The sequence below is a fragment of the Zingiber officinale genome, chromosome 3A, assembly GCF_018446385.1.
Source record: "Zingiber officinale cultivar Zhangliang chromosome 3A, Zo_v1.1, whole genome shotgun sequence".
NCBI classification, from domain to species: domain Eukaryota; kingdom Viridiplantae; phylum Streptophyta; class Magnoliopsida; order Zingiberales; family Zingiberaceae; genus Zingiber; species Zingiber officinale.
Genome location: NC_055990.1, coordinates 160263950 through 160333952, shown reverse-complemented (window position 1 = coordinate 160333952; position 70003 = coordinate 160263950). Strand labels below are relative to the sequence as shown.

Genomic DNA, 70003 nt, shown 5'->3' with positions numbered 1-70003 from the left:
GCATACCTCGGACCGGGCGGGGAAGTCCTGCTCATGTGCTCGGATGGGATTGCGCCTTATTGTCCTGTGGCTCGGTCGAGCGGCCTGTTCGCCGCTTGTCCGCTCGGCCAAAGACTCTTTTACCTTGAGCATCGGAAACCCGACCCCTAGTCGGGCTGTCTTACGTCCGGCCTGGGAGACCCCTGGCTGGATGCTCGGTCGGCCTGCCAGTCCGCTCGGCATAACCTATGTCCGCTCGGCACGACCTTGGGGTTGACCCTCTTGACCATTGACCTCCACGTTCCGTTGACCTACCGCCAACGAGGGTCCCCCGTCCTTACCACCGGATCACATGCCTCTCCCTCAAGTCTAGTCGAAGGAGGCGCTAAGTCCGACTGACTAGACAATGAGTTTGGCCAAGCGACAGCCATCCTGCCACTCCCGAAAGTGTACCTCCGCTCGGCCACTATGGGGTCGAATAGCTCCGGTCGGCTAATTGTCGAGGGCTATCCCACTAGCATGTCGATGGCCTGTGATGATGTCCACGGGATCTTCTCGGAATGCGTGCAAATCTCCGCCATTATGGTCGAGCACGCGAGTTCTGCCTCGTGATGGGGCTTATTAAATGCCCTCCTCTGACTGAGTGCCACGTGGCACTGTTGATGTCATCGTACGGCCGCCGCCTTACGCCCGATGCGACGTTCATCGGTTTGAAATGGACGGTTGGATGCGGGCCTCGGGTTATGTGACCTGCATCCGACGGCTCGGGCGGATCGAGCCCATCCTTATAAAGCTCTCGTCACCTTCTTCCGCCGCACTTTCGCCGTCGCGTGCTCAGAAGCCTTTTCCTGCGCTCCTTGCTCCGGTGACCTCGTTCCTCGGCCCTCCGGTGACCCCTTGCCCTCTTCTTTTGATCCTCATCTTTTCTGTAAGGTTCTCTGTCTTTCTCTCTTCGGTTCTGTGTTTTCTTTGCGTTCTTTGCCGCATTCTCGCCTTTTGGTCACTGTTCCGTTCATCTCCCTCGAGCCCTTGTGTTTTCTCCCAATTTCTGCCTCCTCTACTGTTCCGGCAATGGCCAGCTCTTCCCAGCCCGCGCACCTTGCTCTCGGCCCATGGTATACTACCATGGAGTCGCGGTTCGATCGGCGTGATGCCGAGAGCCTGATTAACGCTTTTGACATCCCTTCTGATTTCGAACTGATTTTACCTTCACCTTCCGCTCGGCCGCACAAACCTCCACGCGGCGCTTTTTGTCTTTTCCGCGATCAATTCATAGCCGGTCTGCGATTTCCTCTCCACCCCTTCATCGTCGAAGTTTGCGACTTCTTTGGCATTCCGCTCGCCCAGTTGGTTCCCAACACTTTTCGCCTTCTGTGCGGAGTTGTGGTATTATTTAAGATACAAAATATTCCCCTCCGCCCAGAAGTCTTCTATTATTTCTACTATCCCAAGCAGTCCGAGCCGGACACTTATTTGTTTCAGGCTTGGCCTAGTTTGGTCTTTTTTGATAAACTGCTCTCTTCCAACAAACATTGGAAAGAGAACTTCTTCTTTCTTCGTATTCCCGGGCGGCTCCCTTTCCGCACTCAATGACAGGTCGGACCGCCCACCTCCTGCGAGTTGAAGAAGTATAAAACCTGACCGGACTACCTTCAAGCGGCGAATATGCTAGCCGGTCTGAAGCTTGACATCAACAAGCTCTTACCTGAAGGCGTGATGTATATGTTTGGCTTGAGTCCGAGCCGGACCTCCCTCCCGAGCAGCTTTGGTAAGAAATTTACTTATGCATTTACCTTGAGTTCTAACTGATTTTCTTCTCTTTTCCTTGTAGCGAACATCGTAATGGAGTCTGTGCTGTTCGGGATTTTGAAGAGAAAAGCGACGGCGCTCGAGGCGGCCGCTGCCAAGGAAATGGAGCAGTTGGGCCTCGCTCCGGTCGGCTCTCACGAGGGTGAGAGTGAGGCAAATGCAGGGGAGTCGACCGCTCAAGCTTCACCTGCGGATGCGACTGGTGGTGCAACTTCCAGCAAGGAACCGACTGTTCAGGAGGAAGACTCCGATCTGGAGGACGAGCTCCTGCTCAACAGGAAAAGACGGCGTGTTGAGATGCCCCTCCGTTCGGCCACCTCCGCAGTGCAAGTGTCTGAGCGGACGGGCACCGCATCTCCCCGCGACAAAGCGCCATCGGTTGAGGCGCTCTCCTCCGACCAGACCCCCTCCCAACTGGATTCGCCTGCGGACCCTATCGAAGCGGTGACGGTCAGCTCTCTTCCTCCCGTACCCCGCCGAGTACACTGCTCGGGCATTCTGTCCTCGATGTCCAGCCCGACCTCCGATCCCTCGGCGTCCGCTCACACGACTCCCTACTGAGGCGTTTATGGCCGAGTCAGATCAGCCGACGGCTCCTGAACACATGATCAATATCAAGGGGCCCCTTGCTGAGATGTGGGCGGACGCCCGGGCCCGTGTTGCCATGATACCGCTCGACAAACTGGCTGACAGCCACATGCAGTAGTCCACAGGGGTAAGCCTCATTTCTGCTCTTTTATGTAGTCTTCCCAGTCGACATTTTAACACTTCTGCGTACATCAGAGATGGGTGGAAAACATCGTTGTCGCCAACCGCTTGGCCATGGTGGAGGAGGAGCTAAAAAGACTGAAGAGTCTGGGCGGCCCGTCTTCTTCTCAAGGCCCTTCGTATGCCGAGCTACAGAAGGAGCTAGCAAAAACCAAGGAGTTGCTGGAGGCCGAGCGGAAGAAGATGGCTGACCAGGCATACATGCTGGCCCAGCTCGAACAACAGGTCAAAACTTATGACCGCAAGATAGAACTCGCAACCACTCGAAAAAATACCGCTATCGCCGATCTGGAAGCGAAGAATGTGGAGGCCCGTGCCTTGGAACAGCGGGTAAAGGAGTTGGCAGATCTGCTGGACCGCGAAGAGAAGGGCTGCTCGGTCGAGGCGGCGGCTCTCAAGGACGATTTGAAGGCCTTACAGGAGGCTCTTGATGCTTCCCGCGCCGCCTTCAAAGAGTACCAGGAGGCGGAGCCAGGCCGTGTCGCTACCTTGAGGCAGAAGTACATTCGCTCAGCGGAATTTGTTGAGAAGGTCTGCGACCGGATGGTCATTGCCTTCGAGTTGGCCATCACCGCCATGGCAGACTATCTGAAGTCCAAGGGTCAGCTCCCCGGATCCGTGGTTATCCCTGCTACGGAGCATGCGGCGCTTCTCACCACCATTCCGAAGCATGTTTTCGATTATCTTGAATGAAGTATTTTCTGTAATCCTCCCGATCGGCGAACTTATAACTGTAATTTTGGAATGCCAATTTTTGCTCTGTTATCTTGAATGAATTATCTTGAGTGGAGTGTTTCTTGTAACTGCACCGCTCGGTCAAACGACCTTCATTCCGCATGGAACTTCTGTTAGTTTTTCGTTGGGGTGTTTTTCTCAACTGTGTCGCTCGGTCGAACGACCTTCCATTCCATTAGCTTTTCGCTGGCCGGCGCTGGTAGGCGCACGCTATTGTTTTCTCATTGTCCTTAGGATCAAGGCTTGCTGATCGTCGGCCCTAGACGCTGGGCCTTAGTATATCGGCGCGACGCTGTCCCGTCCGGGGGGTTTATAGTCGCTAGTTCGACCCTAGAGTTTAACGTCGCCGCTCGACGGTCTTCGGGCCAGAGGGTTTATAGTCGCCGGTTCGACTCTAGAGTTTAACGTAGCCGCTCGACGGTCTTCCGACCGGTGTGTTTATAGTTGCCGGTCCAACTCTAGAGTTTAACGTCGCCGCTCGACGGTCTTCGGGCCGGGGGGTTTATAGTCGCCGGTTCGACTCTAGAGTTTAACGTCGCCGCTCGACGGTCTTCGGGTCGGGGGGTTTATAGTCGTCGGTTCGACTCTAGAGTTTAACATCGTCGCTCGACGGTCTTCGGGCCGGGGGGTTTATAGTCGTCGGTTCGACTCTAGAGTTTAACGTCGTCACTCGACAGTCTTCCGACCGGGGGGTTTATAGTCGCCGGTTCGACTCTAGAGTTTAACGTCGCCGCTCGACGGTCTTCAGGTCGGGCAGTTTATAGTCGTCGATTCGACTCTAGAGTTTAACGTCGCTGCTCGACGGTCTTCGGGCCGGGGGGTTTATAGTCGCCGGTTTGACTCTAGAGATTAACGTCGTCGCTCGACGATCTTCATGAAGTTTTACCGTTCGGCAACAAATGCTCATATCCTTTGTCTTTTTCAATTCTTACTCCTGCAGCCAATGGATACAGACAAACAAGGCACACATGAGATAAATTACACGGGCGCACCTTTTACCCCGCTCGGTACGGCTGGAGTTGGTTTGCGCTCCATAGTCATTCTAGCCGTCGTCCGTCCTCATCTTCCAGATAGTATGCACCCGATCGGAGCTTCTCGACGACTCTGAAGGGCCCCGCCCAAGGAGCTGCCATCTTACTCACATCACCGACCGGCTTCACCTTCTTCCATACTAGGTCGCCGACCTGGAATGCTCTGGGAATTAAACGCTTGTTATAATTCTGCTTCATCCTTTGCCCCATCAGCCGGACGGCTGCTTTAGCTCGTGCTTCATCCAACTCCAGCTGTCACCGCTCGGCGTTGTCCCCATCGTAGATCTGGATCTGATCGAACTCAACTCCGATCTCGACTGGGACGACCGCCTCGCCCTCATATACCAAGTGGAACGGTGTTACCCCCATTCCCTCCTTTAGGGTTGTGCGAATGGCCAATAGTACGTCGGGCAGCTCCTCCACCCAGCTTCCTCCCATGTGATCGAGCCGAACCCGAAGTATTCGCAGGATCTCCCGATTGGCTACTTCGGCTTGACCATTGCTCTGAGGATACGCCACGGAAGTGAAGTGTTGTTCGATGCCATATTCTTTGCACCATTGTCCGAGCTCCTGACCAACGAATTGCCGCCCGTTATCCAAAATGAGCCGACGAGGAATGCCGAACCGACAAATTATATGCTGCCAGATAAACTTTTTGACCATCTGCTTGGTTATTTTGGCCAGTGGTTCGACTTCGACCCACTTGGAGAAATAGTCGACCGCCACTAATAAAAACTTCCGTTGCCCGGTCGCCATAGGGAAAGGTCCCACTATATACATACCCCACTGGTCGAACGGGTAGGACACAGTAGACGCCTTCATCTTCTCCATTGGCCTATGGGAGAAGCTGTGGAGCTTCTGACAGGAAAGGCAGGTAGCGATGATCCAAGCGGCGTCTTCCTGTAGAGTTGGCCAAAAGTATCCGGCCAGCAGGATCTTCCTAGCCAACGATCGCCTGCCCGGATGGCCTCCGCAGGATCCTTGATGTACTTCTTGGAGAATATATTCTGCGTCTTCCGAGCTGACACACTTTAGCAGCGGGCGGGAGAACGCCTTTTTGTAAAGTTGGTCCCCAATGAGTGTGAACTGGCCGACTCTCCTCCTCAGTAGCTGGGCTTCCTCCCGATCGGACGGCGTGACCTCCGAACTTAAAATTCTATTATAGCTGTTCTCCAATCGCTCGGGAATGTGATGCCTTCCATCCGATCGATGTGCGCCACCAAGGACACCTGCTCAATTGGTTGTTGGATGACGATCAGCGATATTGAGCTAGCGAGCTTGACTAATTCATCCGCTAACTGATTCTCGGCTCGGGGGATCTTCTGTATGACAACCTCGGTGAAGTTAGTTCTGAGCTTTTCAAAGGCCTCCACGTAGAGCCGGAGCCTTGCGCTGTTTATCTCGAAGGACCCCGAGAGTTGCTGAGCGGCCAACTGGGAGTCAGAATACAGTATCACCCGGTGGGCTCCCACATGCCGCGTGACCTGTAGGCCGGCTATGAGGGCCTAATATTCCGCCTCGTTATTTGTTGCCTGATAATCCAGACGGACGGATAGGTGCATCCGCTCTTCTTGAGGGGAAAGTAGTGAAATACCTATTCCACTCCCGAGCCGAGTGGATGATCCGTCCACAAATACTTTCCACAAAGCTTCGGGCTCGAGATTCTGTACCTCAATTACAAAATTTGCCAAGGACTGCGCCTTGATCGCTGAGCGGGGCTGATACTGAATGTCGAATTCACTGAGCTCCGTTGTCCACTTAATGAGTCGCCCGGACGGCTCCGGATTTAGGAGCACCCTCCCTAACGGGTTGTTCGTCATAACGATGATTGTGTGCGCCAAGAAATAAGGGTGGAGCCTCCGTGCGACCAAGACTAGCTCGAAAGCAAGCTTCTCGAGATCGGTATAGCGAGACTCAGCATCTTTTAAAATATGCATCAAGAAATACACTGGTTGCTCCTCTCTGCCTCCCTTTACCAGTGCCGAGCCGACAGCATGCTCGGTTGATGACAGGTATATACGAAGCGGCTCACCCACGTTTGGTTTAGCCAGCACAGGTAGTGAGTTGAGATAGACTTTTAGCTCTTCGAACGCCCGGTCGCACTCCTAATCCCATTGGAACTTGGTTGCTCGGCACAAGATCTTGAAAAATGGCAAGCTCCGGTCGGCTGTCTTAGAGATGAATCTCGACAATGTCGTTATCCCGCCGGTGAGGCGTTGCACTTCCCTCAGATTCCTGAGAGGCGACATGTCTTGCAGTGCTTTCACCTTGCTAGGGTTCGCCTCTATGCCCCGCTCGGTCACGATATATCCCAAGAAGCGCCCGCCTTTTGCTCCGAACAGATATTTTTGGGGGTTCATCTTGACTCCATACCTCAGTGTTCGGAAGGTTTCCTCTATGTCTGTACAAAGATCCGCCACTCGGAGTGACTTGATTAGTATATTGTCCACGTAGACTTCCAGGTTGCGCCTGATCTGTTCCCGGAACACTTTGTTCATTAGCCGCTGGTATGTGGCTCCGGCGTTTTTTAGTCCGAACGGCATCACGTTGTAACAGTAAGTGTCATCCGTGGTGACGAAGCTGACCTTCTCTTGGTCTTCTCGAGCGAGCGGCACCTGTTGGTAACCCTGGTATGCATCCAACATGCATATCAACTCGCACCCCGAGGTAGAGTCTACCAGCTGATCGATCCGGGGCAGAGGGTAAAAATCCTTTGGGCATACCTTGTTTAGATCCCGGAAGTCGATGCAGACTATCCATTTGTTTCCCGGCTTGGAGACCAGTACCACATTTGCGAGCCAACTGGGAAATTGCACCTCCCATATGTGGCCGACCTCCAACAACTTCTCGACTTCCGCTCGGATGATGACGTTCTGTTCGGCGCTGAAGTCTCATTTCTGCTGTTTTACAGGGCGAGCATCCGGCCGGACGTGTAGCTCGTGTTGCACTATGCTCGACGAAACTCCTGGCAGTTCATGAGTTGACCAAGCGAAGACGTCGCAGTTTCGCTGGAGACATCCGATCAGCTCCTCCTTCTGACCTGCCTCCAAGTCGGATGCTATGAAAGTCGTGGCCTCCGGTCGGGTGGGGTGGATCTGTACCTCCTCCTTTTCTTCGTAAACTAAAGAAGGTTGCTTTTCGGTTACAGCGTTTACCTCGACTCGTGGCACTTTCTGAGCAGATTTAGCCTCGGCTCGGACCATCTCTACGTAGCATCGTCGGGCTGCCAGTTGATCCCCTCGGACTTCTCCAACTTGGTCTTCTACTGGGAACTTGATTTTCTGATAGAAGGTGGAGATGACCGCTCGGAACTCATTGAGAGCCGGTCGCCCCAAGATCACAGTGTACGCGGAGGGAGCGTCGACTACAATGAAGTTAGCAGTCCGCGTTCTTCTGAACGGCTCCTCTCCCAGCGAGATAGCCAGCCGGACCTGTCCGACCGGCAAAACTTCATTACCGGTGAACCCATAGAGGGGGGTTGTCATCGGCAGCAACTCGGCTTGGTTGATTTGCAATTGGTCGAATGCCTTCCGGAAGATTATGTTGACCGAGCTGCCTGTATCAATAAAGATGCGGTGAATAGTGTAGTTAGCTATTACCGCTCAGATGATGAGGGCGTCATCATGCGGGACTTCGACTCCCTCGAGGTCCCTAGGCCCAAAGTTGATCTCGGGCCCGTTCGCCCGCTCCTGACTGCAGTCCACCGTATGGATCGTAAGCTGCCTTGCATGCGCCTTCCTTGCCCTTTTGGAGTCGCCTCCGGTCAACCCTCCGGCGATGATGTTGATTTCACCCCTCGACGCATTGCCTCTATTCTCCTCCTCCCGAGCGGATGGTCGGGGTCGTTCATGCGATGCCCGAGGAATGGCCCTGTGTTGCTGGTTATGTTGCCGCTCGGGGGATCTCCTTTCTGTACGCCGGCCATGGCTCTGGTGTCGGTGTCGCTGGTCCGGCGAAGGTGACCGACGACGATAGTTCCTCGGCGTAGGATGAGCGATTGGGGGGAGGCTCTGACAATCGCGTGTGTTGTGGGTTGCTGACTGATGGAGCGAACAAAACATGGGAGTTCATGCCTTCCCTTTTGGCTTAGGCCGATCGGCCGCTACTTGTTGAGCGGCGTGCGGCCTCTGATGAGGACGGGCTACCTCTACGCGGGGTCCCCTCGGTGGTTGATAATTGGAAGACGGCTTCCGTTCGGCATGAGCTGGTGGCTCGGATGGTGCTTCCTTTTTCCTCGCCATCTGAGCTTCCTCCACGTTGATGTACTCGTTGGCCTTGTTCAACATGTGGTCGTAGCTGCGAGGTGGCTTTCTGATGAGCGAACGGAAAAAATCACCGTCCACAAGCCCCTGTGTGAATGCGTTCATCATAGTTTCTAAAGTGACCGTCGGGATATCCATGGCCACCTGGTTGAAACGCTGGATGTAGGCTCGAAGCAACTCCTTCGAGCCTTGTTTGATGGCGAACAGACTGACGTTGGTCTTCTGGTAGCGCCTGCTGCTCGCGAAGTGATGGAGGAAAGTCATGCGGAACTCTTTGAAGCTTGTGATGTCGGTAGCCTCCGGAACCATCGTTGTGTCGATCCAGAAAGGGTGGTGAGAAACACCTGGCACTTCCCACCATCTGTATATTGATGCAAAGTGGCTGTGTTGTCGAACTTACCCAGATGGTCGTCCGGGTCGGTGATCCCATTGTATTCCCCGATCGGCGAGGGCGCGTAATGCCTTGGTAGTGGGTCGCGCAGGATGGCCTCGGAGAACTGCCTACTGATCCGCTTGGGGGACGAGTCTGTACGTGGCGCTTTGTCCTTTCTTGCGTCGCGGAGGGGCGCTCATCGGACGAAGAGCCTCGGTCGAGGTTGGCTTGCGCGACTTCCGAGGGCGTTTGGAACAGAGCCCGATGGAACGGTATCGGGGCGGGCGGAGCTTCCACTTGAGTGCCGGTCGGACTTTTGTTTTGGCTCCATATTGAGAGCTGCTCCGGCCGGTCGTCTGGCGTCGCCCGACCGTCTGATGTCGACGTTGCCTGTTGCCCTATCCGATCGGCTTGCACCTTTTCCTGTTGCTCGACTATCTTGGTTGCCCGCGCTTGGATGAGCGCGTCTAGTTCTTCGGGAGAGAGTGTCACCATGAGTTGGCGTCCAGCTTCTTCCATCGTCTTTGCTCGGATTCAGATGTGTTCCCACAGACAGCGCCAATTTGATCCTGTCCGAGCATTGAGTCGACGGACATTGGGGACGTGGCACTCTCCGCTGTCTCCGACTGGTGATGTGGATCTCCGACGAACCTGCAAAGAAGCCGAGCCGGGAGGGGTTTCCCGGCGACGACCCTCCGACGCTCAAGTCAGGCAGTGAAGAAGAAGAGGAACAAAGTAACACTACTGTGACTACAGTAATGAGAATCGCATACATCCGTCGAAGTCTGAGGGTCCTTATATAGGACCCCAGGGAGGCGCAGACATGCTTCTCGATGCGTGCACGTTTCCCCAAACATACTTCAGTAGGGTTGTGTCAGAAAACATGTCTGACGTCATTCCGCAATCGTCCGAGCATATCCCTGATGTGACGATGGAAACTTCCACCGTACGATACTCTGTCCGCTCCGGCCGCCGACCATGCTGTTTGTCGGCGATCGGTGTCTCGAGGATGAAGTTACTAGCTGTCCCTTTTGTCCCTTTGCGCTCTTGCCTGTTCCCGGGCCGAGCGGACCAGTCGCTCGGCGCTCATGGCCTTCGGGAATGCGCATACCTCGGACCGGGCGGGAAAGCCCTGCTCATGTACTCGGATGGGATTGCGCCTTATTGTCCTGTGGCTCGACTGAGCGGCCTGTTCGCCGCCTGTCCGCTCAGCCAGAGACTCTTTTACCTTAAGAATCGGAAACCCGACCCCTGGTCGGGCTGTCTTACGTCCGACCTGGGAGACCCCTGACCGGATGTTCGGTCGGTCGGATGCTCGGTCGGCCTGCCAGTCCGCTTGGCATGACCTCTGTCCGCTCGGCACGACCTTGGGGTTGACCCTCTTAACCATTGACCTCCACGTTCCATTCATCTCTCACCAATGAAGGTACTCGTTCTTATCACCGGATCAATAATGATATTAAACATAAGGATGTTATAATATCCTATGTATTGTGAATGTCCTTAATAATAATTAAAAAAACAAAGTAACAAATATATTTAAAAATAATAATGATATGGAATTACAGTAAAAGTTTAAAATATTTTTATTTATTTATTGATTATAAAATAAGTATAAATTTGAGTGTGAGTGATAAAATCAGAGGGCGTGTTAAAATCAGAGTATGTTAATAAAAAAAACGAGATGTAAATATAATAAATATATTACATAAATCTTATTCCTTTTAAAGATAAGGTCCAAACTAATACGGACAATATCATGTTGTCACTGCTCATAAATTAATTTATAAAACAGTTTGCAATAATTTAGTTATAAATTTCAAATGCAACTCGAATTGTAGATTAATAAATACATTTTAAATTAAATATTTTGATCTTCATGAGCGCTGTTTGCCATATTTAATGGCTTTATTTTGATAAAATAAAATTAACTGGAAATTATTTTATAAATCGATTTATACTTTGGAAGTTATTAAAAAAAATAGCTATTTAAGAATCTTTTGGTTACCAAATAAAAGAAAAATATGAATTACCTAAAATAACCTAACTGAAACAATTAGCAGAGCTAGCAGCAGAAGCATAAACAGACTGCGCTTCGTTGGCCTGCCATCCAAATTGGAATCCCTCCCAAAACAGAAACTCGTTGTTGGAACCGGGTCGGAATTTGAGCATCCCAAATTGACTCAAAGCCTCAAACTCTCTTTTAAACTCCTAATTCTGCCCTGTGAACCGCTGTTCAATCCTTTCTTAGCCTAACTCCCTTCTGTATTTATTGCCATTCGACCCTTCCGTTTCCCATCATCCCCCAAATCCCTTGTAATTAAGTGGGAACAAATATCTTTCTAGTTTTTGTTTGTTTGTTTGAGGCAGTAAAATGGCGAGTGTTGGAGAAAACGACTCCGGCGGGAAGATAAAGAGGCGCTTGTGCTCTTGCAGCAAGGAGGACTTCCTGCCGGAGGAGTCGTTCCAGAGCTGGGCCAACTACACAAAGGCCCTCCGTGAGACGGGCCTCCGGCTCAAGGATCGCTTCACGGCCCGCTCCGTCGACAAGTTCGAGATCAACGAGATCAAGGCTCGAAGTGGAAACGAAATGAAGAAAACGCTCACCTGGTGGGATCTCATCTGGTTCGGGATCGGCGCCGTCATCGGCTCGGGCATCTTCGTCCTCACTGGCCAGGAAGCTCGCGATTCCGCTGGACCCTCCGTCATCCTCTCCTACGTCATCTCCGGCGTCTCCGCAATGCTTTCCGTCTTCTGCTACACCGAGTTCGCCATCGAGATCCCTGTCGCCGGTATAACGCTGCTCTTTACGATCCCAATGTGTTTTATAAGCGATCTGGTTACTCAACTTGAGCGCGGATTGACGTTGTGGGACTAAATTGTGATCAGGTGGTTCATTTGCGTACTTGCGAGTTGAGCTCGGTGACTTCGTGGCCTTCGTGGCGGCCGGCAACATCATCCTCGAGTACATAATTGGTGGCGCGGCCGTCGCCCGTTCGTGGACATCCTACTTCGCCACGCTCCTCAACCACCACCCTAACGATTTCCGCATCTACGCCCCCATCTTTGCACCCGATTACAACCGGCTCGATCCTATCGCCGTCGTCGTCATCACTTTGATCTGCTTCGCGGCCGTGATTTCAACCAAGGGGAGCTCCCGCTTCAACTATGTGGCCTCCATCATCCACCTCGCCATCATCATCTTCATCATCATCACTGGGCTCACGCAGGCCGACACCAAGAACCTCACCGCCGACTTCGCCCCCTTCGGTGCCCACGGCATCTTCGCGGCCGCCTCCGTGCTTTTCTTCGCCTACATCGGCTTCGACGCCGTGTCCACCATGGCGGAGGAGACGAAGAACCCGGCGAAGGACATCCCGCTTGGGCTCGTGGGATCGATGACCATCACTACGGCGTGCTATTGCCTGATGGCGATCACTCTCTGCTTGATGCAGCCCTATTACCAAATTGACCCCGACGCGCCATTTTCGGTAGCGTTCTCTGCCATTGGTATGGATTGGGCCAAGTACATCGTGGCCTTCGGCGCGCTCAAGGGAATGACGACGGTGCTGCTGGTGTCCGCCGTCGGCCAGGCGCGCTATCTCACCCACATAGCTCGCACACACATGGTGCCCCCGTGGTTCGCGCAGGTGCACAGCGCCACCGGCACCCCTATCAATGCCACCATCTTCATGCTCATTGCCACCGCCATCATCGCCTTCTTCACCGCTCTCAACGTCCTCTCCAACCTTCTCTCCATCTCCACGCTATTCATCTTCATGCTCGTAGCCGTCGCCCTCCTCGTCCGCCGCTACTACGTCGCAGGCGAAACAACCGAGGCGAACCGGAGAAAGCTCGTGGCCGCCATCACAGTGATCCTGGCGGCTTCGGTGGCTGCGGCAATGCTTTGGGCGATAGGAGTCGAGGGGTGGATCTGGTATTTGTTGGCCTTTGTGGTGTGGCTGGTGGCGACGGGGTACTTGTGGTGGGCGGTGCCGCAGGCGAGGATACCGGAGATGTGGGGTGTTCCGTTAGTTCCATGGCTGCCCTCTGCGTCGATCGCGATCAACATCTTCCTACTCGGGTCGATCGATGGGCCGTCGTACATGAGGTTCGCCATATGGTCTCTGCTGCTGCTCGTCTACTACTTCTTCTTCGGTCTTCACGCGTCCTACGACACTGCGAAGGCCGCCGGCACCGGCGCCGGCGTTTAACCACTAACTGGGATAATTGTATTCAGCCAATAGTATAAACTTGGTGCTGAATAATATTTCATTTGTAAGTGTTTATGTATAGGAAAGCATGACTGAGTTGAAAATTGGCCAGACGTTTTTCATGATTTTAGCCCATCAATGTACGATTCTGTGAAGTTTACTCATGACAAATAAGTACTCTCTTAGGATGGATCTAGTGATTAACGCATGTGTTATTGTTATAATTAGATCTGGGGTTCGAATCTCAGTATAGTCGAGGTAAATACCTCTTTTATGTGTTAATCACTATTCCAAAGGCTAATAGTCGTCCGTGATTTACCTCCTTTATATTGGTCCTGAGATGAATTGATGGGAACGCTGGGAGGAACGTATTTAGTTTTTTTTTTTTTTTTTTTTGCCACACTGACAAATAAGTAGCATTACGTAGCTACTAGCTACTGGTAAGTCAAAGCACACCACACTGAGTCTACGGAGTTCCCAGCCGAATCTCGGAGCCGCTTCTCCGGGGTGAACCTGTTGAAATAAAAGCCTATAGACATAGAAAAAAAAAAGAAAGACAAAGAGTAGTAGAGAGAAAAGGCTGTATTATGATGACTAAATATGTAGGAGAAAAAAAAAATCTACCATTCCATATTGAATAAAATCTGAAAAAACTTGCTATTTAGCCTTAGAAATAAGGTTAAAAAAAGAAATAATAGATATGAAGGAAAGATGACCACAATAAATCTGTTGTTGTGAAGGAGAACAAAGGGAGAGGAAGATAAAAAGAGATGAAATTTGATGTTCTTAAAATTAATAAGGGCAGTAATATTACCCTTACTAAGAGAAAAACAAAGAAGAGAAAGAGAAAAGAGGAAAAATTTAACCACGCTATTGTTGTATTTCTTGAAAGAAGAAGAAAGAAGAAGTTACAGCCAAGAAGAATTGAGGGGAGGAAGAGAAAGAGCAATAACTGGGAGAAAAAAAATTAGAGCTGACTATATGTATGCAAAAGGAGCACAACGGATTTGGGAGAAATCATAATAAGAAGTTGAAAGGAAGTTGTTGTTGTTGCTGTAAAAATTTGCTGGGAAGATGCCGGAGTGGAAGTAGGAACAAATGGGGGTTGCTGCTATTGTTTGCGTGGAAAAAGAGGACACAACAGCTGCAGCTGGGAGAGAGCTGGAAGGGAGGCTTGGGGAGGCAGAGATGGCGGCGGGAGCAGCTTTGCCATCGACAAAGAGGGTGACGACGGCGAAGCTGTTTTCATCGGTGCGTGCGTGGACAAAGAAGGAGAAGGTGAGGAGAAAAAGTCCAAATAGGTCAAAGAGTTGACCGAACATTTGGTGACGAAGTTTCAGCAGGTCAAGATTTATTTAATGTTAGGCATAAGGAGTCCCAACAGGCCACGATTGACCAGATGTTGAGTTTGGAAATCCTAGACTTGAGTTAAGCAAATTATGGTTGATCAATCGATTAGGTGATCGATTGAACTAAAGCCCAATCGATCAGAAGAATCATGTAAGCAATGGCAGCTTAATCGATCAGTTGATCGATTGACAGCCATTCTCACGAGCACAAAAAGTTCCCAATCGATCAATCGATCGATTGGGCTATTCCCTAATCGATCAGTTGATCGATTAGGCTAGGATTTCTTGGATGAACAATACCCGAGGCACCCTCTATGGAGCTTGGAGGCGCCTCGGGTGCAAGGCAGAAGGAGTGCATGCAGTGAAACTGGAGGCACCCTCAAGGCGTGTTGAGGAGCCTCGGACGACATTGGAGGCGCCCTCAAGGGAGATGAAGGCGTCTTCAAGAGGATAGGTTGCGAAGGAGTCAAAACTCATCCTCGCTGCGAATTTACCGCTGATGGAGGCGCCCTCAAGGGTGATGGAGGCGCCCTCAAGGGTGTTGAAGGCGCCCTCAACGGCCCTTATCAGGAGGTCTCGACCAACAGCTGAATTAATTAAGTTCTAAGCGATCATACAACTATTTGCTGTTAACGAGATGTTCCGGATAAGTCCTAACACGACCCTGACGACCCAGAGCTACGAATTTCAAATTCCTGTTGTCGGTATAATTTTTTAGTGCATTTAAATTGTAATACCTAATTGTACTATTTTTTGAAATTATAGTTGTTGCCCAAAGTAAACCCTCAACGAGCGTGGGCCTTGTAGTAGGAGTCGCCTTAGGCTCCGAACCAAGTAAATCTTGGTGTCTTCTCTGTGTGTGTTTTAGTTAAATTTTCGCTGCATTTACTCAATCGTTTCGAATACGATAAGTGAAAGCCATGAGCGCTATTCCCCCCCCCCCCCCCCCTCTAGCGCATCTCGATCCAACAATTGGTATCAGAGCGGGGTCGCTTCGATTTAGTGCAACAACCAGTCAAGCCTATTTTTCATGGTGACTTTCAATTTTTAGGAGTCAATTGGAATCGGTATTCTTGCCGCCCTCCGATTTTTTTCGTAATTGAATTTCTCTCGAAGTTTGTGCAACACCACTCGAGATCGCGTGTTAGTTTTTTTTCTTTTCTTTTAACCCGCACTACTAATCCAGGCTCGAGTCCTGGGATAAGTCACTTTTTATTTTTCCTTGTGCAAGTTTCTATGGCTCTTCAAGAAGGCTACAGTACATCCCAACCTTCGCTCTTCACTAGAGAAGACTTCGGCTACTGGAAGGGACGAATGGAGTCATACCTTCAAACACACTTTGAAGTCTGGATGATTGTCAAAATCGGCCTGGAACTCCCAACTGACGGCGTCGGCAAGCCAATATCATACGAGAACTAGGATGCAACTCTGATAAAGAAAGTATAAGCTAACGCCAAGGCGACTTGCACCCTACAATGTGGACAGACGAAAGAGGAGTTGAACCGCATCAGCCCATTCTCGAGCGCCAAAGAACTATGGGAAAAGCTGATTGAATTACATGAAGGAACATCTGACACCAAGATAAGTAAGAGGGATCTCATTTTTAATAAATTATATAATATTAAGTTGCGGGAAGGTGAAACGACGAGCCAACTACATGCACGCATCCAAGACCTTCTCAATGGTCTCCACGCAATCAGACAAAAGATAGAAAATAGAGACATAATCAGATATTCCCTAAATGTTTTTCCGAGGAATACCTTGTGGGCATCAATGGTAGATGCGTACAAGGTATCCAAGGATCTCTCTTCAATTAAATTAGATGAGTTGTTTGCTGAATTTGAATTACATGAACAAGTTAACGCTCGATCGATCGAGAAGGGTATAGCTTTGATTGCAGGTACAAGCAGAGCACGTGAACCAAAATCAAGACACATAATCGAACCAGAGTCAGAAGAAGAATCGGATTCAGAAGATGACGACGACGAGTTCACGGTCGAACTCGTCAACTTGGTGAGAAAATTCTCCAAAAAGAAGAAGGGCTTCAACAAGAAGAATATCAAGATGGTGATCCAATCCAAGGAGGCCCAACCAAGCTCAAAGATGAAGTTCAAAGTAATCTACTACGATTGCAATCAAAAGGGGCATATCAAAGCAAATTGTCCGAATCAGAAGGATGCGAAGAAGCAGAGAAAGAAGAAAGCTCTGAAGGCGACTTGGGACGAGTCTTCTTCAGAAGAGTCTGACGATGAAGAACTCGAACAAACGAGTTTCCTTGCAATGACGGTCCGGGACCAAGCCAATGAATCCGAAAGTGAGGACGAATCGGAACCTGAGTCCGAGAGAAGTCACGGATCCGTATCCCTTTTGGAATGACCTAACCCCTCTGTAAGTACTTCCCGGTTATATAACTTAGTTAATTATCTGATGCATAAATTAGCTAAATCTAGCATTTAGATCAAATCACTTCTAAAGGAGGTAACAACCCTTAAAGAAGTGACTATCTCCGAATCCTTGACTGACCCGATTCAGACTGGAACCTCAACTCAAGTCTAAAAGCTTGAGGAAGAGAATTCCAGACTGAAAACTCAAGTCAAGGATTTGAAGATTGCATTAGAATAGTTTACACTGGGTTCCAAGAATCTTGACTTGATTCTTAGAAAACCAAAGGTCATATACAATCGATCTGGACTAGGATTTAGAACAAAAAGGAAATATCGTTCGTATCTGTCACTTGTTAACAGACCAAATAGAAAGGTAGTCCAAGCATGGGTATCCAAGTCCAACTTGTTGGAGCAATCTGGGTATCCTAGGTTTTGATGTTTGAGCAAAGATTTAAGTTAGATTTATTGTTGTATTTGATATGCATTGTGAGTGTGCAGGATACAGGTACAACAAGGAAAGTCCAAGGGTGAGTCTTGGCAATGTAAGTCCAAGCATGTAGTCTTGGCAACGTAAGTCCAAGTGTGATCTTGGCAAAGGAGGAAAGTCCAAGGATGAGTCTTGGCGGTGTAAGTCCAAGCATGTAGTCTTGGCAACGTAAGTCCAAGTGTGACTTGGCAATGGATGAAGTCCCGGAGGCGCGACCTTTTGACAAAGGAAGACCCGACAACAATGACAAGGCCGATGGAAGCTCCAGAAGGTAAGACGTGAAGGATGGGGAGGCATCCGAGGGACGCAAGGCTGATGGAGGAGGCTAGAAGGCTAGGTCTAGGTTGGTCGGGCGAGAACGAGTGCTGAGTGAATGTACTCGGGGTAAAATCCCAAAATTAGGGTGCACTGTAGCAGTACTGTAGCGTTACTGTAGCAGTCGACCGGTGGTTTCATCAGTCGACTGGTGCAGTCGACTGGTAGCGAACAGAGGGTTGGTATCGAGCCGTTGGGCTGCAACGGTCGAATTTCCACGAAGGGCAGTCGACTGCATGTTTTGGCAGTCGACTGGTAGGCGGGATTTTCTAACCCGTGGCCTATATAACCAAGCATTGGAAGCTTGGTTGAAGTTGACGAAATAGAGGTGGTTAACCCCTATTAGTAGTCTACCAGTGCCCTAGCTTCTCAAGAGTCCTTGGTGAGAGTTTGTGGCGAGGTTTCTCCACCCACAAGGAGTTACACGAGCTAGCCGGAGGTTTTCCGGGGAGTCATCCACCGACGGATCGGGATCGTCCTCCTTACGGACAGCCGTAGAGTAGGAGCTTCATCTCCGAACCACGTTAAATAACGTGTCATTGGGTTTGCTTCTTGTTTATTGTTTTCTAGGGTTAGCTTTGCTTTTCTTTGTTAGTATTTTTGTTTCCGCTGTACACTAACAAGCGTAGGAAGCGACGATTTGGGTGAGACGCTATTCACCCCCCTCTAGCGAACGTCAAGGTCCCAATAAGTGGTATCAGAGCAAGGTGAGCTCTTGTTGGACTAATCGCCAAGAGAGCGGCTAGAGGAAGAAGATGGAGTCGGAGGGACCTCTCGGATGGGACATCCGAATCCCACCTCCATACGAGCGCGAGGACTTCGACTATTGGAGGAAGCGCATGGAGATGTGGTTCCAAATGAATTGGGACCAATGGATTACGTTGGAGGAACCGTTTAAAACTCCAACGGACAAGAAGGGAAAACGTCTCCGACGTTGATATTGGACCACGGAGCAAAGGGAGCAATCGGAGACGGACAAGGAGGTAACTAAAATTTTAATTAATTTATTACCTCTTAATGAGATATTGAATGTAGGTGAATACGAGAACGCAAGTGACCTTTGGAAAAAGGTAATTGCGCTTCATGAGAGTCCTACACCAATCCAAGGAGAGGAGGAGCCCAAGGAGAATGACTCATTGGTCCAAGAGGAGAAGGACCAATCGAATGTTGATACGTGTTCAACATCCGAGGAGGAGAAGGAAGATGAGGAGGTATCATCCACATCTTCAAGGGAGGAAGAAGTGGAGCCGTCCACATCTTCAAGTGAAGAGGAAGAAGAGCAATCCAAGGAAGAGGAGATATTGGAAGCTCAACCCTCCACCTCAACTACCAATAAGAGTACAAAGGACCACATCAAATGTTTTGAGTGTAGTAAGATGGGGCACTACAAGAGTAGGTGTCCTTCGCTCAAGAATGTAAAGGAGGTAAACCCTAAACTCACTAAAGTTAATTTAGAAACTAATGTGAGTTGTAGGAAGAAGAAGAAGGAGAAGAAGCACATTAGGTGTTTCACGTGTGGTGAGTGGGGACACTACCACACAAAGTGCCCAAGGAGAGGAGAGCTCAAGAAATTGGCGCACTTGAAGAAGTGGGAGAAGAAGTGGAGGAAGAATGGAGACTTATGTCAAGGGGGAGCTCCAAAGGTAAAGGGTAAGGTAAACCCTAATTTGAATTTAAGTTCAAATTCAAATTCCTCCATGCATGTTAAAAATAATATGAATTATTTTTCCATGCATATTTATGGTTTTAGATATAATGATAGGAATAGGGTTAATGTATGTGATAACCCTAGGAAATCATTTTCAAATGATAGACCTAAAAGAAAACAACCTATCTTGCCTAAGGAGAAGAAGGTGGTTGAAAACCTAGGCATTAATCCCAAGAAAGGGAGACATATGCCTAGGAAGGTGGGTAGGTCTAGGGATGCCCAAGGTGGGCATGTTGACTTTAGGATTAGAACCCTAGAATTGGAAAATCAAGCCTTGAAGACAAAGCTTGAGGAAATGGAGAAAATCCTAGAGAGGTTCATTATTGGACCTAAAGGACTTGACATATATTTGGGTGGTCAAAGACCCAAAAATGTCAAATTAGGTCCCTCCAAGACCAAAAGGAGGTCAAGTGCTAAGGTAGCACATGACATTGGTAAGAGAGGTGTGACCAAAGACAAGGGAGAGTCATCCAAGGCCAATAAGAAGGAATATACTAGGGTGGCATATAATTATGGCAAGGATGGGATGTCCAAGGTTAAGGACAAGAAGAAATTAACCAAAGACAATGTGTCTAAGGTTAAGAAGGTGAGTTTTGTAGGACAAGTATCACCCGAGGTGCACCGAAGTGGCCTAGCCATAGTGGATGAGTCACCAAGGGAGGTGACTAAGGTTAAAATTCCCAAGGTTAGGAAGAGCCTTTGGGACCCATGGTAGATGGGTTATCAAATGTGCCAAGTGGTTAGGAGACGGACTTAAGTTTCTAACATAGTGGGTTGACACAATTGAGTTGAGTTTCATGCATAGAAATATGAATTGGGTTCATATTTAGTTTTTGATGTATATATGCCATATAAACTAATGCTAGTGATGCATTATGGTTTAGTATGAGCAAATACATCAAGAGGAAGCCAAAACTAGGACTTTAGGTCAATGTTCAATTGAACTTTTTAGCTAGTTTTATATTTTGTGTCAATCTTGGGATTGGTGATAGATATATTTTTATATATATTTTTCCCAAGTAGATATTGATATAATAGACCTCTCCACAAAATTTGGGGATTTTTGGAGGTCTGTGGAATTTCTGAAGTTGGCCAGAAAAGGTTGATTTTTTCATGAATAGTGTACCAGTCGACTGGTACAGTTACCAGTCGACTGGTAACACTGTTCACGAGTACAGAATGTCTCTGTAAGCTTATTTTTCATGGGGGCAGTCGACTGGTACTTCTTGCAGTCGGCTGATACGGTCTGAAAATATTTTTCAAGCATTAGAAAACTACCAAAAGAGTGGTGAACATGTATGTAATCGTATGGGGGATTAATACATGATGTTTATGGTCATTAGATGTCAAAGAGTCCAATAATTGGGATATTGTTGGAGCTCTTTTTTGATATATGGCAAAGGGGGAGAAGTTTACGTTTAAGTGGAAAACTTACATACCTTTGCAAGAAATCCTAGCTCAAGGGGGAGCTTAGGTGAAGGAGGAGCGATTGCTCATTTATTAGCAAAAGGGGAGAAGTTTACCTTTGCAAGAAATCCTAGCTCAAGGGGGAGCTTAGGTGAAGGGGGAGCCTAGGATTAGGTTCCATGATTTATGCATGTGTAGATTACATATATTTATTTGCATATGTATTGCTATATTGTTTCTCTAACTTAAACGGGTTGTCAAACATCAAAAAGGGGGAGATTGTTGGAGCAATCTGGGTATCCTAGGTTTTGATGTTTGAGCAAAGATTTAAGTTAGATTTATTGTTGTATTTGATATGCATTGTGAGTGTGCAGGATATAGGTACAACAAGGAAAGTCCAAGGGTGAGTCTTGGCAATGTAAGTCCAAGTATGTAGTCTTGGCAACATAAGTCCAAGTGTGATCTTGGCAAAGGAGGAAAGTCCAAGGATGAGTCTTGGTGGTGTAAGTCCAAGCATGTAGTCTTGGCAACGTAAGTCCAAGTGTGACTTGGCAATGGATGAAGTCCCGAAGGCGTGACCTCTTGGCAAAGGAAGACCTGACAACAATGACAAGACCGATGGAAGCTCCAGAAGGCAAGACATGAAGGATGGGGAGGCATCCGAGGGACGCAAGGCTGATGGAGGAGGCTAGAAGGCTAGGTCTAGGTTGGTCGGGTGAGAACGAGTGCTGAGTGAATGTACTCGGGGTAAAATCCCAAAATTAGGGTGTACTGTAGCAGTACTGTAGCAGTCGACTGGTGGTTTCATCAGTCGACTGGTACAGTCGACTGGTAGCGAATAGAGGGTTGGTATCGAGCCGTTGGGCTGCAACGGTCGAATTTCCACGAAGGGCAGTCGACTGCATGTTTTGGCAGTCGACTGGTAGGCGGGGTTTTCTAACCCGTGGCCTATATAACCAAGCATTGGAAGCTTGGTTGAAGTTGACGAAATAGAGGTGGTTAACCCCTATTAGTAGTCTACCAGTGCCCTAGCTTCTCAAGAGTCCTTGGTGAGAGTTTGTGGCGAGGTTTCTCTACCCACAAGGAGTTACACGAGCTAGCCGGAGGTTTTCCGGGGAGTCATCCACCGACGGATCGGGATCGTCCACCTTACGGACAGCCGTGGAGTAGGAGCTTCATCTCCGAACCACGTTAAACAACGTGTCATTGGGTTTGCTTCTTGTATATTGTTTTCTAGGGTTAGCTTTGCTTTTCTTTGTTAGTATTTTTGTTTCCGCTGTGCAATAACAAGCGTAGGAAGCGACGATTTGGGTGAGACGCTATTCACCCCCCCTCTAGCGAACGTCAAGGTCCCAACACAACTTGGTCAATCAAGTTAGACTTGGTAAATATTGGGTTCCCAAGGATCAAGTCCATTACCTTGATAGACCATATCGAGGTTATGATCCAGGGGGAACCAATAGAAAAACCATCGTTATAAATAAATATAATTCTTTGATGATTGCTTTGTTTCTTTTGCTTTTATTAAATGCTTAGATTAGGATAAATTAAGGACCCAGACATAATTTACACTTGATTTGTTAGTCCTAGGAGTTTCAAAAAGAAAATTAAATATGCCATTTTTTTGAAAGATTTTGTCTAGAAGTGGTGGATGATCTCATATCCAAGAAGGTCTAATGTCTCGCCACAGCCTGGAAGTCAATCTTTGAAATGTGTATTTAATTGACTAATTGGAAAACCTAAGTCTAACTCAAATATAAATTAATCCTTAGACATAATCTAAATTAAAGTTAACCATTTTACAACAACATACAAGGTTCCCTGATTGACAACTTAGAATCGGGTGAGATGGACCTAGGATGAACTTAGTCGAATTTATTTAACCTAATTTAATTTAATCTAATTAATCAACCTTAATTCAATTTAATCAATTTAATAAATTTAACTTAATTAATTTTAATCTTAATTTTGAAATTATTACTAATTTTAAAATCAAAATTAATTTCATAATTATTTAAAAATTATAATTAATTTCATAATTATTTTAAAAATCATAATTAATTTCGAAATCTTACTTAATTTTTTTTAAAAAGATCCTAATTAATTTTGAAATCTTACTTAATTTTTATAATTAATTTTAAAATCTTACTTAATTCTATAAATATTTTCAAATTATTTTTCAAAATGATCATTACTTTCAAATCATTATAATTATCATAATTTAAAAGTTAATTTCAATATTTTTCTTAAATATTGATAAAATTAAAATAAAGTTAACTCCGTCTTACACTCACTTATAAGCTGAACATACTTGATAACCTAGAATGAGTGAGATGAAAAATTAGAAAAATATAAAATAACTTTTTTTTGATTACATGCTTGGACTCTAGAATCCTCAAAATTATTAAGGCATTAATAAGGGGGAGTGAAGGGAGTCGAGCTAAGTTTTTTATAAAAAAAAAAAAATCAAAATTTCAATTTATTTTTAAAAAATGAAAAATAAATTATCTACAAAAACTAAGTATTTGCTCAAGTATTTTTCAAATCACTTACTTAGCTAAGCATTTTTTAAAAGAAAATATTTTTTTAAGTTAAGTTTTTAACTTTAAATCTAAGATTCTATCAAAATATTTTTTAAGTTGTGTACTTTTTAAGCTTTATTCTTAAAACTAAGGCTTATGATCAAATTCTCAACTTGTCTATTGTACCTTATTTTTGCTGATTTTTTGATATATGGCAAAGGGGAAGAGTATGAAAATTCAAATATGAAAATTTTAAAAAGAAGAGTTTCAATTAAGGGGGAGCCTTGTATGCTTGCATTTATGCCTATACTGTTATTTTCTGTTATGCTTGCATTTCTTGAAAATTCTTTATAGTATTATCTTTACTTAACTTTGAATTTTAGTTGCCATAATCAAAAAGGGAGAGATTGTTGGTGCGAGAAGCATCTAACGATCGAACCCGAGTTTTAATAATGGTAAAGAATTCAAAGTTAAGATTATTTGTTATTTAATGTGTTGAATGAGTTTACAGGAAAAGTCTTAAGGTATCTTAGGCAAAAGTCCTAACTGCGGTTAGGTAGGCAGGAAAATCCTAGGGGTGGTAACCCTACGCGGAAAGACTTGGCAAGTCGAGGTCTTCGGGCAAAAGTCCTAGAGTCGGGGACTCTAGGTGAAAAGTCCTGGTGTCGCGAACCAGGTGAAAGTCTGGGCGGGTCGGAGAGCGGGCGTCCAACGGAAAGACCTGAAGACTCGGGCGCTGAGCAAAAGTCCAGTCGGTCTAGAGGACCGGACTGTCAACAGGTATACTCTTCTGAGTGGAGTAGGTGAGGACGCGTTCCCCGCTGTGGGAACAGTAGGTGTCGGTTCGACCTAGGGTTTCCATTCAAAAATTTGAAGTCAGAACCGGACAGTTCGGTGACTGTCAAACATCTTTTTACATTCATTATTATGTGCTAACTTTGTGTTGTAGGATATTTTTGGGACTAACGTATCTTGCAGGGACAAAGGAGCAAACTTTGCCTCGGATGAATAGTACCCGAGGAGCCCTCCATGGAGCTTGGAGGCGTCTCGAGTGCAAGGCAGAAGGAGTGCGCGCAGCGAAGCTGGAGGCACCCTCAAGGAGTGCTGAGGCACCTCGGACGGCATTGGAGGCGCCCTCAAGGGAGATGGAGGCGCCTTCAAGAGGATAGGCTGCGAAGGAGTCAAAGCTCATCCTCGCTGCGAATTTGCCACTGATGGAGGCACCCTCAAGGGTGTTGAAGGCACCCTCAACAGCCTTTATCAGGAGGTCTCGACCAGTAACTGAATTAATTAAGTTCTAAGTGATCATACAACTGTTTGCTACTAACGAGATGTTCCGACTGAGCCGTAACACGACCCCGATGACCTAGAGATGCGAATTTCAAATTCCTATTATCGGTATAATTTTTAGTGCATTTAATTTGTAATACCTGATTGTACTATTTTTCGAAATTATAGTTGTTGCCCAAAGTAAATGTTCAACGAGTGTGTGCCTTGTAGTAGGAGTCGCCCTAGGCTCCGAACCAAGTAAATCTTGGCGTCTTCTCTGTGTGTGTTTTAGTTAAATTTTCGCTGCATTTACTTGATCATTTCGAATACGATAAGTGAAAGCCACGAGCGCTATTCACCCCTCCCCCCTCTAGCGCTTCTCGATCCAACAGAGAGTGTACTTATGTGTGGATCCTTGGATTAGTCACCTCATCTTAAGGCGGATATCAAGTAAATCCTACTTGTTAGCATTGGGAGCTTGCATTGAGTTTATCCACTGTAAAATCAACATCTACGAAGCGAGCAACCAAGACGAGCTATTCATCCCCCCTAGCTCCGGAATATCCCTACAACCTCCAATTAGGATTTCTTAGCTAAGCATCTAGTCAAACTTGATCTACTTGATTCTTTTGGTCAACCTTTGACCGTTAATCTCCCATATGGACAATTGCTCTAGCAATCTCTATATCTTGTCAAATAACTGGTCAATCATGACCAATTTGACTCCTTCCTCTCATATTATCAACCAATCTGTTATGGTTGATCTGGAAGTCCTAAGTGCAGTACATCTTTCTTGGAGCTTCCTCAATCGTAGAGCTTCGCAGCACGTTCGTTTGAGCGCAGAGATGAAGAGTAGGATAGAAAAAGTTGTCTTGAACTTAGAGTCTTCGTCTCCTTTTATAGAGTTGGATCAAATGTTTATCAGGATCAACTCTTATTTAGATAAAGTCATATTTGGATGAAGCCTTATCTATATTCACATCCTCTAGTTTATCCATGTCTTCATCCAAATTATTAAGATGAACCATATCTATTACTATATCATCTTCAATGTTAACGTTTCTGACAACTCAACAATTTGGACCAAACTAAATCGGTCTACCAAACCGTTGGTTCAGTCTATTAAATTGGTTTGGTTTCGATCTGGTTTATCCATTTATGTTTGTCTGCTCTCTGTTTTGTTTCTAGCTCTAGGTTCCTGTAAAATAATTATATAAAACCCAAACAAGCAATCTAACCTATATTTGTAAGTTTACTTGATCTACTGGTTTTATCTTTTGCTTGAAGGTCCCTCCTCCAAGTCTACTACTTAAAGATTAATCTCATGGGATCAAGTTGCATTCCTATAAGTCTACCTGATCTATTAGGCTTCATGTTTGGATAGCATTCAAAATTTACCACCTAAGACTTACTTCTTAGGATCTCCACTGTTTAGTTTCATTTTTTAGGACTTCCATCATTTTCCTTCACTCACCAACACTTTTACAGATTAACTTCACTTACTAGAACTTTTACCAGCTACCTTCACTTACTAGGACCTAACTTCACTCACTAAGACTTTCATCTTCTGGCTTCACTCACCAAGACATGTTTGGATCAATTTGATCATACCTTGTTATATTATTAAACATCAAGCCCTAGATGTTGGTTGTTAATATCTAGTGCTTCATGCACCAACTGATGTTATAACACTCACTCACATTAGTTATAAATACCAATTGGATGTTATAATACCCATATATTAACACCAATGTGGATGTTCTAAAAAAATAATATTATGTTCAAGAATTGCATAAAAGGCGCACACAGAGTTGGGACTTGACAAAAAAAACACATTATACTTTGATAATTATCAAACGATTCATTAATTTGTCTTATCTTTCCATTCTACCCCTCTTATCAAATCTAATTTTTTACTCTCTTTCCTTTCTCAGTTGTATACAACTTTCTTCTTTCTCTTCTCTTTTCTTCGATTAAACTTTTCTTTTCTTTTTTCCTCTTTTACATTCCCTATAGAAGTTTAATCCAGGAGCACCTCTAGAGAGCTCGAAATAAGTAATGAAGGACATCTTTAGATTCTTTACAATCTATAAAAATCACAGGACCTGAAATGAGTGAAATCTGAATTGTATATGTTGATCAGTGGGTTTTAATCAAAAATATCTATTGAGAAATCTAAGTTATTTGAATTTCTATAAATTTATATCCATCCGATAAGAATGAGTGAGAGGAAAATAAATATGATATGAAACCTTGGTTCTAATTAAGAAACACTGTTGGCTTAGTGTAGGGAAATTAGGACTGTATTGAACTTGATCTTAGAGCATATCAGGCTCAACGTGGTCCTGGTCTCTCTGCACAAGGCCCATGTTGGGCCTAGAGTAGATCAGACTCAACGTGGGTCTGATCTCTAAGAGACTAGGTTAAACATTTTAGTTGAAAGTTAGTATAGTACGTGAGTACCTTTGGCAAATCTGAAATAAGTAATGGAGGGTATCTTTGGACTTCTTGTAACCTCAAAAACCTATAGAACTTGAAATCAATACAATCCGAGCTCTCTAGATCGATCAGTAATTTTTAACTAAAACTCATTGATGGATCTAGACTATTTAGATTTCTGTAAACTTACACCTATTCGGTAAAGTTGAGTGAGAGGAAAGTAGATATAATGCCAAACTTTGATTCTAATCAAGAAACACTATGTGCATGATATGGGAAGACTAGGACCCTGTTAGGCCTAATTTGAGAATAAGCCTAACATGGACATGATTTGGGGAGACTAGGCCCGATGTGGGTAGACCAGGACGAATGTGGGTCTGGTGTGGGGAGACTAAGCCCAACGTGGTCATGGTCTCCCCACACTATGCACACAGTGAGGGGCGGAGCCACCCTTAGACTAGGGTTAGCTCCAACCTCACCTAATTTTTCCATATGTTTTGATATTTTTTGTCAACCTCATAAATTATTTCCATTAGCTTCTTTCCCCTTCTAATTTCCAACCGATTAACATAAAAAAAATACTAGAAAAGGCTTAAGTTAGAATATTTAGCAAGCAACGATGAAAAACAAATCCTAATTTGCGTAGATCATATGTGTGCTGTTTTCTTTCAATTTTTATCACTTCATCAGCGATTTCCTAGAATTTGGATCATGGGATGTGTGTATTCGAACCTTAGGAAAATTTCGACCAAACCTGGTCATGATCATTGTCTCCCTTCGAGTCATTGACAATAATTTTAGCAAAGTCATTGTGTGACCATCTTACTCCGTACATAATCGACTTTTCTTCATTTTATGAGGAGTTTTCAACTCTATTCTAAATCCTTAGTTTGAGATTTTTTTTTTCAGATGATCAATTGTTAGAAATTTTGTCCACTCAATTTAGTTGTGATTTTGAGAGTTTTGAAGCTCGATTCTAACTTGTATTGATCGATTTGCATATTGCCTTGAGTAAGAATTTTATCTATTTGATTTAATTTGATTTTTTACTTATATATTGAGCTAATATTATTCATTGGTTAATTTATTATTGTAGGTTATGAAATTATACGATTTTGAGATAAATTTGAGAACTCAAAAATTATGTCGAATATTTAGTTATGATTATTTAAGTTATAATAATGATCCGGTGGTAAGGACGGGGGGCCCTCATGGGCAGAGGGTCAAAGACACGTGGAGGTCAACCCCAAGTTCGCGCCGAACGAAGGATGCCGGGCCGAACGGAAGGATGCCGAGCCGACCTGACATTCGGCCAGGAGCTTCCCGGTCCGGACAGAAGACAACCCGACCATGGGCGGATTTCCGACGCTCATAGTGAAAAGGGTCACCTGGCCGAGCGGATAGCCCGCTCGGCCGAAGCATAAAGCATCGTTGCTGTGGAACACTCTCAGCCGAGCACCCGGTCCAGCACGTATGACCGGCCGGACGAAAAGGAACTGCCGACCGGCCGGACACTCGCCATATAAGGAGAACAGGACAAGGACATATCCTCTGACAACGGGTATGTCCGAGGAGCAGGTCATATGCAGGATCTTATGACAGAGGTCTGCTGTCCCGTCAAAGACGTGCTCGGACTGTAGTAGTAAGGGGTCAGGTAAGCTTTTCTGACAAGCCCATATGGAGGTATGGGCTGAGGACACGTATTCGCCTCGATATGTGTGCGTGAGTCCCTTTCCAGCCCTATATAAAGGGTCTCACCCTTCACCGGAGGTACGCATTCTACGATTCTTTGAGCCACTTTCTCGATTGAGCTTTGCCTGACTTTAGCGTCGGAGGGTCGTCGCCGGGAACCCCTTCCCGGCCCGACTTCCTTGCAGGTTCGCCGGAGGACCATACGATCGATCGGAGATCCACGTCAGCGACTCGGAGAGCGCCATGTGCCCAGCGTCCTTTGATTCAGCTTTCGGACAGGATCAATTTGGCGCAGTCTGTGGGAACGCACCTGTATCCGAGCGGAAGCAATGGACGAAGCTGGAAGACCGCACACGGTGATGCTCTCCACGGAGGAGCTCGACGCTCTAATCAAGGCAAGAGCAGCTAAGCTCGTGGAGCAACAGAGAGAGAATGCGCAAGCCGAGCGGCTGGAGCAACAAACAACGTCAGCATCAGGTGGCCGAGCGGACGCCACCCCCGAGACATGTTAGGATCGGTTGAGCTAGAGGGGGGAGTGAATGACTCACTTTTTTTCTGACCAACTTTGTTTTGCACAGCGGAAATCTGAAGGCAATGCTAACACCGGTATTTACTTGGTATCCACCTCCTCAAGGAGGTGAGTAGTCCAAGGATCCACACCACTCACACTCTTTCACTATCAAAAACCCTCATTCTCGGAACCACACCGAAGGTGGAGAAACCTTAACAGAAATACAACTCTCCCTTATCTTCAAAATAAATATCACAGTCACTACAAAGAAGAAGAGAAGGATTACAAGCTTTTACCGGCTTCTTCTTTGCAGGTGAGACTTCAGTAAGTAGTGGGGAGGAGCTTAAACCCTTTTCTTGAATCTTGATCACTTGAGAGCTTTCGAAAGACTTGAAAAGCAATGGAACAGTATGTTTTCCATTGTTATGTGTTTTCCAGTTTCTTCCCGTGTTTTAAACGTTGAGAAAACTAGCCGTTTCTCACGCCGCCGTCGCCGTAGATCGATTGAGATTATATCCCAATCAATTCACAGGTATCCGTTGGAAGCCATCGCGTCAAGATCAACGGTGCAGATTCTTTTATTTGACTTGGATCGATTGGGGCAGCGTTTGAATCGATTCAGCCACTTGCTCATGAAATCGCAGCTTCGTGAATCGATCAGCCGATCGATTCAATAACTTGAATCGATCGGCTGATCGATTCAGAACGATTTTGTGCTTCGCACAGAATGTTCATGGATCGATCGACCGATCAATTCAATCCCTTGAATCGATCGGCTGATCGATTCAGAACGATTCTGTGCTTCGCACAGAATGTTCACGGATCGATCGGCCGATCGATTCAGTACCTTGAATCGATCGGCTGATCGATCCAGACGTATTCTGTGCTACGCAGAACCTTACCAATCGATCAGCCAATCGATTGCCTTACCTTCAATCGATCGGCTGATCGATTCAGAGGCAATCTACCGCACAGCCATGTCTGAATCGATTTACCAGTCGATCTCTAACAGTGAACCTATCACACACATAATCTTGTGACTTGCAGGAGCTTCTCTTGCCAAGAATCCGGTCCCCGACCTTCTTGGACTTCTCTTGCCTTGCATCTGGTCTTCTGACCTGCAAGAACTCTTTTTGCCAAGAATTCAGTTCTCGACCTTCTTGGACTTCTCTTGCATCTGGTCTTCTGACCTGCAAGAAACTCCTCCTGCAAACTCACAATGCATGTTAGTTCCACCGTATTAACCTAAACTTAAATAATTGTCAACACATTGAAACTTCCAGGGCATGATTGCACCAGCAATCTCCCCCTTTTTGATGTTTAACAATCTATTTAAGTTTAGACTAGTTTCCAATACAATGATAAATAATGATTGTAGCTTGCTGAAATAATAATTGCATAATTACAGTAAGCTTGATTTTAATTTACTGAGATAAGCATAAGCAATAAGCATAAACTTCAACATAGATCTCCCCCTTTGGCAAAAATCAAAAGCAAATAACTCCCCCTCAATAAGTGCACAAAGTAAATACGATAAATCCGAGGAATGCTCCCCCTAAAACACACATATATCAACAGAACATAACAACACTGAAATGTAGAATCAAAAGGAGAGCTTAGCATAAAAGTATATCATACATTCAAAATGAAAGAGAGTTCACAAAAAGGACTTCAGAACAACCATCCATACAACAAATAAAAACATATCACACAGGAACATAAAACTCGATAAGCTCGTCTCCCGGAGGAGTGGGATTAGGATCAGCAGCTGGAGCGGACATAGTAGCCGGAGCAGGAACCGCGAGTCAGGATCAGGGGCATCCTCAGCAGGGGGAACAGGGGCGGTGGATGGACCAGAATGAGACGGGTGAACCGTCACCCACGAGCCCACTAAGTCCACTAGTGTATCCAGAGTCCGCTGCATCGAAGTCTGCTGCTGGACCACGGTATCCATCGTGGTACGCAGGCTGGCTACCTCCAGGGTCAGCTCCTCAAGGCGAGTGGAAACCGTCTCCTCAAAAGTCGAAGAAGCTGGCCCATGGAACTCCTCCTCAGCCTCATCCTCCGCAGGAGCCAAGGCCCGTGCATCCCCCCTTTGGCGAGCCTGGGGTCCCTCCCCAAAAGCACGGCCATCTATCCATCGAACTCCAGCTGGACCACCAATCAGACCCGACTTCTTGAAAGAGCGGGAAGAAATCCGAGAATAAGCAACTGTCATGTGCTCCAGCCATCCCCGGGAGACATCTATCTTCTAGGACGCCAGCCAATCTGTGATAAGATGCCCGAAAGGCATATGTATCGTCTGCTGCACGGGCTGGGTAAAATGAATGATGCAATGAAAGATGTTCAGAGCGATGTTGATGTCAAGGGAATGACGAATGGCATAGAGAGCAAACATATGAGGCGGTCGTAGAGCGGCTAGGGCACGAGAGGCAATGGGGAAAAGGCAGTTGATGATCACTTTAAACAAAGCGGCATTTTCAGCCGATAACTCAAGAGAAGAAAACTTAGTGATACGAGCATCTGGCCCATCCGGACGAGAACGACCAAAGAAGAACTGATGCATGGATGCAATGCTAATATGCTCAAAAGGTGGAGGCAGCTCATCAGGAAGATTTGGATAAAAGACAAAATCATTGTTTGAAGGTAGACATTCGAGATAAGATTGAAGAATCTCATAAGAGAAGTCCAGGCTCCGTTTTGCAACACGAGTGCGATAATTTACACCATCTGAAGTGTGTAAATTATTATAGAATTCGGAGACAAGACCTACATGGACGTCCCTCTCACAGGTCAACAAGGAGTCAAGTTTATAATGCTTAAACCTATTATAGGTATCAAAACAGGATGTCCTATAGTATTGCAAATCAACTGATCTAGGGGGTATAAGTTTGAAAGCGTTTTTGCTAAAAGCTTGTTACATTGCAGCATTTGGAAATCTCGGATCAGTGGGAGGTTGAGGACGTGAGGAAGGTACAGACGATCCTTCACCCGATTCACGAACCTTTTGTTTCTTTCTGTGGGATAGAAAACAAATGCAAGAAAGGCACACGGTTTGACAGTGAACGGGAAGGATAAGCAAACATTCAAGGACAATGCAAGTAATGCAATGCATGAGGGATAATGCAATGCACAAAGACACACAAGAACCATATAGATTAGGTCAAAAATAGGAGCAAAAAGAACAACAAGGAGTAGAGCAAAGAACTTTACCTAGGGTTAGGGTTTGGAGTCCGCATTTTGTGTGAGGACGCGGAGACGAGGAAATGAGCTGCCCAGTGCGTCGAGAGAGAACTGGAAGAGAAGTGGAATAGCTCCCCTTCGCCGGAGAAGCACCCCAGAGTAACGATCGAGACAGACGAAAACGTCGCCTGGGAAGTCGCCTAGGGCAAGACCGCGTCGAGAGAGAGAAAAAGGAAGAAATAGAATGAGGGGATCGATTCGGATCTAAGGGTTTAAGACGGGTTTTAAGGTCTCAATCGATCGACCGATCGATTGAGAGTAAGTGAATCGATCGGTGGATCGATTCACAATGCTTCTGTGAAAATCGAACAAACAGCTGAATCGATCCATAAATCGATTCAGACGCCTTCTGTGGAAAACCGAAAGGGCGTCTCAATCGATCCATTGATCGATCGAGGTGCTCTGAATCGATCCATTGATCGATTCAGATGCCTTCTGTGGAAAACCGAAAGGGCGTCTCAATCGATCCATTGATCGATCGAGGTGCTCTGAATCGATCCATTGATCGATTCAGATGCCTTCTGTGGAAAACCAAAAGGGCATCTGAATCGATCCATTGATCGATTGAGGTACTCTGAATCGATCCATTGATCGATTCAGATGCCTTCTGTGGCCAAGTGCGAGCCTCCCAATCGATTGGGAAGCCTGATATTTCTGTACGTCTGAAAAACTTTCAGAACCAAGATTTGGAAAAGCACAACTAATTGTACACTACTCCAAAAATCATGAAATTTTGCATAGACACTATATGTATGTCCCAAATTATAAAAAAATAATGTTTAATAAAAATGAACTCGCCTTAGTGAAAACTTACACAAAACCACAAATTATTTAAAACTTCAAAGATATGAGGAAGTTTGTATCTACCTGTTTCATAATAATCCCCATCCAATAACACACTTCAACCAATGTTTCAGAAGTGAGTTGTTATATGGTAAATTGAAAATTTCCAATCATAATCGTAGGGCAACGGGCATATGAGTTGTACACTTGCTTTCCCTATGATTGGACAAATGAATGTTTCATGTGAAAATCATTTTTCTTGGCCAACTTAATGCATCATAACAAGCATTATGACCAAGATAAATGTTCCTAACCTCTCACCCCCATCTAAATCACACAAAGAAGATAACCCTAAGTGTTTGTGAGAGGCAAAAATTAAGGTGAAGAACCTAAAAGCTTTACCTATAAAGTGACCATGGAGGATTTGATTTAATCAATACAACACATTCCCAATTCTCTTCTAAGAAAGCTAAATTCAATTTCGGGAAGAGGTTTGGTGAAGATATCGGCTAAGTTTGATTTTGATCCAACATAATTTAAAATGATATCACCTCGAGTTACATGATCACGGATAAAATGATGTTTAACCTCTATGTATTTCGTTCTTGAATGATGAACGGGGTTTTGGGTTAAGTTCATTGTACTCACATTATCACAATGTACTTGAACCTTGTTATAGGTAAGTTTATAGTCTTCTAGAGTATGAGTCATCCACAATAATTGTGATACACACTCTCCCATGGCAATATATTCCGTTTCGGTTGTGGAGAGAGCTACACAATGTTGTTTTATACTTGACCAACTTACTAAAGAGGACCCTAGAAATTGACAGCTACCACTAGTACTTTTGCGATCCAACTTGCATCCGGCATAATCGGAATTGGTATAGCCCACTAGGTCAAAAGTTTCGGTTCTAGGATACCAAAGACCAACATTTTGAGTCCCCTTGAGATAACGAAGAATTCGCTTAACGGCACTCAAATGTGACTCCTTGGCACAAGATTGATACCTAGCACATATACCTACGGTGAAAAGTATATCCAGTCTACTAGCCGTGAGATAGAGAAGACTTCCTATAGCACTACGATACACTTTGGAGTCAACTTCTTTCCCCTCAATGTCTTTATCCAACTTAGTATTTGTGGCCATGGGGGTAGATATTTCCTTTGCATTTTCCATTCCAAATTTCTTAAATAGCTCTTTGATATATTTGGATTGATGAATGTAAATGCCTTCTTTTGTTTGCTTAATTTGTAATCCTAGGAAAAATGTCAACTCACCAACCAAACTCATTTCGAATTCACTCTCCATGTGATTAATGAATTCATTTAAAAAATCTTTATTTGTGGAACCACAAATAATGTCATCTACATATACTTGGGCCACAAACAAATCATTACCATTATTTTTCAAGAATAAAATAGGATCAATTTTTCCTCTATGAAACCCTTTTGATACTAGAAATGTTGACAATCGTTCATACCAAGCCCGAGGAGCTTGTTTTAGTCCATATAAGGCCTTTTTAAGTTTATATACATGGGTTGGACACTCCAAATTTTCAAATCCCGGTGGTTGCTCAACATATATTTCTTCTTTTATTACACCATTTAAAAATACTGATTTTACATCCATTTGGTACAATTTGAAGCCCTTGTGGGTGGCAAAGGCCAACATCATTCTAATTGACTCCAATCTTGCTACGGGTGCATAAGTTTCATCATAGTCCAACCCTTCTACTTGATTGAAACCCCTAGCGACCAATCTAGCTTTATTTCTCACCACTATCCCAAGTTTGTTCCTAAAAACCCATTTTGTATCAATAATTGATTTGTTGTTAGGCCTAGGAACTAAATCCCAAACTTGACTTCTCTCAAATTGAGATAATTCATCTTGCATTGCTAAAATCCAATCCGGATCAAACAAGGCATCATCAATGGTTTTTGGTTCTATTTGAGATACTAAGGCAACTTGACTTCCTTTATTTCTAAAGTAAGATCAAGTTCTCACTCCTTGAGTAAAGTCTCCTACTACTTGATCTAAGGGATGATTTACATGAGTCCTAGTAGGTCTTGAGTCTTGATTTGTTATAATTTCGGATTCAAGTGGCAAAGGTTCATTTTTCTCACCATCACTTTCTTGATTTTCTTCTCCTTGATGATTTACCTCATTTAGTATCAGTTTCTCTAACTCAAATTGTAATTCTTCATCGTTTGTTCTTATAGAGTTTAAAGAGGGATTTTCTTCAAATACAACATTTAGTGATTCTTCAACTAGTTTTGATCTTTTGTTGTAAATTCGGTATGCCTTGCTATGACTTGAGTAACCTACAAGAATCCCCTCATCCGTCTTAGCGGAAAACTTTCCCAAGTGATCCTTGATGTTTAGAATATAGACCTTACACCCAAATACTCTAAGATGCTTAATTGTATGTTGTTTACCAAACCATAATTCATGAGGTGTTTTTCCTAGAAACCTATGTATTAAAGTACGATTTTGGACATAACAAGCCGTATTAATTGCTTCGGCCCATAGGAAACTATATAGTGAATATTCATTTAACATGCTCTTAGCGGCCTCTTGTAACACCCTATTTTTCCTCTCAACAACTCCATTTTGTTGAGGTGTTCTAGGGGTTGAAAACTCATGCTTGTAGCCTTTTTCCATACAAAAACTTGTGAATCTATCATTTTCAAACTCACCTCCATGATCACTTCTTATTTTGTTTATCTTATGAGCCTTTTCATTTTCTACTCTATTACAAAAAACAATCAAGGTATCTAGAGTTTGATCCTTATGTTTCAAGAAAAACACCCATGTATATCTAGTGTAATCATCCACAATCACAAAGCAATATCTACTACCATTTAAAAAAATATATTTACTACTATCAAATAAATCCATGTGAATGAGCTCTAAAGCATTTGAAGTACTTACAACATTTTTACCTTTATGAGTAGCTTTTGTTTGCTTACCCATTTGACATGCATTACATATTTTGTCTTTTTGAAACTTCAACTTTGGCAATCCGTGCACCAACTCCTTCTTTGAAAGATTTTTGATATTCTTCATGTTGGTGTGAGCGAGTCTCCGGTGCCAAAGCCACGTCTCCTCTTCTTTGGACATGAGACACTTAGCAAACACATTAGTAGCACCAAATAGTTCAACTTGATAAATATTTTATTTTCTATGGCCTATAAGAACATTGGTGTTTAGTTCACTATGTTTGACTAGGCATTGAGATGAGTTGAACTCAACTCTATACCCTGAGTCATATAGTTGACTCACACTCAAAAGATTAAAAGCCATGCCTTTTACTAGTAACACATTTTTTATTACAAATTTTTTGAAAATTCTAATATCTCCAATTCCTATAACTTTTAGCTCACCACAATTACCAAAAGAAATGGTACCTTTACTTTTGTGTCTAAATGATGAAAATTTTGATGAGTCTCCCGTCATATGCTTAGAGCATCCACTATCTACGAACCATGTTGTTGGATGCTCCCCCTTCTCGCATGCCTGTTTAAACACGATGAACCAAATGTTTTGGTACCCACACTTTGGGTCCGGTAGCATCAATAACAAATTGCTTGAGTACCCAACTTGAACAACCTTAACCCTTGAAGCATGGTTTCTACTAATTAGGGACATGAATTTAACTTCCTTATCTTGAGATTTAAAACCTAGTCCCGCTTTGTTGTACATGCCTCTTTGAGCTCCTAGAATCATGTCTAAGTATTTTGAGCTTGAAGTAAATTTTACTAGAGCACATTTAAGATCATCAACTTGTGATTTCAATGATACATTTTCTTTTTCAAGATCATCAACATCATTTTTGTCATTTTCATGAAACATGCAACTTTCACATGGCACAATTTCATTTTTGAGTGATTTCAATTCATTTTGCAATCTTTTAGCCTTCCCTTTTGATTTAGCTAGTGCATTGGTTAAGCATGCAATAGTGGCATACATCTTATCAAGTTTGGGAGAAATTACCTCATCATCACTAGATGATGACTCACTTGAAGACTCCACATCTTCTTCATGACTATCTTCATCTTCACTATCTTCTACATGACTTAAGGCCATGAGAGCCATGTGTTTTGAGCTCTTCCTTGCATCTTCTTCCGATGAGCTTGATGATGAGTCATCCCATGTGGCTTTCAATGCCTTCTTCTTTTTCTTGATCTTTTCCTCTTGCTTCTTCAATTTTGGACACTCCGTTTTGTAGTGCCCCTTTTTCTTACATTCATAGCAAATTACATCAGTCTTATTCTTAGAATCCACAAGAGATTTACCTTTTCTTTTCTCATCATTGAAGATTTTCTTAACATCCTTCTTGTCAAACTTCCTTGAATGTCTCATCATTCTTCAAACGAAGTTTGCCATTTCACTTGATGATAGCTCTTCATCACTATCACTATCACTATCTTGTTCGGATTCTGAAGATGACTCCTTTTTCTTTTCCTTGTGCTTCTTTTTGCTCTTTTCACCTGCAACCAAGGCTATACCTTTCTCCTTATGGTTTGTGTTAGCTTGCTCATGCAATTCAAGTTCACAAAATAATTCATCCAATTTCACTATTGACAAATCCCTTGAAACCTTATAAGCATCCACCATGGATGACCATAAAGAGTTTCTTGGGAAAGATTTTAAAGCATACCTTATGAGATCTCGGTTCTCCACACTCTCTCCAACTGAATGAAGACCATTTAGGAGTTCCTTGAATCTCCCATGTAGTGAGCTTACCGTTTCTCCATCTTTCATGGTGAAGTTTTGAAGTTGATTTATCAACAAATCCCTCTTTGCAATTCTTGAATCCTTGGTGCCTTCATTTAGTTCAATAAGCTTATCCCACAAATCCTTGGCACTCTTAAAGGGTCCAACTTTGTTGAGTTGTTCCGAACTTAATCCACATTGACGAGTCACAATCGCCTTTGCATTTGCTTGAGCCTTCATTTTTTGTTCAACAGTCCACCTTGATGACTCAAGTATTTTTCCATTTTCAGTTGGCGCCATGAATCCCTCCGTGATTGAGAACCACATATCAATTTCGGTCATGAGATAATGTTCCATGCGGCTCTTCCAATAAGTAAAATTGCTACCTTCATAGAATGGTGGTCGTGAAGTACTATGTCCCTCCTTCATTGACATCTTGTAGCTCTTTAACTTGTGTTTTCTTGACGATGAATCCTCAAAAACAAACTAATGCTCTGATACCATTTGTTAGGATCGGTTGAGCTAGAGGGGGGGGGGGGTGAATGACTCACTTCTTTTCTGACCAACTTTGTTTTGCACAGCGGAAATCTGAAGCCAATGCTAACACCGGTATTTACTTGGTATCCACCTCCTCAAGGAGGTGACTAGTCCAAGGATCCACACCACTCACACTCTTTCACTATCAAAAACCCTCATTCTCGGAATCACACCGAAGGTGGAGAAACCTTAACAGAAATACAACTCTCCCTTCTCTTCAAAGTAAATATCACAGTCACTACAAAGAAGAAGAGAAGGATTACAAGCTTTTACCGGCTTCTTCTTTGCAGGTGAGACTTCAGTAAGTAGTGGGGAGGAGCTTGAACCCTTTTCTTGAATCTTGATCACTTGAGAGCTTTCGAAAGACTTGAAAAGCAATGGAACAGTATGTTTTCCGTTGTTATGTGTTTTCCAATTTCTTCCCGTGTTTTAAACGTTGAGAAAACTAGCCGTTTCTCACGGCGCTGTCGCCGTGGATCGATTGAGATTATATCCCAATCGATTCACAGGTATCCGTTGGAAGCCATCGCGTCAAGATCAACGGTGCAGATTCTTTTATTTGACTTGGATCGATTGGGGCAGCGTTTGAATCGATTCAGCCACTTGCTCATGAAATCGCAGCTTCGTGAATCGATCGGCCGATCGATTCAATAACTTGAATCGATCGGCTGATCGATTCAGAACGATTCTGTGCTTCGCACAGAATGTTCACGGATCGATCGGCCGATCGATTCAGTACCTTGAATCGATCCAGACGCATTCTGTGCTGCGCAGAACCTTACCAATCGATCAGCCAATCGATTGCCTTACCTTCAATCGATCGGCTGATCGATTCAGAGGCAATCTACCGCACATCCATGTCTGAATCGATTTACCAGTCGATCTCTGACAGTGAACCTATCACACACATAATCTTGTGACTTGCAGGAGCTTCTCTTGCCAAGAATCCGGTCCCCGACCTTCTTGGACTTCTCTTGCCTCACATCTGGTCTTCTGACCTGCAAGAACTCTTTTTGCCAAGAATCCAGTCCTCGACCTTCTTGGACTTCTCTTGCATCTGGTCTTCTGACCTGCAAGAAACTTCTCTTGCAAACTCACAATGCATGTTAGTTCCACCGTATTAACATAAACTTAAATAATTGTCAACACATTGAAACTTCCAGGGCATGATTGCACCAACAAGACAAAGATCCAACCGACATTCAAGGGGGAGTACCGCCGATGGATGAAGATGGATTGGGACTTGGATCAACCATGAAGCACAAATTATCTCCAGCCTTTCTGGGGCAGGGTGAAAGGTGCGCCAATGTAATGTATGCTGTATATTTTCTGTTTGGCTGTATATTTGAAATGCAGGAAGCAAAATGTTAAAAAATGCAATTGGCATTATACGCCGAGCGGCCTATCTTCATGGTGTATAAGATCCGAGCCACCGACTCGAAGGCGAAGACCCCGTGCCGATCGGCCGGGCGTATAATTACATGAGTCAAAAGCTCGATGGCGAAGAACCCGTGCCGTTCGGGCGGGCATAAAAATGATCTGAGCCAAGTGATCGAAGACGAAGACCCCTCGCAGCTCGGCAAGGCGTATATCGGCCGTGTTAAAGTTAACCTTAAAGGCCGTCGAGCTCCGACGTTAAATATCGAGAGATGAGCCGGTGTCTATAAACCCGCCGAGCGGAAGACCGTCGAGCTCCGACGTTAAATATCGAGAGACGAGTCGGCGTCTATAAATCATCCGAGCGGAAGACCGTATATCGAGAGACGAGCCGACGTCTATAAACCTTCCGAGCGGAAGATCGTCGAGCTCCGACGTTAAATATCGAGAGACGAGCCGGCGTCTATAAACTCTCCGAGTGGAAGACCGTCGAGCTCCGACGTTAAATATCGACAGACGAGCCGGCGTCTATAAACCCGGAAGACCGTCGAGCTCCGACGTTAAAAATCGAGAGACGAGCTGGCGTCTATAAATCATCCGAGCGGAAGACCGTCGAGCTCCGACGTTAAATATCGAGAGACGAGCCGGCATCTATAAATCATCCGAGCGAAAGACCGTCGAGCTCTGACGTTAAATATCGAGAGACGAGCCGGCGTCTATAAATCATCCGAGCGAAAGACCGTCGAGCTTCGACGTTAAAATCGAGCAGAATGCCATCATCCGAGCGGAAGACCGTCGAGCTCCGACGTTAAAAATCGAGAGACGAGCCGGCGTCTATAAATCTTCCGAGCGGAAGACCGTCGAGCTCCGACGTTAAATATCGAGAGACGAGCCGGCGTCTATAACCCTCCGAGCGGAAGATCGTCGAGCTCCGACGTTAAAAATCGAGAGACGAGCCGGTGTCTATAAATCATCCGAGTGGAAGACCGTCGAGCTCCGACGTTAAATATCGAGAGACAAGCCGGTGTCTATAAATCATCCGAGCGGAAGACCGTCGAGCTCCTACGTTAAATATCGAGAGACGAGCCGACGTCTATAAATCATCCGAGCGGAAGACCGTCGAACTCCAACGTTAAAAATCGAGAGACGAGCCGGCGTCTATAAACTCTCCGAGCGGAAGACCGTCGAGCTCCGACGTTAAATATCGAGAGACGAGCCGGCGTCTATAAATCATCCGAGCGGAAGACCGTCGAGCTCCGACGTTAAATATCGAGATGAGCCGGCGTCTATAAATCATCCGGCGGAAGATGCCCATAAAAGCGATAAAGTTGAGACGAGCCAGCGTCTATAAATCTTCCGAGCTGAAGACCGTCGAGCTCCGACGTTAAAAATCGAGAGACGAGCCGGCGTCTATAAACCTTCCGAGCGGAAGACCGTCGAGCTCCGACGTTAAATATCGAGAGACGAGTCGGCGTCTATAAACCTTCCGAGCGGAAGACCGTCGAGCTCCGACGTTAAATATCGAGAGACGAGCCGGCGTCTATAAACCTTCCGAGCGGAAGACCGTCGAGCTCCGATGTTAAATATCAAAAGACGAGCCAGCATCTATAAATCATCCGAGCGGAAGACTGTCGAGCTCCGACGTTAAAAATCGAGAGACGAGCCAGCGTCTATAAATCATCCGAGCGGAAGACCGTCGAGCTCCGACGTTAAAAATCGAGAGACGAGTCGACGTCTATAAATCATCCGAGCGGAAGACCGTCGAGCTCCGACGTTAAAAATCAGGAGACGAGCTGGCGTCTATAAATCTTCCGAGCGGAAGACCGTCAAGCTCCGACGTTAAAAATTGAGAGACGAGCCAGCGTCTATAAATCTCCCGAGCGGAAGACCGTCGAGCTCCGACGTTAAAAATCGAGAGACAAGCCGGCGTCTATAAATCATCTGAGCGGAAGACCGTCGAGCTCCGACGTTAAAAATCGAGAGTCGCGCCGGCGACTATAAACCCTCCGGCCGGAAGACCGTCGAACTCCGACGTTAAATATCGAGAGTCGGACCGACGACTATAAACCCTCCGGCCGGAAGTAATGTTGTTTAGCGGTAATTCCAGTTAAAGCCATGCATGTATTCAACTCAGCGAGTCCGACGGACCAAGTGTGCAAGCGGGCGGGTTACCAAGAGTACCCCGTAAACATCTGACGAAAATCCCATTTGTGAAACGAGATATATTCAGCCGAGCGGACTAGCTATACAAAATACTTCGTGAGAAATCCCTTGCAAAACGCAAGAGAGGTGGGATGAGAGGCAATTAATGAGGAGAAGCGGAGGATGGTTTCTTGGATGCGCCGCTCGACACTACGGGCGTCTAGTCAGTCGGACTATGCGCCTCCTTCGACTAGACTTGAAGGGGAGGCATGTGATCCGGTGGTAAGGACGGGGGACCCTCATGGGCAGAGGGTCAAAGACACGTGGAGGTCAACCCCAAGTTCGCGCCGAACGAAGGATGCCGGGCCGAACGGAAGGATGCTGAGCCGACATGACATTCGGCCAGGAGCTTCCCGGGCCAGACAGAAGACAACCCGACCATGGGCGGGTTTCCGACGCTCATAGTGAAAAGGGTCACCTGGCCGAGCGGATAGCCCGCTTGGCCGAAGCATAAAGCATCGTTGCTGTGGAACACTCTCAGCCAAGCACCCGGTCCAGCACGTATGACCGGCCGGACGAAAAGGGACTGCCGACCGGCCAGACACTCACCATATAGTAAGGAGAACAGGACAAGGAAACATCCTCTGACAGCGGGTATGTCCGAGGAGCAGGCCATACGCAGGATCTTATGACAGGGGTCCGCTGTCCCGTCAAAGACGTGCTCGGACTGTAGCAGTAAGGGGTCAGGTAAGCTTTTCTGACAAGCCCATATGGAGGTATGGGCTGAGGACACGTATTCGCCTCGATATGTGTGCGTGAGTCCCTTTCCAGCCCTATATAAAGGGCCTCACCCTTCACCGGAGGTACGCATTCTACGATTCTTGGAGCCACTTTCTCGATTGAGCTTTCCCTGACTTGAGCGTCGGAGGGTCGTCGCCGGGAACCGCTTCCCGGCCCGACTTCCTTACAGGTTCGCCGGAGGACCATACGACCGATCGGAAATCCACGTCAGCGACTCGGAGAGCGCCACGTGTCCAGCGTCCTTTGATTCAGTTTTCGGATAGGATCAAATAATATTTGGTGATGAGCTTTATGAATTTTTAAGTTTAGATTTTCGACCTAAAAATTTATTGTTATAAATTTTGAAAAAATAATTTATTGATTATATAACTAATCGTTTTATATATTGAATCTAATATATTTATTTAATTGATATGTTAATTTGTCTTATTATAATTCTTTCGGTTTCTACATTAACAATGTGAATATTTTAACTATGAAATTTATTAAAATAATTCTTGTAATAAGATGAGAAAATATTTTTAATAAATTTTATGATTATTTATATTTAACAAGAGTTAGTTGGAAGTTTTAATAACGAGATAATAATTAAGAAATTAATTTCAATCGTATTTTTTTAATAATTTTAAATATATTAAATATTAAATATTAAATATTTTTATTATATTTTTTTGAAAAATTAATATTCACAAAATATTTTATTTTATTTATATTTTTAAATTAAATAATTTAGAGAATCAATTTTAATAGATGAATAATCTTAAGTAATTTTGAATTGTGATTTCATCATTATACAGTCTTATTTGATTAGAATGGTATGATATCATATTTATCTTTCTCTCACTTAACTTTTTTTTAACTCTTTTTGAATGAGTGTAAATTTGTATAAATTTAAATAGCTTAAGTCCATCAATAAATTTCTGACTCTGGAAAATTCAGATTTTATCTTTTTTAAATTCCATGAATTTCTGACATCCTATATATTTTGAGTCCCCATAGATGATACAGGATTAAATTTTGTGGGATATGAAGGGAGGAAAAAAAAGTTTTATCAGAGGAATGAGGAGAGAGGGAGAGTTGCAGAGGCAAAAGAGGAAAGAGTTAAAGGGAGGCATAAAACGGGAAAGTCCAACCAAGTAGTACAATCTTTGACAATCAGTAAAGAACGGTACGTTTTCATTAAAATCATAGTTCAAAAAAAAAAAAAAAAGCACTGATTAAGAAATGATGTCGATTACACAAAACTAGTACACCACAGCACAAACAACCCACAATGGAATCTGTAACTAGCAAATTGGCTAGTTCTGCTCTCAACTCGACTCACTCTGTGTTAAAGCAAAGTTACATACAACTCGATTACAATTTGAAGCGTGATATTCAATTCATCTTCTTCAAACATTGAAGGATTTCTGATCCTCGTTCAGTCTGTTACAGAACGAGTAGGAGATCACTCGAAGCGGGCCTCTCCTTCAGAATTCGCAAGATGAAGAACAACAAACTAATCCATCCACCAAACCAAGCCATCTAATCGACCGCCGATCTACGCCCCCAAAGAACAATTTTTTTTTTTTTTTGGCTTCAGCGAACAATAAAGTCTCGCCTTCGAATCGAGAAATCGCGGAAACAGAGACGATGGGAAGCGAAATCGGGTAGTACGGGAAGAAAAGAGCCGCACCTGGCTTCAAAGCGCGAGCTGAATCTCGTCGGGAACGGGCCTCTCCATGAGAACTCGGAGGAAGGAGATCAGGAACTGAATCCATCCACCAAATCGAGCCATCACAAATTGGGGATCGAAGCAGTGGAAAGGAGGATCTACGAAATTTGGATGGAATTGGCCGTCGAACGCCCTCCGGATTAATAGTGGAAGGGGGAGAGGAGGTTGCAGGGAGCTCTAAGCGAACCTAGACGTGTTACCGGCCGCATTCGAAGGGGAAAGTGGACCAACTGGTTTGAAGCGGAAGCCTGATGCCGCAACCTAGCAATCAGCGGCTGTCCCGCCATCTGATCCCGTGAGCTGCTACATTCACCAAACATCTTGCAAAGCCACTTCTATTGGGCTGATAAATGATTGGTCGGGCCTACAGACCGAATTAAACCAATGGAAAACTCCCATTATATGATTGGTGGTTTGGTAGGCTCGGATTCGTGGAGAACCCAGTTGCGGATCGGGTTACAGACCCTATTTGCACACATGGTAAGCACGTGACATATGCAAGTTGTAAATTGGGACAGTGCCGATCAAGATGGGCCGGGCCGGGCCGGCCCGGAGATTTTGTAATTACCAATTATCTTTTTATCGGGTTGGATTACATTGGAGGACCTCCAGATGATTATTGCCCGAATCCGGCATTGTAAGTTCGATTTGGCGGTTCTAAGACGAGGTTTTTATTTGGCGCAAAAATTTCTAAATCTTTTCCAATTTTCCCCAGGTAAAAGCTTCTCCTTTGTTTTTCCGCACTGCTCTGTTTCTCTCTCTCGATCGCTCGATCGATGAACGATCGATTCCGAATGGACGACTTCACGGCTCCTTCCTTCTCTCTCGGCCTCGATTTCGACATCGCCGATCTGTCCACCGAGGACGAGGAAGGGAATGATAACGGAGAGGAAGAGCGACGCCCCCTTTTCCCCGTTCCGTCTCCCGCGGTGGAAGATCCATCCTTTGAGCGCTTCCCGGAGCATGGATTCGTAGAGGGAGAGCCGAGCGGTCACGAAGAGATCCCTGCTTCGGAGGCCGTTCAGGAAACCCCTCTTCCGGCCTTCAAGCGCTTACGGCGAGGCCCGCCGCGGCCGCCTTCTCGTCGTATCCCTTCGCCGATCGCTCATTCTCCTATATGTGATGACGGAGGCACGATGAATGGTGATATTTCTCCAGAAGATGATGACATTGAAGCTTTTTCGTCCCCAGAAGATAACCCTAGTCGAGGTGAGTGAGCTATGCCGTTAGGGTTTTTTGTGGCTATTTTTACCGTATTATTTTTCAATGTTATTGGTTACAGGAGATCCTGCGCAAAACCAAATTCTTATTTTATGGATTTGGGTTTGAGTGAAAAGGCTCATTTTTCTTGACAAACAGCATAGACACACGCATATGCACGCACAATAAATTAAAATAAAAATAAAACAAAATCTTAGTATGGTATTTTCAACCGATTGATGAATTTAGCTCATTTCCTGCTTAAATACATAACATACTTAAGCGGGTAATATTCCTGATCGCAAAATGTATCTGGCTTGTGGTTGTGGATAATGCATACAAGAGAAATTGTTTACCAACATATATTGTTCTTGGATAAAGTTGGTTGAGACAAGAATAACCTTCCAGGAATACCAGTTATGGATTTCTCCATTCCATCTTAGCTTTGCATGATGATATCCTCGTTCAATTAATGTCATGAAGTATGTTTGTGTAGATCAAATGCTCTTACTTGCTTATGTACGATCTTAGGCTTTTTGGTTACAACGTAAAGACAAAGATGAGACTCTTCACACTTGGTCTAACTTCATTTTCATACTAAAATTATCCTTTAATTTTTTTCCCCAAGTTGGTCTAGCTATCCTTTAGCATTTATTTCTTTCCTGTATGTTCTTCTTGCAAATTTAGTTAGCAAGTTCAAATATTTTATGCCTCAATTAAAAGTCAACTTCTGAAAACTATAGAGATATATAGTTTGAGTTCTGGTTTTAATTGTATCCAAGCAAAGTGTTGAAAAAAGGTTTAAATTATGCACCATCTAATGATTGATTTTCCAGATCAGTATTCTTCAGTGAGAAGTCACATCACTGGCAGATCTTCAAAGTGTTCACTGCAGAAAAATGGAATTCTTACAAACCAATCAACAATGAAGCTGAACAAGCCAAGAATAACAACAGCATCTGAAGACATTACTTCTACGGTTTCACATGAAAATTGCAATAAAATATTTTTTCAAAATTCGAACATTAGTCCTCTACGGAAAATCTATCTACTGAGTTCTGATTCTGATAACCCTCTTAGTGATGATGAATGCAAGTACAATAAAATTGTTGATGCTAACAGATTGATGGAGAAAAAATTGATAAGTAAAAATCAACAGCATAAAAGTCTCAGATATGAAAAATCCAAGAAGGACAGTTTCTGGGAAGATTTAAGCCCTAAGAAAAGCATAAGCTTGAGTACACCTGCTCTAGATCAGTTTTGTGAAGACTATTTCAAATCAACAAAGGATCTAGAATCAGGAAGGAACAGAGAAGAAGACATGGTTTTCTGCAGTTCAAGAGTAACTGATACAAAAAGGCAAAGAAATATCATTGGAAATGCAGAACAAAATTGTAATTTGCCTAATGCAGAACCACCTTCTTTTCAGTATTTCTACCACAATGACTTGAGGATTCAGATGCTAGTAAAGCAACGATTGCCCTACTTTGTTCCTCTTGGTACAGAAGTTCAGAAGCAACTTGGGACAAGAAATATAAACTACATGTAAGGAATGATTAGATTTGAGTTCTGTTGATAAATATATGTATGTGAGTTATGTATGTGTGTGTGTGTGTGTTGGCACATGCCCTACTGACTGTTGCTCTGCTGTAGCAGGAATCAATTTGGTGCAAGAGATACCCCTAGTGATGCACGTAAAACCAGCAAGCAGGATGTTGCTGGAAGTTCTAAAAAGAGAAGAAAGGCAAAGGATGCTAATCTAAAGGAACCAAATGCTTCTGGCGGTTGGGCATGCCCCAAAAAGAGTGCCGTTAGTGTTATCCCAAAAGATGCTGGGAAAAGGCGAGTTCATGCTAGTGGCCATCAATCTGGTCACTGGTTTACTGATGAAAGTGGAAGAAAGGTAGGGGATACACGTTAGCACTTGTTGAATTTTCTCATAGGAATGGAAGATTTTCTTGATTATGATTATTACTAAAATCTAACAGGATTTTTCATGCATGTTTCCATATTTCCATTTTTCCTTTGTGTTTGCTCTTTTTTTTTTCGACAGTGATGGTGGCCCACTCACTTTATTTCCCTACTTTGTTTTTAGTTAACTTGTGAATAATTTGTGATAAGTGTAGCACCAACAATTTGAAATCACCTAATTTTGATCATTAAATTGATGGAGAATTGCTTATTACTCGATTCTGAAGAATTCTGGTGACAAGAAATAACAGAACTATAATCTGAATGTCCCATCATTCTACTTTTTGTTCCTTGTTTCCTCTTTGCTAATCTTAAATAAACCTTTAGGACTGCAATGATCTTATTCTAGATGCTATCTTAAGTCTTAACTGAAAAAATTCATTGGTTTTCCATCGTTACACTTGTTTTTCAGTGTGAAGTCCTAGCTGTATCTCAATAGTTCGAATTTATTATTCTAAGATCAATATAATTTATTTTCATCCTTCGTTAATGCATGTGGTACTATCATTCTGATGAATGCCCAATATTTTGATATGTGGCATCAAGCTATTGGCTGTCCAATATTGAGTTTCTCTACAGTATACATCTTACAAATGTTTGGATTTGCACAAATTCTTCCCATGTTCTTGCATCATAGTCCTTAAGATTGGAGCAAAAATATTCAATTGGATAGACACTTAAATATAACTCTGAAGGCTTGGACCAATCTACATAACTTGAAATGGTTTCAGGATAACCATGTGTTCAATTTGGGATAGTTCCTACTGATGGCTTCATGAGTTGTACTTTCCATTTTGATTATTAATTGCAGGTCTATGTAACCAAAGATGGTGTAGAGTTGTCAGGCCAACAAGCTTATAGACAATATAGGAAGGTAAGAGAATTGCTGTTTTCTTTAACATCTACAATTGCATTTGTGTTTACAATGTTTTTCACTGCATGGCTGGCTTCTATTTTTAATAACACATACATCATGATGATCGGCTCTATAATTATTAGATATCTTCGTAACTGTTATGTGAAACCTTGATATTTGCCTACTTGTAGTGCCAGGCAATGAATGTAATCTCGGTTTTTCTTTTTTGGATGCTTTAGATGCATAAATAAGATGGTTAATCTGATTTCTAGAGCCATGTGATATCCTGAGGTTTTTCTGGAAGGGAACCTTTTGGCAAATCAATGTGACATGGATCATATTTTAATAAATTGAATCCAGCTGACTCTTAAAGTTTTTTGGATATTGGGTCATTTCATCAATAACACTATGGAAAGATTATCTTTCTCATATGGTGAAAATGAATTTTTGTTGATGCTGGTGGCATACTAAATGATATAAGTGGCCCTTCTTTGGCCTTCTTTTTGGTTTTAAAGCATAATTGATTATTCCAAGAGTTGGTTGTCGTCCTTGTTATAAGGTTCTATCAAAATATTAAGAGTACTAATGATGGAAATTCTTGGGAAGTAGGAAACCATAGTTTGAAAATTTAGGTGATGGAAACTTAAAAGAATTTTGTACAATTAATATAATAAGGCAACATTTATTTCATTTGAATATTATTTGAATCAATACCACAGCACTGGAATGACCTCCAGTCACAAGCCTTTGAGAACATTAGACTGATATCAATACTTGAAAGAGATCTCACAGCTCTGGCTCTGAGCAATAATATGGAATGAGTGTTCTTTCAATGCTTGTAAAAGGGTATTGTCAATATTCTCATCTGGTTAAGCATTGCCAACTGGACCACTAAAGTTTTCCTAGTTTCTGATTCATTTCTGTTGGGTCCCCATGCATGCAAGGTGCTTGTACACTCCAACTAATTTTCTTCCCCAACGCAAGATGTCAAACCTTAGGCATGACTATACTAGGATTGGTGCCAGCTGAATATACTAGTCTTCCTGTGAACATCAGCATGCTTTTCCGCATTTTCTATCCTGACATGTGTCGGTTTCTTTTCGAAGTGAGTTTGTATAACTAGATGCTCATCTTTATGCTTATTTGCCGCTGCTTGTCTATGTTAATTACAGTACATGGTTTATTCTGACAGTCTTGATTGCCTTGCGGCTATTGTCCAAATCAAATACGTTGCAGTTTAAATATTCTTTCATGGATGTGAGCTAAACGTGCGTCGTTGTAAACATTCTTTCAGGAGAGTGGTGCTGGATTCAGGAAGTCGAAGAAAAAAGCTGCTACCAAGAGAAAAATGAAATAACAAGCATTTTTTGGCCTGATTTCCTTTTTTATCTGTTTCTCTTCACATTTAGTAAGAGCTGTCCGTTTTTCCTTCCATATAACCATTCTTATTCCCTCTGTTCTCTTTGGATATTAATTGTCTATTATAAGAAGAAACATTTTACCATGTCTTAGAGGCCAAGAGTAATTGTGATCATTTGAGACAATGATACTATATGGTGAATCTAGACTCGGTCTAATGAACTCTTGATTGCTAGATTCTTTCTACCTGATATAGCAGTGATCCTTTTGGGTGCAAGTATATACCAGAGTACAGTCTCTACTCAAGCGTAACTGGAGCAAAATATAAGCTGTTAACATCATGTTATAAAATGAACAGATTAGCATAAATAAGAAAATGAATCATTCTGTTAAATTAATACAGCAATATCATAAACGGTTCAATTTTTGTTCAACATTCTGCTAGTCCCATGCTGCTTCAATTTCATTCCACATCTTGCACTTGATCTCCTTGATGCCATCAGTTCTTTATAATTTTCTTTGATGAAAATCTTGCAACCGGCCACAGGCCTCTCATGCTACGCCGGCAAGATGTGGAACCTTCAACAAGTTTACCTTTGCATATGTGAATCACTGGCAAGCATACACAGTATGCATAGTGCAAGAGGAGGCTAGAAAAAGCCTAATCATGATGAATTAGAGTCCTCATTGGCATTCCCCCTCCAAAGTATGATTTGTCCATCCTTGAATAGGATAGGAATGCAAGGAACCAAATCCTACAAAAAATGACAGTTAAAATCCACAACATGATTCGGCGCATAAGCTTTCCAAAATCATTGAAGTTTGTAATTGTGTATCGCAATCATAAACTACTTCAGTACACAGATACATTAAACCGTTAATATCTAAGGTAATAGACTATGTATCCTATTAACTTTTTTCAAGAAGGTATTCTGCTTGAAAGATGTTTGGAAGGGGGTCAATTCTCTTGTTGAGCCTCACATTGATTGAACCATGGGGGCCAGGAATCAGCATTGTCCAATTGAAAAGCATTTCAAAGGCGAGCTAAACTTCCAGAGTTGATAAAAGGTAACATTCCTTAATCGCGGTGTCCATAAAATCTCAATGAGTCCATGAGGATTCGATATCATCAATAAATCTAATGGTTTATTGAAGATCAATAACTCAAAATACATACATATAAAATACTACTTTTAAAGAACATAGTCATACCCTTAGTTTCACCCCAATCTTCTTGCAATCACTTGTATAAACATGCGAACAGTCCAACCTGATGACATCCATAGATCCGAAGGCCTCTCTGACTCTTTCCACCACATTCACATAAACACCATTCCTAGCTGCAGAATAAGCAATACTACACTTTAGTAATCGCAATCAGAAACCGAACTAGGGAACAATCTATATGCTGAATTGATTCTGAAAAGTAGCTAAATGGCAATTTAAAGTTTTTTTCCAAGCATACTGAGTTTCATTAGAGCAGGTGCATTTAATCCTCTATTTCTCAACTCTTTTGTTTCCTCAAAAGTCAAACCCTGAGCAACATTTTGAACAAGCTTTGGATATATGGGTGCCAATGGCTTCCATAACATTACGGGTATTACCGGCCTTTTCTTAGGATCATAGTTGCGACCGCGGTAGAGTAGGAGGATGTTTATATTTCTGAATATGATCTTTCCACCGGTTTTATCCTGAACACAAGCTAAGCAATTTTAATTCTTGTGACATGATCATATTCAACAATTCGATGTTAGTAATCAGAAAATGGATTTCAACCTCAAGGTGGAAACAAACATTATCCATGTCAAGGGTTGGAACTCCAAGGCACTTCAATCTTACAGCTTCAGCTCTCTTCCAATGATTGTGGATGTCCTCCAGCATATTGTGAGTTACACCACCTTTCCCTGTGGAAGCAGCATTTTATGCTTATCAGTATCATGCAATCATCGAGGAGGCAACACGAGGAACACGCAGAATCCAAAAATTATACTGAAAAAGAAAAAAAAAAAACCAATTTTGCATCAGGAGAAACGTTTGATTCCCAAAATATCATTTCAAATTCGAAGATGTGCTAGAGAATCAACTAACCCAGATTGATCTGACTAGAGCAATCGCTATGCCGGTAGCGCTCTACGAGCTCCGCAACCTCTTCCTCGGTGAGTGGATCCCCGAGCACCGAATTCCTCTCCTCCGCTACCTCGGCATTCGCCAGCGCCGACACCCCGTTCCACTTTCGGTCGAGGCGTCCAGGGCCGAACGGGGAGAAGCGAGGGGGCTCCCGGAACCCAATGGGCTTGACGGAAGGGTCGGTCTCGGAGTACGAGTATCGGAAGTCGAAGGGGAGGTCGGAGTGGAAAGGCGAGGGCTTTTTCTTCTCCTCGGCGCAAGGTGGGGTTTTGGGCTTAGGTTTCGGGGGTTTAGCCCTAGGTTTCGGGGTTTTAGCGATCGGGGAGAACGGAGGGTCGTCGGGTTCGTCGTGGAGAGAGGGAGAGTTCTTCTTAGTGCGAGAGAAGAACAGAGGGGACGGGGAAAAGGGGGGAAAGGAAGCGCCTAGGGTCGGCAGAGCGCCGGCGAGCAGCCTTCGTTGCATCGAGTGCTAAACGACCTAGCCACGGTTCGATTTGTGCTGGGCCAATCTTGCAAATCTACCCCTTTTTAACCTTTTTATCTCTTTTTAAAGTCGTTGACTTGCAACCGCCAGCCGCCATTTTTTTTACTCCAAGTAACAAGAACAAAGAAGCGTTGGTGAGAGGAGCTTCTTCTTCTCGACCGGTTGGTTGCTCGCAACTTCTTCCTTTCCTCCACCAAATCTCTCTCTCTCTCTCTCTCTCTCTCTCTAGATTCGCATGGACATCTCAGAGATGAGTTGGCTCCCTGCGACCGCTCGAAGCTGGTGGGCGAACGCCGGCCATTCCTCCCAATGGCAGGACGCCGCCTTCTACTCCCTCTGCGCCGCATACTCCTGCGTCTCCGCCTTTGCCCTCGTACTCCCCCGCCTCCACAGGCCATCGACTCAGCTATTTTCGTTCTCTTTCATGTCAAAATTGCAGCTTTCCTGTTGTTTCCTCTCCGCAGATTCAGGTAGTGAGGAACCAACTCCGATCCCCTGAATACGGCTGGACGACGCAGAAGGTTTTCCATTTCATGAATTTCATGGTGAACGGAGGTGACTTTGGCATCAATTTTTTCCCCACTCTTTCTCCTCTAAATCCTTGATGGCTGATTTCCTTTCTTCTAATGTTGCAGTTCGTGCTCTTGTATTTGGGTTCCACAAACATGTTTTCCTACTCCGGCCAAGGGTAAGAGACTTGTTCTTGATCACTCCCAGACTGGAAATGTGTGGATGGTGAAATCTTTTTGATTCGATTAGCCAGGTTTTTGCTCTAGTACTGTTGGATCTTCCAGGGTTATTATTCTTTTCTACTTACACCCTGCTTGTGCTTTACTGGGCTGAAATATATCATCAGGTCAGTATAAGTTATGTTTGTATGGTTCTACAAACATATTATTTGATGTTCTAATCCTGTTGATGCACTAACAACATGGTAGGCAAGGGGTCTTCCTTCCAATAAGCTTAGAATCATATACACCATTGCTAATTGTGTGATATACATCATTCAGGTATCCATTCCTTCAGTTTTCAATTGGCAAACTGGGGTATGTTGATATAACCTTTTTAGCTAGCTAGCTAATGATACCACTTGTTTGTGTTTTTCGATAGGTTTGCATATGGATCTACCTGTGGATAAACGGCGGTCGAATTGTTGAATCAGTTGGGAATATCTTCCTAGCGGGTAAGATTTTATTTTGAACAAGTGACAACAGGTAGATTTAACTTAATTTGGGGTGCTTTTCTCTTATCCAGTATCATCCTTTCTAGCTGCACTTGGTTTCTTAGTCTATGGAGGAAGGTAATAGCTTTAGCATTCAGCTGAAACAAACATGATGCAGACAGCATTCTTCTGAGCTTTGATTTTTTTCAGACTTTTTTGCATGCTGAGGCATTTCCCCATTGAATCGAGGGGACGACAGAAGAAGCTTTATGAGGTTTGTTGGCTGCTTGCAGCACAAAAGGATGATGTACTTTTCTCGAGATTGATTTCGCGACGATAAATCTTGCTCCTACATGCTTAACTCCTATTTTGGGACTACTTTAGTATGATGTTTGCTGTGGAGTTAAGTCATCGGTGTATATTTTGCAGGTTGGATCTGTTGCTGCTGTATGTTTCACCTGTTTTCTTATAAGATGCCTGGTGGTGAGTACCGATTCCTATCGTAACCTGAGAAGATTACTCGAAGAAAGTAGATACTAATTAGTTTAATCTGTTACTGAAATTTGATCTCCTCTTAAGGTTTGTGAAATATGAGGAAGATAAGCTCTACAAATATATTTGCTGATCAATTGTTTTTTCATCTTCTACATGAAATATATTGCAGCTTGGCCTATCAGCCATGGATTCTGGTGCCTCACTAGATGTATTGGATCATCCTATTCTGGATTTCAGCTTCTACATGGTAAGCCACTGACGAAACATGATTGTTCTTGTTTTTCGTGGTTTATCGATTTCAAAAGCAAATCCATGATTTTAGCTACTTATTTTGTATGATTCAGATGACTGAAATTCTTCCCTCTGCACTTGTTCTCTACATACTGAGGAAGCTCCCTCCAAAAAGTGTTTCCGGGCAGTATCATCCCATTCGATAGAACATTTGCTCGTGCAAGAACTAACCAACCTATTTGGAGCTATGGAGATGAGATCCTTTTGATCTTCTTTATGCAATCTATTTGTTGCACTCATTGTTTTTAAACAGTAGTCAGAAAGCAGGGATTTGTTAGGCACTCGAGAGAGTCCCATTTCTAATTGAAACTGCTTTGCATTGCCTAAAGGAACTAAGAGGAACTGATTGCGTGTTTATGTTTTTTTTTTTGTAAATGAAATATAAGAATCATGATCATTTACGTTCATTATTCTACCACCAAAGTAAATAACACCCAACTTATTATATGATACGACGGATATAGGTAATTCCCATGTAGGATCATAAAGTCAATCTCCCTATTAACATGGCAATCAAAATCTAAGGTAGGTTAACCTGAGCGAATTGTCAATCGGGACACCAGAGATCATCATTTGATCGAACAACCCCGATCCCACAGGTCATGCTCCCTTTGTATCTCACTCTACTCTACTAGCTCAGAGACAATCATCCGATCTGACAATCCCGATCCCACGGCATGCTTTCGCTGTACCTCACTCTGCTATCTCAAAGACTACTGTCTGATCGGATTAATGTTGATTCATCCTTCACCCATTCCGGAGGGGATTATTATAGCTATTAAACTTTAATTCAACAATAGTAGATGAAACGTCCACCAAGAACTATCAAATCTAGTCCTCTCTAGGTCTGCTTTCCTCTTCCAACTTAATTACACAGCTATCACTGATCAGCGTACCTTAACTTACAAGTCAACCCTCCAACGACGATCGATCGACATTGCCAACTTCTGAAGCTTAATTCGAAGCTACCTACTGCCATCGCTGCCCTCTCCTACTCTCTATATGACTGACTCGTCCTTTCTCGGCTTCCATAGGCACACAACTTCTCTTCTCCTCTGCAGCCCCTTCCGTTGCAATTGAAATCGAGATGGCACCCTTGTTGAGAGCTTTAGTCGCCCTCGCAGCAATGGCGACCGTTCCTCCGTTCGCAGTCGCGGCGAACTACAACGTGGGAGGGCCGGGCGGCTCCTGGGATCTATCTACCGATTTCACGGGGTGGGTCTCCGGCAAGAAATTTCACGTCGGCGACACCTTGAGTGAGCTCATTTGTTTTTATTTTTTCTTCGGATTACGCTTATCGATTAGTAGAATTATGCGAGAGTGAATTTTGTGGCTGGATTTCTTTATCTCTCAATCTTTGCGCGTTTTGTCGTCGTCTCCTGGATTCGGTTGCAGCATTCAAGCACGCAGCGAATCAGCACGACGTTTTGGAGGTCTCCCGCGCCGCCTACGGCACCTGCGCCACCGGCAATCCTATCTCCACCGATGCCGGCGGTAACACCGTCGTCAAGCTTACCGCCGCCGGGAAGCGGTACTTCATCTGTGGAATCGCAGGGCACTGCTCGGCGGGTATGAAGGTGGAGATCGACGTCCTCGCCGCCAAACCCGCCACCTCCCCCGCCCCCTCCCCCTCGCCCTCGCCGGCGACGTCGTCATCGCCGCCGGAAAGCTCGCTGGCCTCAGCTCCGTCGTCCGCGTCCCGAAGGTCTCATACCGATGCAACCCCGGCGGCGGGATCTTCTGATGAGTTGCCTCCATCTAAGCCAACAACCACGGCGGTGGCTTCCGGCGGAGAGCCCGCGAAGGCTGTTGCTGGATTCGGATCCGGTCTGTTGATGCTGGCGGTTTTGGTTCTTTAAGTGCCGATATTATTTCTCAAATTTTTTCCCTCCAAAAAAAAAAAAAATCATCTCCGTTCATAATTTGATCTCTATTCAATTTGTGATAGTTTTAATTGATTTTGTCCCGTGAATTCTCAAAAACTATAAAAAAAAAAAAAATACGTCGTGATCGTTTGACTCTTTTGATTCATAAAGAATTGTTAAAGATTCATTCAATTCAGTAATTTACTAAAAGTCAAAACGCACCCTGATTTTTGCCCTCTATTTTAACGAAAAACTGAAAGATTATGAAACAATTTTTTTAAAAAAAAATATCAGGAGCCTTAAAATCAGCATTATTGTAAGAGAAATATTAGTAGAACAATAATTAAACAAGTAATTTTAGGATAATTATGAAAATATATATATAATACACATCAGATATGGATAGGAATAAACACCTGTGACAAACTCACAACATTCTACACTATAATTACAGCATAACACAGCCAAACAATTATCACATACTGACAAGAAACAAGTCTTATTGTTAAACTTTTTTTTTCTAAAATTTTCTCTTCTCTTTCATCCAATAATTTTTGGGCTGAGAAATGATTGGACAAAGCCATCAACCCTCTTCTTGATCTCCTCCGGATTTGCCCCAACAACCTTGTCCATCACTGTGCCATCATCTCTCATCAGAACAAATGTTGGCATTGCCTTCACCTCCATCTTGGAAGCCACCTCCTGCCATTTCCACCCAACGCATCAAATGATTGAGCAGTAATCTTTTCTGTTCTCCGAATGATAAAACATTGTATCAGAAAATAAAGACTAATCTCATGCTAAAATCTGCTCCTCTGTTAAGAAATCTCAGTTAAAAGGAAATTTGAAAAATACAAGGGGGCGACTAAGTTTATCAGCCTGATTTTTTAGACCAAAATTGAGGATTTATAGCAATCAAACAAACCAGACTTGTTAAATCTACAGAACGATCAAATCCCCAATTCTTGCAAAGAATAAATGCCACAGTGAAAATCCCTCACCTTGGCTTCGTCAACGTCCACCAAGATGAAGAGGATGTCCTGATAAGTCATGGCTAGCTCCTCAAAGAATGCATTCATGGCAAGAGATGGAACACACCATGAGGCACCAAAGTGGACAAAAACCTGCAGAGCAAGGTCGCACAGACATCAAAACCTAAAGAGCATGCAGGATGGAGGAAATTGAGTATAGCTTCAAGGCTGTAATGAGTATAGCTTACAGGGCAGCCTTGGTTCTTGGCTTGGGTGATGAACATGTTCCATGACTCCTCTGAGTTCACCTTCACAACCCTAGACTTGGAATGCTGCTGCTGCTGCTGCTTCTGGCCTTCCATGACCCACCACAAGCTCATGAGCTGATTTGTTCACCAGAGTCGGGATGGGAATTTATAGAGATGGGGAGAAGATTTGATGCTAGGAAAGGGGTGTGGAGATGGAAGGCAGGTGGTCCAATAAAAGATCAAGAGGGGCCACAACAGAGCTTGTTCATATCCATGATCATGGCTATGGAAGTTTTGCATTATTCAGCATGATTTCATTCATGAATTATAATTGTTTGGGAAATCTAAGGCTCATTGTGGATTAATAAATATGGTAATGAAGTCTGTCTTTTGGCTGTTTTATAAATTATAATATTAAGAAACAACTGGAAGCAACTAGCACCTTGTAAAGAAAAGCAATTTATTATTATTTCTAGAATAAGTTATCATATGCTATAAGTAATCTTTATAAATTGATATTGTTTAGATAGAGTAAGAACCAATTACTTGGTCTTGGATTTATCCAGTTTAATTTTTAATTTAAAATAGTCTTAGAGTTGTGTCTATAGAATGAACAAGCCCAATTAACAATTTTTTTACATGTTGCATATGGAACAGACTTGAACAGGACTTCAAATTGGTGATGTCCCAATTAACAATTTTTTTACATGTTGCATATGGAACAGACTTGAACAGGACTTCAATTGGTGATGTTCCAATGTCTACACAATTCAGTAGAAACTCGTATTGCCAAGAGAATGGACAAAAATACACATAAGTCTGATCCCTAGAACACCAGAAGCAAGAAGACATGCATGCTCTTTATGATCATATATGTACATTGACTTAGGTACTAGAACAAATATGCAGTGGGACAAATTGCAGAAACAACTGAAGAAACATCCATGTACCTGAAAGAGGGACAAACTCAAATGAAGATAAATTGATGAAAAGAAAAAAAAATCCAAGTCAATACGAATTTAACATCATTGCTCTTGATCCTAAAAAGTCTTCTTCTTCTCCTTTGTTTTTTAAAAAAAAAAAATATAGATATATATAGTATGATGAGATTGAGGCATCCAGGGAGGTTACCGGTTGTCCTCGCTCTGAGAACGAGGAGGAACCCGACGAGAGACGGAGGCCTTGGCCTTGGTATCGATCCCCGCCACCTCCGCCGCGGTAGATCCCTGCTCAGAGATCGCCGAGAGCGACGGCGTCCAGTGCTTGAAGCCGCGTTTTGCGCGGCGGCAATTACGAGGCGCGGCAGGAAAGTTCGCAAGAGGGGACACCGCCGCCGACGGCGCCGTGTCCTCCGGCCACATCGCGCCGCAGCCGCATTGGAGCAGCGAGGCGAGTTTCATCTACCGTCCGCCGCGATCGAGGATGGGGCTTTCTTCTGCTGGGAGAAAGACGTTATATAGGCCCAGCGGAGAAGTGAGAAGACCAAACTGCCCTAGTGGAAAAACCTAAATTGGCAATGCATCGCCATCACTCTCAGAATTTATGGTGGATGAAAATCAAAATTTTGATCGAAACCAGATGCAGAATTATAAAATTTCTCGACTTCATGTTTCATTGCTTCTCCCCCAAATCAGCCATTTGGAGCTGAACTGGAACATAACCTGTCGCTCATCACAGAAGATCTCAGGGACAAAACCTATGCGGCAAACATTTTGCACATTCCAAATGCCTCTCCTTCACTCATTCTCAGGGGGCCAAAGTCTTCGGTCGCCATCAGAAGCATTCAATGGGCAGAGATTCACCTCTTGCCGGCTCTTCTTGGAAGCTCGATGTATGACTCAGGGAATCGGAGGCGTCCAGCGCTGGAGAAAACAACATAGAAAGATCTCGCTGCCGCAATCTGTGTGGTTGCTGCGATCCAAGCAATTGGATCAATCAAAACGATTGCAGTCAGAATCGAAACGATGCCCTGAGCGAGAGGGGGCTCCTTCTCTCATCTGTGGTCTCCCCTGTGTCCCCGTGAGGCCACTGTCATGCAGTCAAGTCTGGCGTCGACTGCTCAAGCACAGCATGAACACCACAGCGGAACGAGTGGTTTAAAGGAAGCGAACTGTTATGGATCAAGAACTGAAGAACTCAGAAGCAGGGGACTTGGCTTGTGCAAATTGCTTGCTCGAGAAGCTCGAAGACGAGAGGAGTGAAATATCTGAGATTGGATGGTACAAAGAAAACGAAGCCGTCAAATTGTAGAAAGAAATATCTCTCAATCATTTGAACAAAGATTTTTGAAAACCTTCCCGATGAACCCTGCTAAATTGGAGGGCAAATCTTCTAGTTGTAAATTGTGGACCAAGAGATGCTCCATTATATAAAAATCCTTGATTTAGATGGACCCCATCTTTAAATATATGAGGTCCATCCAAATCAAGAGTCCATATCAGTGGATCATCCCTTAATTCGTAATTTACGGACCAGAGGATCCCTAGCCGCTAAATTGTACCGTCATTGGATCCCAGCAAATTTGGTGTTCCAGGAATAGTCCGGATTCTCTAGACCGCTTTTTGCGATCTAGAGGATGGTCCCAAAATATGTATTGATGGAGATAAATGATCCCTATTTATTTTATAAGTGGGGACCATGTACTCCATCAATGTATGTTTAGGGACAATCCTCTGGACCGCAAAAAGCGATCCAGAGGATCTGCCCTTGTTTCAGGAAGGAGTGTTCGAGTTAGTGACTCTGAAAAGTTTTGCGTTGTGACTCGAACCCACAAACTGGGATCTCGTCAGCAAGCCCTACTTTGAACTAGCGAGCGCCAATCTTAATTGACCAGGACCATTAAAGTGATAAAAGATGATTACACTTGTCCTCAGTGTCCTCGTCAATTCATCTTAAAGTGTTTAAAATTAACACGGAAGAATTAAATCGCGAACAGCTACAAGAATAATAATAGATTAGTGAGGATGACTGGACCCAACAAATCAAGTGATTCGATTCGCTCATACAATTCAATTAGTCGGTTAGGCAGTGCATCTCAATAATTTTTTAAGCTTTAGATTGTAAAATGTATTTAGGATTTTAATATATATACATATATATTTTAAAAATATTAATTCTAAAAAATAGATTTTTATATAAAATGTTATTAAAGGATGTTTAATTTTATTTGTAAAATTTAAAATGATCATTTTATTAGTTGTAAAGGTTATTTTAGTAATTGGAAGTTGTGAAAATTAGGTCAGCTTACTATTGTGTTAAGGTTCATTTCAATATTAGTAAAAATTTAAAAATAAAAATTCTTATACTACTGTTAATAAATATTTTAATTATTTTGTAAATTTTTTTTATTAATTTTAAGTTTGATGAAGGAAAGTTTTGATGTAACAGTAAAAAAAGATGGCATGTAATATACTTTTCCTTTCTAAGACTTGCATGGAGTTTCTATACCAGGCTATCCATTTATCCATTTTAATTTTAATAAATTATCAATCGAAATTATTTAGTAAAAAAAATCTATAGAAAAAAAAATTAGAGAGAAATAATCTAGTACAATATTAAAAAAAATATGTGCTTTTAAATTTTAAAAGTATTTTAATAAGAAATATTAATTATTAATAAGTACGACTAATTTTTTAAAAAAATTATTAGAAAAACCTAACTTTAACTCATAAATCAAATTTTGATTAAAATTTTAGTCAAAAAAATAATTCAAAAATTCAAAACCAGTAAAATATTATAAATTATCTATCAAACCTAATTTTAGTCATTAAAAAAATTAAACAATATTAAAAAAAATATGTGCTTTTAAATTTTAAAAGTATTTTAATAAGAAATATTAATTATTAATAAGTACGACTAATTTTTTAAAAAATTTATTAGAAAAACCTAACTTTAACTCATAAATCAAATTTTGATTAAAATTTTAGTCAAAAAAATAATTCAAAAATTCAAAACCAGTAAAATATTATAAATTATCTATCAAACCTAATTTTAGTCATTAAAAAAATTAAAACTTACATGCCAAATTTAATTACGATCCATCGAAAATAAAAAGTTATTATCAAACTTAATTTGACTAATAAAAAATAAAAAATTATCAACCAAATTTATTTTAACCAAATAAATACCAAACAAATTCATATATTTCTAAAATAAATTAATAATTATATTTTTATTTAATAAATAATATATAAAAATAAATTTAGAGGGCCCAATAAAATAAGGGCCTTAGGCATAGCCTGAGTCGCCTGAGGTTAGGTCAAGTTAGTAGGTCAAAGCGAGCTAGACAATTTAGTTAGGTCGTATAGTTTATACGTAAAAAAACAACTGATTCACTTAAATAAACTAAGATTTATGTTATGATTTAATACTAAAGGGTTTAAGTAATTAATGTATTAATAAGTTAACAAACTCAATCCAATTTGTTAGCAACACAACCCGATTTATGTTGGTGCAATATCCCTAGGTCAATGTTGACCTGGTTGATTAAGTTTGAGTTGGCTCAAACTTGAGTCTTGATATTTGGGTTTCAATGTTTGACAATATATGGAGATTGCAGATGCAATCGTCTGATTGAGGGATTGTTGATATAATTCCCCTCTGGTCAAGGGATAACCAGTTTGATGAGAAGAAAAGTCAAGTAGGTCAAGGTTAACCGGATACTTCACTGGGAAAGCCCTAACTGGAGGTTAGGCAGTTGAAAAATCCTAATGAGTGAAGTCAAGTGAAAACCCTAGTGAGTGAAGCTAGGTGAAAGTCTTGGTGAGTGAAGCCTGGCAGTTGGAAAATCTTGATGAGTGAAGCCGGGTAAAAACCCTAGTGAGTGAAGATAGGTGAAAGTCCTAGTGAGTGAAGTCAGACAGATAGAAAATCCTGGTGAGTGAAGCCAGGTGAAAACCCTAGTGAGTGAAGCTAGATGAAAGTCCTGATGAGTGAAACCAGGAAGATGGAAAGTCCTAGTGAGTGAAGTCAGACAGATAGAAAGACCTAGTGTATGAAGTTAGGTAGAAAGAAAGACCTAGTGAGTGAAAACAGACACGTGAAAATCCAGGTGGATCAAGGTTGACCGGACACCTGGATAGGGAAGCCCAAGTAGGTCAAAGGATTGACCGGATACTTGGCATGAGAAAATCCAAATGGGTCAAGGATGACCGAACATATAGTAGAAGTTCAAGTCGATCATGGAGGACCAGCCACTTGGCACGAGACGGTAAGTCCAAGTGGGTCAAGGTAGATCGGACACTTGGCACGAGGAGAAAAGTCCAAGTGGGTCAAAGGGTTGACCGGACACTTGGCAAAGAAGTCTCAAAAGGTCAAGGTTGACCAGATGTTAGGCACGAGGAGTTCCAACAGGTCACGGTTGACCGGGTGTTGGAATTGGGGACCCTAGGCTTGAGTTAAGCAAGTCAAGGGCGGTCAATCGATCAGCCGATCGATTGGGCATAATGCTGTGACAAATGGTGGCCCAATTGATCGACCGATTAATTGAGAGCAATTGTCGCGAGCACAGAAGCTTTCCCAATCGATCAGCCGATCGATTGGGCACCTCCAGTCGATCAGCCGATCGATTGGGGGTTGTTTCTCGCGCGTGGACGCGAGGGAGGCTGAATCGATTGGCTGATCAATTCAAGCCTCCCCAATCGATCAGCCGATTGATTGGGATGTGGCCGTTGCACAAGTAGCGAGCGATGGACGGTTGGGATGACACGGATCTGACGTGGCAATCGATTGGGAGCATGCCCAATCGATTGGGAGCCCTAGAAGCGCGAAGTATATAGCCGTTGGCGAGCTTCTTCTCAACAACGGTCACACGATTCTTCACTGCTACTGTTCGTCGGACTTCGAGTGTGGAAGATAAGTGTTGTTGCACTTTCCAGCTAGTCCAGAGACATCTTCGTCAACAAGAGATCAAGCAAGAAGAGATTTTTGCTTTGTACACTTTTGTATTTACTTCTTGCTTAGAGTTGTATGTAGTTGTGTGAGCTTGTACGAGGTTTCTCCACCTCCGGTAGTTACCGAGAAGGAGCTTTTTCATAGTGGAGTGAGCGCCATGTGTGTAGATCCTTGGATTAATCACTTCATCTTGTGATAAATATCAAGTAAATCTATGTGTTAGCATTGTATTGTTGTTTCATGTTCTTTCTGCTGCACATCGTCATCACTGATCATGTCCGAGTGCTAAGTCGATGGACGCTGGGGATGTGGCGCTCCTGTTGACTGGTCGAAGACTCTAAAGATGTAGATCCTTTGCCGCCGTGAACATGCAAACACAATGCCGAGCTGAGGAGGGGTTCCCCGGCGATGGTCCTCCGACGCTCAAGTCAAATCTCCAGCAGAAAGAAGTAGAGCGAAGAAGAAACGAGAACTGTAGCTATAGTATTCTAGTGAGCATACCTCCGTCGAAGTCTGGGGGTCCTTATATAGGGCTTCCCAGGGGTGCGGGCATACTTCCCTAGGCATGCACGCTCCTCAAAGCATACCTAGAATGAACGTGTCGGAAAAGCATGCCCGACACCCTACCTTAATAGCACGAGCATATCTCTGATGCGACAATGGAAGTTTCCGCCGTACGATTCTCTGTCTGACCAGGTCGTCGGTCATGCCTCTTGTCGGCGACACTAGTTCCTAGGAAGATCTCACCACCTTCTTCCTCTGTCTTTTACCGGACCGAGCGAAGGAACCGCTCGGCCAGCGCCTTTCCCAAGCCGAGTGGAGGCCACGTTGACTACCGCCCTCCAGGCGGATGCCCGCTCGGCCGGACGCCATGTCTACTGTTAGCCGAGCGAGATGGCCGCTCGGTCTTCGTTTCTTCCCATTGTCTTATGAGCGTCGGAAACTCGACGTCAGGCTGAGCTGTCAAGATGTCGGGTCGGCTAATCCTCCTGCTGATCAGGAAGGTAATCCGCCCGATCGAACATCTGCCAAGTGTTGACCACTTTGACCTTCCGCCGGGCAGGCCCCCTCTTCTTACCACCAGATCACATGTCTTTCCTTCTAGTCTAGTCGAAGGAAGCTAAAAGTCTGACTGACTGGACAAATAGCCTAGTGAGTGGTTGACCGGTCGAGTATTAGCTGAGTGGGATCCCGCTCGGTCTCCATAGGACTGATCTTTCTCCTCCGGTCGGCGATTCGTGCCTTTGCACTTGGCTATTTTGGATACTTTTCCTCACCGCCTTTGAAGGGGCGCGGGTCGGTCAGCTAATGTCGATGTCGTCCAAATCTCCTCGTGATGCATGCAAATCACCTCCATTAAGGCTGAGCACGTGCTTATTAAATGTTATCCTGTGGGATGACGCCACGTGTCGTTGGTGCAGTCATCACATGTCCGAGGTGACAACTGCTGATGTGACATTTGGCGGTTCGAATTCGACGGTCGGATGCACGCTCCGATTCCTGTGACCTAGATTGGATGGCCCCGATCGGCCACACCCATCTTTATAAAGCTTCGGTGTCACTGCTTCTTCTTCTGCATTCTGTCACTGCTCTTCGACCATTTGCTCCGGCGATTTTGCTTGCTTCCAGCGTTCCGGCGACTCCCAGCTTTCTCCTCCGGCAATCCATTTTCCTGTAAGCTTTAACTTCTGTTTCTTCATCTTTTCTCCTGGCCTTTACCGCTTTCCGGTGTTTCGTCGTCCCGTTTAGTGAGCCCCTTGTCGATCCTTCTTTGCTTTCCCGTCGACCCCCTTAGCAAATCCTTCTGCTTCTGTTCTTCACTTATGGCCAGTTCCTCCCAGCCAGTCGACCCGACCCCTGGTCCCTGGTATACCACCATGGAGACCAGGTTTGATGCGGGTGACGCGGCGCACCTCATCAATGCTTTTGACCTCCCGCCCGACCATGAGATTGTCCTGGCTGAACCATCCGATCAGCCACACAACCCATCGACCGACGCTATTTGTTTCTTTCGAGACCAGTTCGTGGACGGTCTCCAATTTCTCATCCATCCGTTCATAACCAAAGTTTGTAATTTTTTTCGAATCCTGCTCGCCCAGCTCGTCTCCAACTCCTTCCGCTTGTTATGTGGTGTAGTCGTGTTATTCAAAGTGCACAACATCCCGCTGACCCCTCGGGTCTTCCACTATTTCTACTACCCCAAACAATCCAAGTTGGGCACATACTTATTTCAGTCTCGCATCGACCTAGTTTTCTTTGACAAGATGCCCTCCTCCAACAAACACTGAAATGAGCACTTTTTCTATCTGAGACTCCCCGAGCGATCATACTTTCGCACTCAATGGCAGACCGACCTGACACCTCCGCCCGAGCTGAAGAGGTATAAGACTCAGCCAGATTACCTCCACGCTACAAATATGTTGGTCGGGCTGAAGTTCAACATTCACAAGCTACTACCAGAGGGCGTAATGTACATCTTCGGGCTGAGTCCGAGCCGAGTGAAGCTCCCGAGCAGCCTAGGTATAAAATTTCTTAACTTTCTTCCTTTGAGTCTAACTGATTTTGTTCTTCTTTTGCAGCAGACATCATGATGCCTGCCCGAGCAATGGGTATAATGAAGGCTAAGCAGGTTGAGATCGAGGCGGCCGCTACCAAGGAAATGGAGCGACTAGGTTTGGCCCCGATTGGCTCACAAGAAGGCACGACTAGGGAAACTGCAACTGCTGGAGAAAATACAACTGCGAGCGATGGGACCGTCGAACGGACGCCCAACGTGGGAGCGGCAACCAAGCCAAGCTCGGTTCGCGGCGTGCCGCCCGTCATTCTAATGAGGGATCGGGGTCCTCGAGCGACGAAGTTCCGCTTTCCTGAAAGAGGCGCTGAACGGAGGCGTCATCCCGATTTGCTACTTCGGCCGTCCAAGCTTCTGCGGAGGGAGGCGTCCCGTTCCCAGTCCCCGTAACAGTGAAGGCTACTTCCTCCGATCGGACTCCGTCCGTGGCTGAGCTACACGAGCCGCTCTCTGTTCAACCACTCACCTCCCTTCCTCCGGCTGGGCGAAAGATAACCCGCTCAGCCATTCTTCCCGTCCGCCATGCCCAATCCTCCGGTCCGTTTGCCTCTGCCCAATCGGCGTCGGGCGGGAGATGATTCATCACTGCCACCCTTCGTCTGCCGACTGAGGATCTTCGCCCGTCGGGCGACCAACCCAACTCTCCCCAGCATCAAGTTTACATCTGGGGTCGGCTCGGCCGCGTCTGGGAGGAGGTGAGGGCGCGAGCGGCCATGAAACCCTCGGGCGCGCTAGCCGACAGTCATCTGGAGATGTCTACCGGAGTTAGTACTTTCAGTTATCACTTCATAAATTATCTCCGATCGGCACTAATATTCGTTTGCAGTACTGGGTGGAAAGCATCGTCATGTGCCAGCGGTTGGCACAGGTGGAAGATGAGCTGAAGAAGCTCAAAATTTCGGGAGAAGGCTCTTCCTCCTGGAGGCCGCCGCCCGCTCGTCGACCGAGCAGGCCAGTAGGCTGAGTCAGATCGAGGCTCAACTGAAGACTTAAGACCGGAAACTCTATCTGGCTTCTACAAGGAAACGACGCACCATCGCCGATCTGGAAGAAAAGAACAAAGAGGTCCGACAATTAGCCGAAGATCTGAAGAAGGCACAGGACTCCCTATCTGCCGAGCGGGAAAGTCGATCGGCTAAGGAGACTGAACTTCAAGGCCAAGTGAAGCTCCTCGAAGAGGAATTAGAGGCTTCACGCACCGCTCTGAAGACCTATCAGGAGGCCGAACCGAGCCGCTTCGCGGTCGTGAAGCAACAGTACCTCCGCTCGGACCAGTTCATGGGGAAAGCGGCCGATCAGATCGTCCGATCGTTTGAGCTGGCGATCGAAGCGACGCTCAGCCAATTGAACACGAACGGGCATGTCTTCGAGGCCCTATCTGATAAAGACGTGAATCGCGTCCAACTCATTGAATCCATCCCCAATGAGGTCTTTGAATACATCGAGTGAGCGAGGGGTCAGTAGAGTTTTTTGCAAGTCTTGACTGTAATCCTGCCGCTCGACAGCTCTTATTAATGAAATCATTTTATGCCCTCTTCATATGCTGTTTGCTTGCTAAGTATTTGGATGCGTAGTCCCGCTCGGCTGTGTCGCCCATGCTATTATTGAAATATCTGCTTAAGATCATACCTCTAGGGTTTATAGTCGCCGCTCGACTTTAACTTTAGCGTCTACACTAGACATTTTTCAAGGTTGGGGTTTAACGTCGCCGCTTGACGGTCTTCAAGGCGAGACTTTTATAGTCGCCGCTCCGACTCTATGGTTTAACGTCGTCGCTCGACAGTCTTCAAGGCAGGGATTTTATAGTCGTCGCTTTGACTCTAGGGTTTAACGTCGCCGCTCGATGATCTTCAAGGCGGGATTTTTATAATATTCGCTCCGACTCTAGGGTTTAACGTCGCCGCTCGACGGTCTTCAAGGAGGGGTTTTATAGTCGCCGCTCCGACTCTAGGGTTTAACGTCACCGCTCGACGATCTTCAAGGCGGGTTGAACGCTCGGTGCTAACTTTGTAAACCTTTGCTTTAGCTTTTAATCCTGCAGCCGAAGGACGCAGAGAACAAAGATTACATGACATTAGTTACATCAGCGCACCTTTCTCCCAGCTCGGTACGACTGAAGGTGGTTTGCACTCCACAGATGCTCTAGCCTCCGCCCGTCCTCGTCTTTTAGGTAATAAGCACCCGACCGGAGCTTTTCCACGACCTTGAAGGTGTTGGTGCGGTTAGCACTAACGGTCTAACTCAGGTTTTGATGAATGACAAATCAGGTTAAGTTAGGTTCGTCGTTATCTAACACTCTGATCGAGTGTGCAGGATAAGTCCAGCTAGGTCGACGGGCTGACCGGATAGCTGGCGAGAAGTCCAAGCGGGTCGACGGGCTGACCGGACGCTTGGCGAGAAGTCTAGCTAGGTCGACGGGCTGACCGGATAGTTAGCGAGAAGTCTAGCTAGGTCGACGGGCTGACCGGATAGCTAGCAAGAAGTCCAGCTAGGTCGACGGGCTGACCGGATAGCTGGCAAGAAGTCCAGACGGGTCGAAGGGCTGACCGGACGTCTGGCAGGTAAGTAAGGTAAGTCACTGGAGGGGAGTGACTGCGAGGACGCGTTCCCGGGAAGGGAACATTAGGCGTCGATCCGGCTTAAATCCATTTCGGATATCTAAGTCGAGATCGTGACTAGATTCCGGTCTCGGAAAGACAGAATCTAACTCATACTCCTTTTTGCTAATTCATACTCACTTTGCTTTTGCTAACAATCTGTGTTGCAGGGTAAATTTGCCTCCGGACTAACATTTGTCTTGCAGGACGGATTCTGCGGGAAAATAGGGTCCGGGCGCCCGGGAGGGAAATTTCATCCTGATCGCACGTCGCCACGTGGAGCTCGCTGGTTGGACTTGCCACGTCTCACCAGGGCGCCCGGAAGGCATCCAGGGCGCCCCGAGCCTCATATAAAAGAAGGGTCAGAGGAGAGCTTCAGTACAACAACGAAAAAGAAAAGTCTTCCACTGCTCTGCACTTCTGCGACGCTAACAAAGCTCCGACACTACGCTCCTTTCTTGTCTTTATTGTCGGTATTTGCTTTTCATTTTCATTAGCATTCATTGTACTATTTTTTGTAATCATTATTTCGAACTGCTAGTGAATTGCCCAACGAAAGTACTCACGGAGTACGGGCCTTCGAGTAGGAGTCGTCACAGGCTCCGAACGAAGTAAAAAACACTGTGTCTACTTTACTTTTCCGCTGCGCTTATACTCGATATTTTCGAATCGATATTCACCCCCCCCCTCTATCGAATCTAACGGTCCTACAAGTGGTATCAGAGCAGGTACCGCTCTGATTTGGTGCAACCACCAATCAGGCAAAGGGGAGACTTTTTGAAAGAAAAATTAGATATCGTTTGTCTTCAAAATAAAACCTTACACATTTCGTTTTTTTCCCTCCAAAACTATTTTTGAAAAATACATCGCCATCTCTTCACCATTGCTTAGTATTGACAAGATATTACATTTTCAAAAATTTGAAATAATATTTTTTTATTAATATTTTAATAATATTTTTTTTCCGAAAATAGTGAAATATTATTTTTTTGGCACTGCTAATCCAAGACCAAGTCTTGGGATCTTTTTATTTGTTTCTCTGTGTGCAAGAAATTATGACTCTTCTAGAAGGACGGAACCCCTGCAAACCACCACCATACGATCATGAAGACTTCAACTACTGGAAGCGATTAATGGAATGCTTCTTAGGAAGCGTAGACATCGATTATATGCTAATTTTGAGGAAACATTCTCAAAACTCGGAACTGAACAAAAAGGTAAGTAACATTATTTGTAATGTTTTACCTAACAATATTTTATGCAGATTAGAAAAGTACAAGAATGCATATGAGCTGTGGACCCAGTTGATCAAGCTTCACGAGATGCCGATGGAGCTAGAAGAT

The 70003-nt window shown here is 44.2% G+C and overlaps 6 protein-coding genes across 7 annotated transcripts; 4 read left to right on the top strand and 2 right to left on the bottom strand.

The window, feature by feature from the left end:
• The first annotated feature begins 11331 nt into the window (after nt 1-11331).
• On the top strand, nt 11332-13171 carry LOC122050839 (cationic amino acid transporter 1-like). The gene is made up of 2 exons (XM_042611712.1): nt 11332-11749; nt 11847-13171. Exons 1-2 carry the CDS (start codon nt 11332-11334, stop codon nt 13169-13171), a joined length of 1743 nt encoding a protein of 580 aa, XP_042467646.1.
• A 32078-nt stretch (nt 13172-45249) lies between these two features.
• Nucleotides 45250-50101, top strand: LOC122053111. Its single transcript, XM_042614995.1, has 5 exons — nt 45250-45779; nt 46607-47315; nt 47427-47673; nt 48553-48615; nt 49892-50101. Exons 1-5 carry the CDS (start codon nt 45347-45349, stop codon nt 49952-49954), a joined length of 1515 nt encoding a protein of 504 aa, XP_042470929.1. The 5' UTR covers nt 45250-45346; the 3' UTR covers nt 49955-50101.
• Nucleotides 50102-50228: 127 nt separating this feature from the next.
• LOC122053112 (CRS2-associated factor 2, mitochondrial-like) lies at nt 50229-52678 on the bottom strand. Its single transcript, XM_042614996.1, has 5 exons — nt 52045-52678; nt 51733-51860; nt 51422-51647; nt 51169-51296; nt 50229-50711 (listed from the first exon to the last, which is right to left on the bottom strand). Exons 1-5 carry the CDS (start codon nt 52544-52546, stop codon nt 50622-50624), a joined length of 1074 nt encoding a protein of 357 aa, XP_042470930.1. The 5' UTR covers nt 52547-52678; the 3' UTR covers nt 50229-50621.
• A 124-nt stretch (nt 52679-52802) lies between these two features.
• Nucleotides 52803-54900, top strand: LOC122053113 (tobamovirus multiplication protein 1-like). The gene is made up of 11 exons (XM_042614997.1): nt 52803-52940; nt 53032-53122; nt 53203-53255; nt 53331-53423; nt 53506-53577; nt 53678-53750; nt 53822-53867; nt 53940-54003; nt 54159-54212; nt 54394-54471; nt 54569-54900. Exons 1-11 carry the CDS (start codon nt 52803-52805, stop codon nt 54659-54661), a joined length of 855 nt encoding a protein of 284 aa, XP_042470931.1. The 3' UTR covers nt 54662-54900.
• Nucleotides 54901-55534: 634 nt separating this feature from the next.
• Nucleotides 55535-56481, top strand: LOC122054202 (blue copper protein-like). The gene is made up of 2 exons (XM_042616011.1): nt 55535-55771; nt 55911-56481. Exons 1-2 carry the CDS (start codon nt 55603-55605, stop codon nt 56372-56374), a joined length of 633 nt encoding a protein of 210 aa, XP_042471945.1. The 5' UTR covers nt 55535-55602; the 3' UTR covers nt 56375-56481.
• Nucleotides 56482-56712: 231 nt separating this feature from the next.
• On the bottom strand, nt 56713-58872 carry LOC122053110 (thioredoxin-like protein CXXS1). 2 transcript variants are annotated; one of them, XM_042614993.1, is made up of 4 exons: nt 58731-58872; nt 57600-58549; nt 57382-57504; nt 56713-57082 (listed from the first exon to the last, which is right to left on the bottom strand). In XM_042614993.1, exons 2-4 carry the CDS (start codon nt 57729-57731, stop codon nt 56921-56923), a joined length of 417 nt encoding a protein of 138 aa, XP_042470927.1. In that variant the 5' UTR covers nt 57732-58549; nt 58731-58872; the 3' UTR covers nt 56713-56920. The 2 variants fall into 2 exon arrangements, with proteins under 2 accessions (XP_042470927.1, XP_042470928.1); XM_042614994.1 differs by having other exon boundaries at nt 56946-57128.
• Nucleotides 58873-70003: the final 11131 nt, after the last annotated feature.

Bases quoted from the DNA above. Each gene is read 5' to 3' on its own strand.
- LOC122050839 (XM_042611712.1), top strand. From the start codon at position 11,332: ATGGCGAGTGTTGGAGAAAACGACTCCGGCGGGAAGATAAAGAGGCGC. The intron at 11,750-11,846 runs GTATAACGCTGC...AATTGTGATCAG, and splicing joins CATCGAGATCCCTGTCGCCG to GTGGTTCATTTGCGTACTTG.
- LOC122053111 (XM_042614995.1), top strand. From the start codon at position 45,347: ATGAACGATCGATTCCGAATGGACGACTTCACGGCTCCTTCCTTCTCT. The intron at 45,780-46,606 runs GTGAGTGAGCTA...TTGATTTTCCAG, and splicing joins AGAAGATAACCCTAGTCGAG to ATCAGTATTCTTCAGTGAGA. The intron at 47,316-47,426 runs GTAAGGAATGAT...CTGCTGTAGCAG, and splicing joins ACAAGAAATATAAACTACAT to GAATCAATTTGGTGCAAGAG.
- LOC122053112 (XM_042614996.1), bottom strand. From the start codon at position 52,546: ATGCAACGAAGGCTGCTCGCCGGCGCTCTGCCGACCCTAGGCGCTTCC. The intron at 51,648-51,732 runs GTTGAAATCCAT...GCTTGTGTTCAG, and splicing joins ATGTTTGTTTCCACCTTGAG to GATAAAACCGGTGGAAAGAT. The intron at 50,712-51,168 runs GTATGACTATGT...CATTTTTTGTAG, and splicing joins AGATTGGGGTGAAACTAAGG to GATTTGGTTCCTTGCATTCC.
- LOC122053113 (XM_042614997.1), top strand. From the start codon at position 52,803: ATGGACATCTCAGAGATGAGTTGGCTCCCTGCGACCGCTCGAAGCTGG. The intron at 53,123-53,202 runs GTGACTTTGGCA...CTAATGTTGCAG, and splicing joins GAATTTCATGGTGAACGGAG to TTCGTGCTCTTGTATTTGGG. The intron at 53,868-53,939 runs GTAATAGCTTTA...GATTTTTTTCAG, and splicing joins TTCTTAGTCTATGGAGGAAG to ACTTTTTTGCATGCTGAGGC.
- LOC122054202 (XM_042616011.1), top strand. From the start codon at position 55,603: ATGGCACCCTTGTTGAGAGCTTTAGTCGCCCTCGCAGCAATGGCGACC. The intron at 55,772-55,910 runs GTGAGCTCATTT...ATTCGGTTGCAG, and splicing joins TCACGTCGGCGACACCTTGA to CATTCAAGCACGCAGCGAAT.
- LOC122053110 (XM_042614993.1), bottom strand. From the start codon at position 57,731: ATGAGCTTGTGGTGGGTCATGGAAGGCCAGAAGCAGCAGCAGCAGCAG. The intron at 57,505-57,599 runs GTAAGCTATACT...CTTGCTCTGCAG, and splicing joins CCAAGAACCAAGGCTGCCCT to GTTTTTGTCCACTTTGGTGC. The intron at 57,083-57,381 runs GTGAGGGATTTT...TGGAAATGGCAG, and splicing joins TGGACGTTGACGAAGCCAAG to GAGGTGGCTTCCAAGATGGA.